Consider the following 61,757-nt stretch of genomic DNA (forward strand, 5'->3'; position numbering starts at 1 on the left):
ATGGCGAAGGGCCTGAGTGTTCCTCAGGCGAAGCGCGTCTACTCACCACTCGCGGACCGCGGGTTCTGGCGCGCCCTGGCGGCCAAGCAACTCCTGACTGACGCCGCCAGACCCACATGTGAAACCGAGGACTCCATTTTTCATCTGGGCAACGGCCATCTTTGTAGAGACAATGGTCCAGATTGTAGTTTCTGCTCTCCTCTCCTGACTAGCTAACATATGAAGTGAGCGCAAGGGATGAGGGTTTATAAAATATTCTCTTGAAGACAAAAAGAAACGGCTAACGCCCTTGGCTTGGAGACCAAAGCAGCATCTCCTCTACCAAGATGGCGACGGAGCCGAGACGTAATCAGCACGCGTCCCCCTGGGGCCCAGCGCGCAAGCCCTGCGGTGACGTCACGGAGGTGCGACCGGGCCGGCGCCGGGGGACGGAGGTAGGAGCGGCAGCGGCGCGGGCGGAGCCGGGGGGCGGGGTGCGGGTGGGCCCAGCGGGGCTGCTGGGCCTGGGACCACCTCCCCGGGAGGGCTGGAGATGGGGTGCTCGGAGACGGAGGCGCTTTTGACCACCGTCTCCAGGGCTCCCGCTGGGGCTATGCCCATTTCCCGGAGCGGACGATTGAGACCCAGAGGGGCAGCGTCGTGCTCGAGGCCACCTATCTCCGGTCCTGCTCCTGGGCAGCTTACAGGCCTGGGGGTGACAGAGCTGGGTATGGACGTCCCTGGCCTCTTGCAATGGGATCAGGGCTGGGGAGAGGGACGACGGGCTGGGGGAGCCTAGAAGGGGTAGCGGGAGGACTTCTTGGAGGAGGCAGCGTTGAGTTTCATCTTTTATTCTCTTTCTTACTTTCACATCCAATCAACCACGAAGGTCTTGATTCCCCCCAAGTGTACCCACTGCTTAGCCAAAGCCACTCCTTAGACCCCCTGTTTGAGCTCCATGCTTCTGTCTCAATCCTCCAGTTCACCTCCTTACCAACCCCAGAGGGCTCTGACGCCCTATGCACCTTCCCATACCCTGGAATACAAGTCCCCTTCCCAGCCTGCCTCCCCCACACCCCTGGGGGCTTGGATCTCCCCACTCCCTTAATTAAGTCTTTCCTTTGATGTCTCCTCCAGGAAGCCCTTTGACACCCCCTCCCCATCCCTCCCCAGGCTGGGTCAGAAGCCCCTCTCCCGACTTCCTCAGCGTCCATATGGCCCCATTACAGCTCTGATCTGGAGTTACCACTCTTATTGTCTATCTCCCAACAAGCCTGGGAGTCCCATTCTGTCAGGAAGCCCATGAGCACTGCCTCTTTCCCCAGCATCCCACACATACTAGGTGTACAGTGCGTGTTTACTGAATGACAAAGTGTATGTGTGTGAGTGTTTATCAAACAGAGGAGAAAAGCTGTCTGTATTAGCTCTGGCTGCCATAACAAAATACCACTGACTGGGTGGCTTAAACAACAGATTTATTTGCTCACAATTGTGGAGGCTGGGAAGTCTAAGATCAGGGTGCCAGCCAGTTTGGTTCCAGATGCAGGCTTTCCTCCGGACTTGCAGATGCGCACCTTCTCACTGTGTCCTCACATGGTGGAGAGAGCAAGCTCTGGTGACTTTTTCTCTTCTTATAGGGACAGCAGCTCTACTAGATTAGGGCCCCACTCTTAAGACCTCATTTAACCTTTATCACCTCCTCACCGGCCCTGTCTCTCTTTTTTTTTTTAAAGGATAAGGTACCATTTTTTAAAATTAGTTAATTTATATTTTGGCTGCATTGGGTCTTCGTTGCTGTGCGTGAGCTTTCTCTAGTTGTGGCGAGCGGGGGCTACTGTTCATTGCGGTGTGCGGGCTTCTCATTGTGGTGGCCTCTCGTTGTGGAGCACAGGCACTAGGCGCACAGGCTTCAGTAGTTGTGGTGCGCGGGCTCAGTAGTTGTGGCTCGCGGGCTCTAGAGCACAGGCTCAGTAGCTGTGGTGCACAGGCTTAGTTGCTCTGCAGCATCTAAGAGGGATCTTCCCGGACCAGGGATCAAACCTGTGTCCCCGCATTGGCAGGCGGATTCTTAACCACTGCGCCACCAGGGAAGTCCCAGCCCTGTCTCTAAATACAGTCATATTGAGGGTTAGGGCTTCGACATATAAATTTTGGAGGGACATAAATATTCAGTCCTGGCCTGAAGAGGGGGTCAGAAAAGCCCTGTCAGGCTTTGGGATGGAATTGGGGGTCTTAAGCAACACGAGGAGGAGGAGATGCTGGGGCTGAGTCTCTGTGAGTGGGCAGGTTTTCACAGGAAGAAGGGACAGAGGAGGGTGTGTCGGGTGAAGGCATAGCAAGAGCAAAGGCTCAGAGGCTGGAGAGGGAAGTGAGTGGGAAGAGAAGTGAGAAGCTGAGTTTGGACACAACACAGAGTGTGAAGTAAATACTGAGGGAACCCTGGAAATAGATGCTTGTTCATTCATTTGCGCAAAACATTTTTTGAGCCCCTACTCTGCAGGGCACTGACTGAAGCAGTCCCAGCCCTGCCCTCATAGAGCTCCCAGCCTGGTGGGGAAGATGGACATTTGTTGAATAATCCTATAAATGAACATAGATAGCAACCTAAACAAGTACCTCAGAGAGAAGTTTATGGTCTGAGAGTCAGGGGGTGTGTCAGGGAAGGCTTCCTGGAGGTGGCAACACCTGAGCTGAGCCCTGAAGTTTACATAGGAATTAACTGGGTAAAAAGAGGAGCAAAAGTGGTGGGCAGGGCAAGTGCAAAGGCCCTGAGGTAGGAACATGTAGGCTTGAACAGGTAGGCTTGAAAAAAGTCAAGGAGGTTGGTGTGGCTGCTGCTGAGAGAGTGAGGGGGAGATGGAGGGAGAGGTGGCATGTGGGGAGTTTCCTCACCTGACACTTAGACTGTGACCCCCACCCACTTCTTAGTGCTCTTCTGGGGAATCCAGGTGAGGTTTTCTGTTGGGTACATTGTAGATGCTCAGTAATGACTGCTTGATTCAGGGGGCCCAGGAGCAGCTGGGAGAAGTACAGGATCAGGCTGGCATATCCAGCCCTGCCATGGCAGCTCTTGCATCCTGTGCAGGGAGGGACTGGAATCAACCCTACTTCTCAGATGATGGGAGCCCCCTCCCCCATAAGCCACACAGCTAGGAGGTTGGTGGTGGGGGGTTGCCTGGTGGTCCTGAGTCAGGATGGCCCCCACATTCCTTCCCCATCATTCTCGATGCTGGGCCTACTTCTCTAAGGTTCAGCAAGGGACTGAGCTGGAGATTCTCAGTGGGGAGAGGACAACCAGGAGTGATGGACATCAGCCCATTTCCCAGATGAGGAAAACTGAGGCCTGGAGAGCTGAAGGCTTGTCCTGACCACACAGTGCTTGTGTCCTCAGTCAGCACTCTGGAGGTGGGGTGATCTTAATTTCTTGTCTTCCCTTCCTCACCTGAAAGGCAGGCTTTAGAGGTGAGACTCCAGGCTCAGCCCTGTGCAACTTAGCCAGGTACCTTGACTTCCCCACCTTCGAAAGGGAATAAGGACAGTCCCTGTGTTTAAGGCTTTGAGAACATTCAATGTAGTTGGGCCATATAAAATGCTTAGTAGGGGACTGGGTGTGGGGAGGGTGGCACCTCCCATTTGGTGTCATCATTTCCCCAGCACCCAGTATGGGACTCACACAGACCAGCTGGACAACAGCTTTACGATTGTTCTAAAATCTCCTGGCTGTGTGAGCCTGGGCTGGATCACTGGGAACAGTTCATGGCAGCTGCTTACCCAGGGCGAGGGGAATTCGGCCTCAGGGCTGTGGGGCCGGGACACTGAGGCCTCATAGCCGGCAGAGTGGGAGGGTCCACACACAGACTGGCCCGCAGGGATCTAGAGCAACATGACTTCTAAGAGCTGAAAAGTAGAAACAACCCACGTGTCCATCATGGACAGATGGATAAACAAAATGTGGCCCATCCGTACAATGGAATATTAGTCAGACATAAAAAGGAATGAAGCTCTGACAGATGTTCAAACATGGATGAACCTCGAAAACATGATGCTGAGCGAAAGAAGTCCAGAATAGGGAAATCAACAGAGACAGAAATTAGATGAGTGGTTGCTGGGGGAGGGAGGTGGGGGAGGGACTGCTCATGGGGACGGGTCTCCTCTGGGGGTGATGGAAACGTTCTGGAGCTAGACAGAGGGGACGGTTGCACAACACTGTGAATGTGCTAAATGCCACTGAACTGTGCACTTCAAGATGGTTCATTTTGTATTATGTAAAATTCACCTCAGTAGATTTTTTTTTTTAAAGAGAGATTAATAAATAAAGCCCTTGTTTTATAGACAGAGCTACTGAGGCCCCAAGGGGGGCGTGAGTCTGGGGCTGCCAAGGGTGGATGCCCCAGAGTCACTGGCCCCTGCCCTCCACTCACAGCGTTCTGAGGGATGCCCAAGAAGTTCCAGGGCGAGAACACTAAATCGGCAGCGGCCCGGGCACGGAGGGCTGAGGCCAAGGCAGCAGCTGATGCCAAGAAGCAGAAGGAGTTGGAGGATGCCTACTGGAAGGATGAGGACAAACACGTCATGAGGAAGGAGCAGCGCAAGGTGGGTGGGCCCTGGGCTCCCACGCCCCACCCATGGGCAAGGTGGGCGGTCAACACAGTAGAAGGCGGTGAGAGGCCCCTGGGTCTTTGGCCTGAAGGGTGAGGAGTCATTGGACATGGAGCAAGGGCAAGAAGGGAGACAGAAACAGAGGCAAAGTCTCGTGCAAAAGCCCTGGGGTGGCCAGGACTTGGCACGTTTAGGAAATGGCAAGCCCTCCACGAGCTTGTCTCTCTCCTTCGTGTGATGCCAGGGCTGGTCTAGACTGGCACAACCTCACTCTGGAGCGATTCCGCACCCAGGGGACACTTGGCAACATCTGGAGACATTTTTGGTTGTCACAACTGGCAGCTGGAGGGTGCTACTGGCATCTGGTGGGCAGAGGCCCAGGATACTGCTCAACACCTGGCAGCGCACAGGATGGCCCCACAGCAGAGTGAGCCAGCCTGACGTCAGCAGTGCCGAGGCTGACACATGCTGATAGATCCTGTTTCAGACCTGCTGACCTGGGGCCTGGAGGCATTTCCAGGTGTTTATAAGAACACAAAAGAGGGCCAGGATGGTTGGCCGTCTCCTGCGGGCCCGCAGTGCCACACACACAGTGAGTGGGTGCTTAATTGGTGTCTGGAGTGGTTCAGGGCTGATGCTGACCCTCTTGGCCCAGTAGGTGGCACCAGAAACCATTCTTAGCCTCTTCTAGTCCCCTGGGCTGGTGATAGGCTCCAGCTGGGACTGTTAAAGGTTCTGGAATAGCAGTGGTGACACACCGTCCCTGCATGCCCAGTTCAGGGGGCGCCTGGGCACTTTTGTGAGTTTTTCCCATTGTCTTTCTGTGCAGGACTGGATCCTGCCTTGTTTTTAGTCGGAATTGAATATCACTGGTTCCCTCCCCTCAGCGCCCTCAATGTTGCACTGGGTCCATGGAGGTCTTTAAATTTCCTTTTTGACTGTCAACATTTTGACAATATAGGAAAGTTGAAAACCCAAAAGGAAAACTAATGTCTGCCAAGGATCCATTATCTAGACAGAAAAGCCAGAGACCTTTCCACAGTCCGGGAGTGGCAGCAGCCCAGCCCAGGGCCCCAGGAGCCCTCCCCAGGCCTGCATCTTGGGCCTCGGTGTCATCCCCATCCTCTAAATGAGGAAACTGAGGCACAGACAAGACAGGAAGTCCAGGTCACAGGGCTGTGAGGAGGGGCTGGAGCTGGGCTGGAGCCGGGCTGGAGCCAGGCTGTCTGGTTTGTGATGAGGTTTGACTAATAGCCTTGCAAGCGTCCATGCCCCAGGGGTGTGGCCCGGGGAGCATTTGCCTGTCCACTCCCCTGTGTAGCACACACCTGGAAGAACGCACAGGGCAGAGGTCCGACAGGCAATAGGGGCCAGACAGGCTCTCAAAGCTACTCGACCCTGTCGCTGTAGCACAAAGCCACCGTATGCAAATAGGCTAAAACTTTACCAAAACAGGTGGAGGGCCAGAGTTTGCCAACCCCTGCTCTCTAGAACATTCCCAGCCCCCATGCCCCTCCCAGGCAGTCCCCCTGCCTGAGTGTTTTCCTTTTTTTTTTTTCGGCTGTGCTGCAGGGATTGAACCTGGGCCACAGCAGTGAAAGCGCCAAATCCTAACCACTAGACCACCAGGGACCCCCCCCCCCCGAGTGTCTTACCTGGAGCTGTTGATGGTTCTCCCTCCCCATGGGGTGGTTTTCTGGGTTTTGTTTATCCCTCTTCCTGCTGATGGGTGAGGGGGGCCCACAGTCTACACAGCACACCCGGTCCCTCTTTCTTTCCTTACGTGACAGCTGCTTTAAAAAGATACTGTTTTTATGAAAAAGAAACAAATCCACGTTTGTTCCAAAACACTAAAAGAAAACGAGCATCTCCCGCCCATGTGACACCAAAGGCTCTTCTCACCCAATGCCATACCCTAAAGGCCATGCCCTCCGTTAAATGGGGTCACACAGCCAGATTTCTGCCAGCCGCCAGCCATCAGCCTTGGGCTGGGCCGTAATTCATCGGCCCGCCCAGAGGTTGGCATTTCGTTTCCATTTGTTCCATATTAAGCAACTCGGCAATGAGCACCTGACTCTCTGGGTTCCATCTCAGTTACTTATGAGGCTCATTCTTGATGGCTGCAGAATATTCTGCCGCAGCCTCATCCTTCACCCATCACCAGATGCTGCCAATTGCTAACTGGCCTTTATAAAAAACTGCGAGCGTCTTTTTCAAAAAAGTCTGCCGAACGTCAAAGTATAACCGCTCATGTTCCCGCCTCAGTCCCATGTCCCTAGAGACTAATGGCCCCATTCTGCATGTCCTTCCTGAGATTGGAGCCTTCTGGAATTCATTCACTCATTCATCCAGCACACTACTTAAGCACCTACTGTGTGCTGGGCCAGGGCCTGCCTCCTGCCTCAGGGACTAATCAGATAACCGGAAGACTAGAAAACAGGGCTTTGTGGAACACAGGAAAGAGCCATGTGGTAGAGCAGAAGGACAGAGAGCCAGGAGCTCAGGATGAGCCAGAGTTAATCAGGAAAGGAAGCTGGCAGTGGTGCTCCAGCAGGGCAGAACAGCTAGTGCAAAGGCCCTGAGGCAAGGCCGTGCTGTGGACAGGGTGAATGTGGGCTGTACACGCACTATGCAGTGGTCGGGGAGCCTCAGGAGTACATTACCTCTGACCGATGGGGAAACTGAGACTCAGAGCACGATGGCCCTACCCCAGGTGTCTGACCACAGACGTGGGATCCTCGCAGCTGTGCCCAAACAGCCTTGATCTTCAACCACCACCCTCCCCGTCCCCCCAACCCCCCCCGGCTTTTTTCCTATCAGGCAGGCAGGTTGGAGGTCAGAGGCCCAGTACGTGTCCTCAGGAACCTCTTTTTCTGGGGCAGTTAGCCCTGTCATGGGGGACACTGCAGCTGTAGGGACTGTCCCTGAGGCCTGGCGGACAGATGGCAGAGTTGCAGGCAGTGAGTGGGCAGGTGGGAGTGCCTGCAGTGCAGGGCCCTTTGGGAGTGCTGGGCGGGAGGCGGCAGAATATTCCAAGCCTACGGCCACACAGCCACACTGCACTACAAAGGAACCAGAACCTCGCTCTGTCCCTGTAGTAGTGGAGGGGCAGCGACCAAGGACAAGTCCTACAGGCCACATGTCCCCTCGACCAGCTGGCATCCAGGCCTCCCTGGGGAGTCAAGGTGGGATCAGTCCCAGCCCCTGTGACGCTCAGCTGGGAACACTTCGATGGTGCCTCCCAAGGGCTCCTGGCTATAAAGCCAGAAGCGCTGTCCCAGCTGGCAAATGGGTCCAGACCCCAGTGGCTCCTGTCACCTTTGGAATCCAGTACAAACCCCTCCCCATGCCCTTGAGGCTCCCCATGGTACCACCTCTGCCCTCCCCACGTCTTCGTCCTCCACACTTCCCCTCCTCCCTCCAGCCACACCAGCCTCTGTGCTGTTCCTCTGTCATGCTAGGTGGTTCCTGCCTCAGGACCTTTGCACCCACCATTCCCACCACTAAGGACTCTCCTCTTCCCCAGCTCTTTTCCTGGCTGGCTCCTCCTCCAGCCCAGGTGTCACTTTTTCTTCAGGAGCCACCCACCCACTGCCTTGGCCAAGGTTCCCTGTTGTTCCCTAGTCATATAGGATGGGAGCCCCCAGGTAGGCTCATCGTGCTCCCATCCGTGTCCCCTACGCCCATCATGGGGTCTAGCACACAGCAAGACCTCCATCCACACTGGTTGAGATGGAAACTGGACCCCATGCCAGTGGGACGGGGTCCACTCCTGACTCCCAATCCCCCAGGAGGAGAAGGAGAAGCGGCGCCTGGAGCAGCTGGAGCGCAAGAAGGAGGCACAGCGGCTGCTGGAGGAGGAGGACTCAAGGCTTAAGGGCATCAAGGCCCCGCGAGTGGCCACCTCCAGCAAGGTCACCCGCGCCCAGATTGAGGAGACGCTCCGCCGAGACTATCAGCACAAGGAAGCCCCGGACCCAGGTGAGGGCCTCGGCCCACTCTGGAGCTGCCCTTTTACCTGATAAACAGTAGGCAGTGGGCCTACCCCCTGGACTGAGTCCAGACCCCACTCCCCACCTCCAGAGAAGCTGCCTGGGCTCTGCAAGGTGAAGGGTGGGTGGGCGGTGTCTCGGCAGGCCTGGCTCTGAGCACGGACGCCATAGGCACACAGGTGTGTAATTACTCTGCACCTGACCCTGGCCTGTGCTCCCCGGGGTCCCCACAGCTGATGTGGTGCCCCGAGGTGAGGAGACAGCAGCCACGTATGAGGTGCCTCCTGAGTGGTGGGCTGCCGGGAAGTTAGTTTGGGGACTGGGCGGGCAAGACTGGCCCATCCCGAAGGTAGGACTGGGTGGGGAGCTCAAGTTGCGTTTCCATTCTCCCGCATCCTTCTCTGCCTGCCTGCCTCCCTCACTTTCTCCCCTACTTCTTCCCCTATGGTGTCTCTCATCTCCATGGAACTCTGCGTCTCTGCTTATTTCTCTCTGTTTCTGGTATGTCTCTGTCCCCCGGTCGCTACCGCCCCCAGCCGAGAAAGCCAAGAGCCACCTGGAAGTGCCGTTGGAGGAGAATGTGAACCGCCGCTTGCTGGAGGAGGGCAGCGTGGAGGCGCGCACCATCGAGGATGCCATCGCAGTGCTCAGGTACGGGGCAGGGCCTAGGTCTTTGGGGTGGGGCTTGGGGCCCAGAGGGGAGCTTGAGACTCTGGGGGCGGGGCGGGCCACGCCCCAGCCCCCCTTGACGCCTGCGCCTTTACCAGCGTGGCGGAGGAGGCGGCAGACAGACACCCTGAGCGCAGAATGCGGGCGGCATTCACTGCCTTCGAGGAGGCGCAGCTGCCGCGGCTCAAGCAAGAAAACCCCAACATGCGGCTGTCACAGCTGAAGCAGATGCTCAAGAAGGAGTGGCTGCGTTCGCCGGACAACCCCATGAATCAGCGCGCCGTGCCCTTCAATACCCCCAAGTGAGCCTGGAACTGCGGGAGACGCCCCGTGGCGGCCAGGGTCACGACCCCACACGCCCTTCCGCTGGGTCAGCTCCGAGGGTTACAGAGATGTCTGGAGGCCACAGCGCGTGTCCTGGGGGCCAGGAGGCATCACTGGCCACACCTTCCGCCCGAGGGTCCCTGCTCCAGTGACACCCCTCGCCCTTCCCGCACGCGCCAGTGCCCTGGGGCTGAGTGCCCAATAAAGGCAGTCAGTGAGGCAGAGTGTGCACTTGAAGTCTACGTGACTGGGTGGGTGGTGGGAAAGAAGGGCTGGAATGAGGTGGAATGCACAGGCCACAGCCAGAGAAGACAGGGGCCCCCAACCGCGCTCCTGTCCTAGCAGGCTAGCTGAGAGCTGTGCTCGGCTCCCGGCTGCGCCAGTTATTCAGTGAGAGATCTGTACCATCATCCCCTGGAAGCCTTGCTAGGGGTAGCACAGAGAGGTTAAGGCACTGGCTCCAGGTCACACAGCACTTCAGAGGCGGAACCAGAGGAGAGCTGGAGGCGAGTTGTTGGCACCCTGAGATTCTGGTTCAGAGTCAGCAGCCAGGTCACATACTGTGCTTGGGGTCAGGAGATGCAGGCTGTTCTGCTGTTATTCCAACACGGGAGGCATTTGGAATAACAGGGCAGGCTTCCTGATGGAGGATTTCTTTAGAGCAGGCCTTAGTGGAAGATGAGTCAGTTTCCGTCGCAGAGGCAGGGCACTGGGCAGGCAAGGGCCTGGAGGCTGGAGTGGGCAGGTGGATCCGGGTAGAAAGGAGTATCCCATCGGAGGCCGAATATCTGGGAAGGGCTGGGTGAGAGCTCAACTTAGTTCTGGCTTCCTACAGCTTAGTTGGCCTCAGGGAGTCAGTAGGGAGGAAGGGTAGCTGGGAGATGGGCCCAAGTGTCTGGGGCGGGGTCCACGCATTTACCAGGTCACCGCTATGGGCTCCCATCCAAGTGACACCCTCCCTGCACTCACAAGCCTGCCCCTGCACCTCTGGCCCCTATCCCCCTCACTCTCCACCAGCCCCCCAGCTCTGTCCCCACTATCTCCTTGTTCCCAACTTCTCCAACACAGCAGACTTGTTCCCTCTCAGGCCTATGCCAAGAACTCTATTCTCCCAGGTGTCAAGTCTCGGATGCAGATCCTCACAGATGTCCCCAACTCTGTGGGATCACGGCTGAGCCTAAGGGAGCCAGGCTCTGCCCAGAAGTAGGGAGGTAAAAGTCTTCATGGAGGGAGGGCCTTGAAGGATGGGAGTTTTCCACACAGACAAGGGACAGAAAAGGCTGAAGGAACCACACATGCAAAGGCCAGGAGGTCACAACTCCTGTTCAAGGGTGGGCGGGGGGGCGTGCCATTAATAATTGGGTACAGCTGAAGTGCAGTATGGCAGGTACCTGAAACAATGGTAGCTGACATAAAAACTAACCAACATATATATATATATATATATATATTTTTTTTTTTTTTTGCGGTACGTGGGCCCCTCACTGTCGTGGCCTCTACCGCTGTGGAGCACAGGCTCCGGACACGCAGGCTTCGCGGCCATGGCTCACAGGCCCAGCCGCTCCGCGGCATGTGGGATCTTCCTACACCGGGGCACGAACCCACGTCCCCTGCATCAGCAGGCGGACTCTCAACCACTGCGCCACCAGGGAAGCCCGAACCAACATATATTGAGCGCTGGCTTAGTTTGGGGATTTCCCCAGGAACCAACTCTGAGACAAGGACTAGGGGGCATGTGAGGGATCTAGGATGGACCCCAGGAAGACCCCGTGGAGGTTGAGGGAAGTGAGACAGACAGAAGGAGCCCTACAGGGGGTGCCAACGAGCTGAATCCTCCCCAGAGAGGACTGTGAGAAGAATCCACTGTGAGATGCTGTGAGAAGCATCCACTGGATGCTGGGCCCTGGCCTAGCACATGGTAATGTCATTTAACGGAGCCCCGGGGACAGCCCTGTGTTATATTGATCTTCTTTCTAGATGGGAAAACTAAGTCATCTGCCTGTGTCACATAGCCAGGAAGCACCCAGGCTGTTGGTGAGCCAGCGGGGTGGAGGTGGGGCCCGGAATTGGGGCTTGAGGTGTCAGCCGAATAACGGGTGGAGGAGCCCAGATGGCTCCCCACAAGTGGAGCCATTTGAGCTCCCCCTCTTACCTCTGGGGGCCTTAGGCCAGGGCCTTAATGGGTCTGAGTCTGTTTCTGCCTATATAAAACAGGACTGAAATAGTATCTAATTCTAGGCCATCTCGAGAATCAACGAGATGGTACCTAGGAAGGGCAGATACTGAAGAAGAGCTTGGCAAAGGAACCTCCTGCATGGCCACGTTGGGGTATTTGTGGCCGGCGATTAGGGAAGATCGGGGACCAATGGTGATTAACTGGAGGGAAGAAGCCAGCGGAGCGTGCACGGCCTTGGACACCACGCTGAAGAATGGGGCGATGAATGGGACTTCGCCCCAGGGCGACGGGGAGCCATGGCAGGTGTGTGAGCAGAGAGTAAGTAGGAAGAGCACCGGAGCTGCGCGTGGCAAGCTCTGCTGGGGACTTGTAGGGGGACGGCTGGTAGGCCAGAGAATGAAGGTAAAACTTAGGACAGCTGCTGAGAGGGCCGCCTTCATTCCTCACACATAAAGACGACGGTAATAACGACTGTTCTGTTTCAAAGAAAATCCTCTTCTGTCGCTTTCTGGCCTCATCCCCGCGGAATCCCAGGCTCGCGCATGCGTGCAGGCAGCAGGGAATCCCCGGCTTCGCCGCAGTGCGCGGGAGGGGGCGTGAGACGGGAGTTCCGTGCGCTCCCAGCCCTCCCCGCGCGCGTTGCCTTGACGACCAGGCGGTGCCACGGGGACGCCGGACACTCACTGCGCCTGCGCGGGGGTTGTCTCAAAGGCGCCAGGGCTTTCCCGTCGTGCGCGAGTCGGGGCGGGAAAGCCGCGCCCGGCACGCATGCGTGGACCCTCGCCCGACCCCCGCCCTGTGGGCCAGGGAATCCTCACCTGCCGCAGTGCGCACTGGGGGCGGGGCGGGGAAACTGGATCAAACTGGAGTGGGTTTCGCTGAGGCTTGGGTTGGGGAGGGAGCGAGCGCGGGGTCTTCCCCAGGTTCCCGCTCCGGCCCTCGCCGTCGCCTTGGCAACCGGGCGCGCCCGCCGCAGTGCGGGGGCGGCGGCAGCCTCGGGGAAGCCGGGCGGCTCTGCGCCTGCGTGGGGCTCCGCGCCTGTGGCTGGGGTTTCCCTTCGTGCGCCTGAGGGATCGATGGTGGGGGCGGTGTGTGGGGAGGACTGGAGAAGGTGGGCGCTAGGGAAGGGGGTGAGCGTGGAGGGAGGGGCTGTGGGATAGGGGAGGATTGTGGTGGAAAGAGGAGGCGGAGTGGGTGCCCAAGAAGGTAGGGGGAAACGGGAAAGGGTGGGGGTGGTGGGGAGAGGGGTACCGGAGGAGATCGGAGGAGGGGGTGATGAGGGAGAGAGTAGAGGGAGGGGGACAATAGAGGAAAAGGAAGGAACGGAGGAGGAAGTTGGGGAGCAGTTAAAGGACACGGACAGTATGAGGGAAACAAAGAGAAGCTTATTGAAGGGAACACGGTGGGGTGTAGAGGTGACTGGGGGAGAGGACGGACACCTTCAGGACAAAGCAAACCCCAGGTTTGCTGAGCCAGGAAATCCAAGTCTAAGATTTCCAGATTTAGAAAAAAAAAAAAGGTACAGGACACACCAGTTAAACTTGACTTTCAGTTAAGCAATGAATAATTTTTAAGTATGTCTCATTCCGTGCACTGTTTTTACTGGCAGCCCTAATCTTGGTCGGACCACTTCCCTCTCCTCACTGCCCTCCCCCGCCCCCCCCCAGCCTGTCCCTTGAGGCTTTTTGAAAGCCACTGGGACCTGTCAGATGATGCCTTTGTCCCTCACCTCCCTGGTGCCCCACAGCCCTGCATACTGGTGCCCTCCCATGCCATCTCCCATCCTCCTGGCTTCGAACACCACCTTGAGGTGGAGTCCTGGCCAGGCAGTGAAATGCTCAAAGGCACGTCTCCCACAGCACCTTCAGGTCCTCCTGCGGGCACTAGTGCTCTCTCTCTCTCTCTCTCCCCCCCCCGCCCCCCCATAGCCCCTCCAAACCCTCTGCCTTGGGGCCTGGCCCTGCTGAGGTGACATAATGTCCCCGCCCATGCCAGCTGCCATCACCGCCTTCTCCCTGAACTTCCTGGGCTCCTTACTCTCAGCCTGTGACCCAAGAAGCTCCTACTCCAGACTCCCCCTCAATCTCTGGGCACATAAGCATATAGTAGATACTCGGAAAAACATTGGAGGGTAATTTTATAGAGGCAAGTACTGGGGGGAGTACTTGATTTTTCAACACAGACAGCTGCATTTTCCATCCCTTAGGGCCACACACCCTCTCCGAGCTTTTGTACCCTCCAGCAGCAAAGCAATTTTCCTTTTGTCCTCCCCTTTGGTTTCAAAAAGTATAAGACCATAAAACGTTATGGGAAAGCTAATAACGGGGAAAGGGCAGCCCCGAGAGCCCCTGGAGCTGGGCTGCCCCTCACTGCTCCCCCTCTCCCCACTCTCACCTTTGCTCTTCATATTTATTTCCCACCGCACCTCCCGCCTGGCTGCTGCTTAACAGGCCGGAAACGCGGCCCCATGGATCATTTTTCCCAGGGGCATGTTATTCTGGTAATGGGCTAAGCAGTCCTCAGATGGGGAACATTTGAGCCCCTGATTGTGCTTTTAGTTTCAATGTCCTAGGCGGTGCCCCTGCAGAATCAGGCCCTGCATCTTTTGTGCCACGTCCTAGGGGTGCTTTCTGGGGCAGCTCACTGGACAGAGGGTGATGCCATCCCTTTATTTGAAGCTGGGTAGCTCCTGGGGTGGTGCTGGATCAGAGTTGGCCCCCTCCTCTCATCAGCCAGGCCCAAGTTGCACCGGGGGCCCCCATTCCCCTGGGGGAAACAAGGTGAATAAGTGAACAGACCCGCTCCCACCGGGAATGAGGACAGTAACCTAGGATGATGTTGCCAGATAAGGAACGACTCTAGGCAGGAGGTGACATTGGACCGGGCTTCTGAAAGACAATAAGAGGTGAGGAGAGCCAGGAAAGGGTGATCCTGGAAGAAGGAACAGCAGATGCAAACGCCCCCGAGGCTGGACAGGGTGACAGCTGAAAGGCTGGGGTAAAGGGCCCCCACGTGGGGGGCCGGACCACGTGGCCTTTTCAGGAGCGGGCTGAGTCAGGATCCTCCTCTTGGTTCAAGCAGGAGATTGCCTGTAACGTGGGGCAGGACATGACCAGTCAGTCACATGGGTGAGGATGGAATTCTGTGGCTGCATCACAGAGAAGGGACTGTGGGGAGACACTGGGGACACATGAGCTGCGGGACTGGGAGGGGACGTTCTGGGGGACCCACGGGGCAATTGTGGGTGTTCAAGGGCGGGGGACACCCCAAATGATGCGTGCCCTGCCACCACTGGCTCGCGACTCTCCCTCACACGGGCCTCAGCATCCCACCAAGGGCTGGAAGCCACCCCCAGGGAGGTGTTGGGTGAGGCCCCTCCTCTGTCGAGTCCCCGCTGTTCCCGCAGCCCTCCCCCTCTCTGCCTCCACAATGCAGACCCCAGAGGGCCCCTGCCGCTTTGTTCTCTTTCCCTCCACACATGGTCACGGTCACGCTGGCGGCTCCCTCTGAGCGCGGCTTACACACATAATGGGAGGGGGGAGAAAGCGTTCCCAGTCGCCCCCGCATCCGCCCCGCGGTCCGCCTCCCCCAGCCCAGCCCGCACCGCGGAATCCCCGCCTCAGGACCCCGCCCGGGAGAGCATTACCTTTCACGAGATGCTAGGGGTGGGGAAGGGGGAGGGCTATTTTTAGAATGAATGGAAGAAAAGGGGAAAACAACAACAACAACAAAAAGGATGGAGGCTTGTAGAAGCCTTCTGGCTCCCAAGAGGAAAGCCCCCTCACCCCAGGCCAAGGCAGAAGGGGGTGGGGGCTGTTTCAGAGACGGGGCGGGCGGAGCAACGGGGGCAGAAGGCGAAGAGGGAGAAGACAGTGGTCTGAGAGGGCGCCGCGCTTCGTCGAGGTAAGGGGGAGAGCTGGAGGAGACCAGGAAGACGTAGCCGGCAGCCCTACAGACTCCCGAGAGCTGTAGGGACCCCAGAGGTGGGCGCTGTCCAATCCAGAGACTCCGAGAAATAGACTCGGAGAGGGGCCTGGGCAGAGCCAAGGTCACTGGAGGGCTGAGCCCTAGACTCAGTGTCCCATCCCCTAGTGACCCAGACCTCGGGAGCCGCATTGTTCTAATTTGGCAGAGTGACCTTCACAAACCCTGCCATCCAGGCCTCTGCGGTTCATGTTCGGTGGGGTCCCGGAATCGTGCGGGAAGAGGGCGAATATCAGGATATCACTATGCAACAATAACACGGAGAAGTTTTCTGTGGTTTGTTTTCTGACCACCCCGGGTCCCTCCTCCCTCACTGGGACCTTCCAGTCCGGGCAATATCACCAGCTGCTCGAAACCCCCGGGTTCCCCCTGTAACTCCAGGCCCACTCAGGGTATGTGTGTGGGGGGAGGTTAATTGCCTTCTTCTGTCTCCCTGGCCTCTGCTCCTTCCCCGGACCCCGGGAGAGGCCCCCAGAGTGAGGGGGCAGCCGTATTCTGTGCTGCTGGGTCTCTGGGCCTTGGCCAGAGGCTCCCCCAGTCTGGGTCTCAGTTTCCCCATCTATGAAATGAGCGCCGCGGGGTAGCGGCGGCAGAGGGTCCTCCCGGCTCTTTGAGCATCCTAGGAGATTTGCTGGCACGCCCCTGCGAGGAGGGGGCTTGCGCGAGACCAGAACGGGGATTCCCGTCCCCCACTTCTAGAGCAGCGTGGCGGGGGAGGGGGTCGCGCGGTGGCAGCCTCCGGCTGCCTCTCCCTCTGCGCGGTCGGCGCCCCCTCCCCGGGCGGCAGGGCGGGGCCCAGAACGGCGGGGAGGGGGTCAGCTCTGCGGCGGCGCGCGCACACCCTCCCGGCTCACACGCCCTTGCCCGGCGGTGCACTTGTCTTCGCGCTCGGGCCAGGCGCGGGGGCTCCAGCTGCTGCGGCCGACTCCGGCCGGTGAGTAGGCAGTAGGGGGGTGGGTTTACAGGGTGGAGGTCTCAGCGGCGCTCCCCTTCTCCTCGGTGGGAGTATAGGTCTGGGTTTGCCCGAGTCGGGGAATTCAAAGGGGGAGCTGCGGGAGGGAAGGAGACCCCTTCCATTCTCCCCCAACACCAAGCCCCGAGTCAGCTCCAGGGCCCCCAACCCCTGGAGAAGGGGGCTCTGGCTCCCGGAATTTGGGATGCGGAGACATCCTCCCACGGAGGAGAGGGTGGAGACATGGGCACCCTCCCGCGCCGCCCTCCGTGTGTGTGTGTGTGGTGGGGGGAGGACTGGTCCCACTGCCCCTCCCCATTACCTCCCCCTCCCCCCCAGGCCTTTCTCTCCCAGTGTGTGGCAGGGATTCCCCCGGCCGGCCTTGCTGCAGAGTGGAAGGGAACCCCCTCCTGCCAGCCTACTGTGCGTTTGAGCGCCTGCCCTTTGGAGCTCACGCTCTTCTCTCTTCCCTAAGCTTCTTCTCCTACCCCCACCCCCATTGACAGGGAGAGAGGCCCAGGGAGGGTTAGCACTTAGCCAAGGTCATGCAGCTGGGCAGGAGCAGAGCCGGGTTTGTGGCTCACTAACCTCAGAACCCAGCGGATGGTATCAGCTCTAGGGTCCTCCGCTCCCTGCATTTAACCACAGGTGTGAGGGCCCTGTCTGGGGACCCTGGAACTGGAGGAGGGTTTCTCTCACTCTCCCCAAGTCTCTCCGCCCTGCTAGAGGCCCAGACAGGAGTGAATGGGGAAGCCCCACCACCACCACCTGGCTCCCTCCTTTTGGCTCCGAGGTCCCTCGTGCCCCCTAGCCCCTCTCCCCAAGCCAGCCCAAGACCTTGAAGGAAATCCCTGGGACGTGGGGGGGATTCCAGATGGGCAGGCCGAGCATCGTGAGCCCGTAGAATAATGTCCAGTCTGATTCACCCATCTGCTGGTTGACCTTCTACCATCCCCCTGCCCTACCAGGGCCAGAGTCAACTCCAAAGTCCCCCTGGCTAGAACAGGCAGCCCCTGAGCCATGCAGGCGGCCATTGGCTCCCACCCCAGACGCTGGCAAAAGAAAGGACAGCTGTGATGTTCACAGCCAGCTGAGTTTTCCCTTCAGTCCCATTCTGGGGTCTCCCCCACCCCTCTGCACCATGGGGCTGCCCTGTGTCCCCTTCTGCCCTCTCCTCCAGGGCAAGACGGGCACTGTGGTCATATGGGGATTCTGGAGACAGCCCTGTATAGACAGCGAATACTGTGAGGGAGCTACAGTTCCCAGGGCAGCTGCAGAAAGGGGAGGACTTAGGGGCGGCCAAGAATAGAGCCAGGCAAGCCAGAGGTTCCTGACTCCTTTATCCTCACACCAGCCCCTCTTAGCCTCACCCACCCAGCTCTCCCTGTGGTGAAGGAATTGGTGGGGGCGAGGGGGGGAGAGGAAGAAGACAGGGAGCTGCATGAGGAAAGGCAGATAGAGCGTTCAGTGTCAGGAGAAGGAGGGGGGCCTCCAGGGAGGGGGCCTGGGGGGAATGTATCAGCCGGGGTTCACCAAGGGGCATGCGGGAGGAAACAGGGATCCACTGGACAGACAACACCACTGATCCTGAGTTTCCCTAAAACTTACAAGGTAACCCAGCTTGTCAGAGTGTAGATCTGTTCTAAAGACCATGGCCATCTGGGAGCTGTCCGTCCCCTGCCCTCCTGGGGCCCTGCTCCACCCCACAACCCATGTCTGGTCCTTACAGGTCAAGGGGGAAAGAAAAGCGGCCACAACCCCCTGCCAGCCAAGTGGTAGCCCAGCGGGACTGAAGGGGACAGGCCGTTTGGTGGTGCCTCATCAGGAAGACCCCTGCACCCGAGGGAGGGTGAGTGAATCGCAAACTCAGGTCACATTTGGGGGTCGGGGGCAGGGGGCCAGGAGTTGGATAGAAAAACTGGTGATGTAAGAAAAAAGTGCCAACCTTTGAAACAATACTAATAATTTAATAATAATTATTATTATTATGACTATGCATTCTAGAGCCCCCTGGAGAATCACTGTCCACTTTCTTTGATCACTGGTGGTGGGGAACCTGCTCAGAGAGGCTCGGTGATCCACCCAGAGTCACACAGCCAGAAGGAGGGAGTTGAACTGGGTTGGAGGGACCCTAACCCCCACGGTCCCCACCCCAGATCCTGTGGCCTCACTTCCTGGGGACAACCCTTGGGGAGCAGCTCCTTTGCTGCTTCTTTCTCCTGCAAATGTTGATGGACATCCTGGCGTCGGCAGTGAGCTGCCTATGTGAAGAGGACAGAAGTGTCAGTCCCAGATGTGTGGGATCATTTAGTCAAGCAACAAAGACTAAGCAGTTATGGTATGCCGGGCCCGGGACTGGGCACTGGGAACACAGCAAGGACTGAGGCAGGGCCAAATATGCCCTTGTGATATGTGCTGGGAGGAAAATAAAACATGGAGATGTATTAGAGAATGACTGGGGCATAGGGGAGGCTCCTGTAGCTGGGCAGAGGGACCTCTCCAGGGAGCTGACCATGAGCTAAGACCTGAAAGAGGAGGAGTAGCCAGCCAGGCAAGAGCTGGGAGAGCGGCATACCAGGCAGAGGGAACAGCATGTGCAAAGGTCCTGAGGTGGAAAGAAGCTTGGCATGTCTGAGGAACAGTGAGGAGGCTGGTGTGGCTGGAGCAGAATGAGCAAGGAGGAAAGTGAGGGTAGGGGTGTCTGCAGGAAGGGGCTGAGGTGAAGGAGTGGAATGCAAAACACTGGGGAGCCATGGAGGGTGTGTGAGCAGGGGAGAGACATAGTCTGATTTATGATTCTCAAAAGCCCCTGTGGCTTCCGTGGAGAACAGGGACTATTGGGGGCAGGAGTGGAAGTGACAGAAGGCCAGAGGGGAGGCCAAAAGGGCATCTGAGTAGTCAGCTGGGCCAGGACCAGGGTGGGGTCTCAGGGATACAGAAGAGTGGGCAGATTCTGGGACTGAGCTGGCCATGGAGGATGAACTGTTTGTGGCCAGGTTTCTGCCTCATGCTGAGGGACCATGGGGAGGGAAGGAGGGATTCACTGTGCCTGGGGAAATCTAGGAAGGCATCCTGGAGGAGGTGTTCTTGCTCTTTGAGCTGGGTCTTGAAGGGTGAATAGGAGTTTGCCAGTGGCCAATTGGAGCCATGCCAGGGATCTATCCATACAGATGCCGTGCAGGCCACGGGGAGCCACTGAGCACTAGGAATTAGCAGCAACATGATCATATTTTAGCAAGGAAAGATCCCTGTGGGGGCCTAGCAGAGACTGGACTGGAGCCCGAGCGGTCAGGAAGGAGCTTTTGAAATGGTCCAGGTCATGATCAGGCCAGTAGCAACTGGGAGCATCCAGTCAGCCATCACAGTATGCCTGGCACGTTTAATGGGGATTAGCTCCCTGGCCCCTCCCCCTGCCCTTGGAGGGTCCTCGTTGCCCTGCTGAGGAAACTGAGGCTCAGAGAGGGACAGTCTGTTGTCCATGACCACTGTATGAGTTTCCAGGGGCTGCTGTAATAAATGACTACAACCTGGGTGGCTTAAGACAGCAGGAATACATTCTCTCACATTTCGGAGGCCAGCAGTCTGAAATCCAGGTGTTGGTGGGGCCACACTCCCTCTGAAGGCTCTGGGAGAAGCCTCTTCCAGCCTCTGGTGGCACCAGATGTTCCTTGGATTGTGGCTGCATCACTCCAGTCTCTGCCTCTGTCTTCACGTGGTCTTCTGCCCTGTGTGTGTGTCTGTGTCTTCTCATGTGGTCTTCTTGTAAGAACACCAGTCATCGGATTAGCACCCATCCTAATCCAGTATGACCTCACCTTAATTTAACTACATCTTTCAAAGACCAATAACGTGGCGAAATAAGGTCACATTCTGAGGTCCTGGATGAACTGGAATCTGGGAGAGATACTGTTCAAACCAGAACAGCCATGCAGCAGAGTGCTGTGCTTGACGATCGAGCCTTTGCCCCAGGGCTTATGCCAAGGCTGGGGCTGTAGGGATGGGGACAGAGGGGTGGCCTGGAGCGAATTTAGGTGGACAGGCCTGGGGTCCCATTGGATGTGGGGGACTCTGGGGGGGAAGAGTTAGTCTGGAGCCTTCCAGATCGAGAGTGAGGAGGGAGGGAGGAGAAGTTAAGTGTCTGGAGCAGCGACGCCGCTGCCAGCTGAATGAACAAGACAGCCCCAGGGCAGGTCCCCTGGTGGATGTGGCAGGGTCTCCCAGACCTCGGCTGCTTGCGGGAACTCCGTGCTAATGACAAAGCCGATTCCCTGCCTGCGTGTCACCCCCAGGCTGCCACCTCCTCCTTCAGAGTAGGGACTGAGGGCTCCTCACTGGGCTGCCCACGGCGAGGACCAGGGGATGCCAGGCACAGTCCCTTTCCACCCCTCCCTGGCCTCATTTCCGCTGTGAACCATCTGCAAGGGCCAGTTGTATATATTTATTGATTCAAGGTCTTATCTTGCCCACTGGCCCGAAACCGTGAGTTTGGGGGATTTTGTGTGACTTTGTCCACAAGTATCCCCCGCTTGGGGTGCAAACCCTGCCTACAGGAGGTGCTCAATAAATGCCGATAGAATAAATGAAGCTTCTCCAGGTCCCTGTACTGGAGAACCCAGGAACAAGCCCTCTGTGATGCCCGCCCCAGCTGCCCCCGCTCCCCCCCCCGACCTTCCTGTCCCCTTCCTGCCCTCATAGTTCACAGGACACTAGGGGGCTTAACCCTCCAGGAGTTCCGCTCTGCTCAGAGCCCTCCTGCACACAGCCCTGTGAGTGGGACCCCTGCCCGCCTCTGGGACTCGCCCCACCCTGTTTAATCCTTCTCTCCAGCCCCACTGGTCTCCCTTCTCTTCCTCCAGCACACCCTCCTCTGTCTCACCTCAGTACCTTTGCCCTTGCAGTGCCCTCTGCCAGGTGTACCCTTTTCCAGCTCTTCCGGGGTGGCCCCTTGGCCCCTTTCAAATGTTCTCTTTTCCGAGAGGCCTTCCCTGACCACTGTAGTTAAAGGCTCCCCATCCCCATTCCTAGTTTTCTCAACTTCATGGGATCCTTTTCCAATGCTTTTGTGTGGAGGCCTTAGTAGTCCTTTACGTGGAGAGGTTTGTTCCCTTTCTCTAGAAGATCAGCTCAAAGAGGAGCAGGTTTGTATCTGTCTCAGACTCTGCATCCCCAGCGCCAGACTTAGAGAAGGAGCTCAGTGGGTATGTGAATGAATGGGTGGATGAATGAATGAATGAATGAATGAGAGAGTGAGTGAATACCTTCCCCACTCTGCTATCCCCACACTCACAGGGGACTCAGGGTCCTGCCTCCTTCCAGGCAGTCATTGGTTAGACCCAGGATGGGTCTGAGATTTCTGTGAATGCGCAGCTTGGGGGTGAGGGGGGAGGTGGCCAGTCTGCCCCTCCTCAGGCCACTGCCTCTGGGTCCTTCAGTTCCTGGGAGGTTCTCCCAGGTCTCCTGCACCCAGACCCATGGCAACTGCCCTGAACTTGTGGCCCAGCCCTTGGGCCCCTGGAGGAGGGGCTCTGTGTTTAGCCTCCACCCCCTCACCAGTCTGTAGGTCATTTTCTGGGGCTGAGTCCTGAGGGCCTCCCAGCTGAAGTTCATTTGCATGTTCCTCAGGTCCCTTCCAGCTGACTGTGGGCTGTTGAGAGGCTGTCTAGAATGGAGACTCGGGTATATCCCACCCAGAGCTTCACTTTCATCCACCCCCTACCTTTGTCCACCAATGCCAGCCTTGTCTCAGAGGGGTGAGATTCAAGCAGATAGCATGGCCAACTTGGGCAGGAGGAGACGGTCACCAGATTGACTGTCAGCTCCTTGAAGAAGGTCCCTGATTCCTCAGGGCAGGTGAGCCCAAAAGGGAAATAGGGATGTTTCCAGAGAGAGAAGGTGGATGCAGAGCCTACAGGGCCTGGGCAGGGTGGGAGGGCTGGAGAAGCCTCTGGGGGCTGTGGCCGATGCTTTTGTGAATTTCTGGATGTTTACCTGTTGGACTTGAATTCAGAAATCATCAGATGCTGCAGGGACACCCGTAGGCACGGTGAGCATGCTTCTCGTGGGGCAGGAACCCATACGGGGGCAGGCTCAGGCTGTCAGGGGACAGGGCATTGAATGCGGCACAAGGATGTGTGCCAGACCCTGAGAGAGATGTGGGTGGCTCCATCACTGTTGTGCTTTAGAAAGAGCTCCCAGTGGCTCAGGCAAGGGAACAGCAAGTGCAAAGGCCTGGAATGAGCTGAGGGGAGTCTGAGGAGGCCTGGGATGGGGGGCTGGTGAGTGGATGAGTGGGATGCAGGCTGGAGCAGGGTTGAGAATGCATCCCTTTCGGGTTCCCACAACCCCACTCCTGGAGCCCCTGTGGATACAGCAGGGTGGTCCCCAGGCCTCTACTTCCCACCTATTACAGACCTGTGCACTGTCACCATGGCTAGGCCTTCTTCAGGGTGTCCCCGACAGCCTGGGCGAAAGAACAGGCTCTCGAGAGGAGGGAACAGGAGTCCCATCTGCTGACCCCTGGCCATCATCTGGCTGTGCTCAGCCTCACCACCATCACTGCCCCAGGACACTACCCCCTGCCCAAGCAGCTGTCCGCTCATTTATTCATTCAGCTCAGCTATTTTCTGGGTACCGCAGAAGAAACAAAACAGATCAGCTGCCCTCAGGCAGTGATGAGCAATCAGATGTTCCTGACCTGGTCCAAAGCTCAGGGCCAGGAATAAAACAGATGGGGGGCTGGGAGAGAGATGGGGGGAAGCTGCTGCCCCCAGGAGCCCCTGGGCTGGGGAGGACAGAGCCAGACTCAGTCACCCAGGTGACAGGGTGGGGACAGGGTGAGGCTGAGGTAGTGAGGCTGCCTGGAAAAGGAGGAGGTAAGGGCTCCCCACCTTCCAGTCCCCACGGCTCCTCTGAGCTGTCATTAACATTGAATGAATATTGCCCAAGGCCATCCTCAGTGCCAGGGGAAAGGGACACCATTTGCAGGACCCCCAAAATAGTCTCCTGCTGTTCTGCCATCCTGGCATTGGTTTGGGGAGTTAGGACTGGGGGAGGGGGCTAAGTCTGAGTGGGCTCTCTCCTTCCAAAAAAGATTACCTTTGGCCCAGCAGGCACCCCCCTCCACCCCTGGAAGCCCCCATACCCAACTCCGAGGCATCTTCTACTTGCCAACATCCTGCTTCCCACCCCAAGACTCCCCCACACGGAGAGGACTTTGATGAGGTCATTTCAGGAGGGAGATGTCCAGTCACTTTGCAAAGTTGTCCCCTCAGCAAGTGCGTGGTGTGATCAGCCCCCAGGCGCGCAAATGTTGAGAGGTGGCTGGAGTTTGGGGACCTGATTTTGGAAAAGGAGTGGTTAGTTCTCAAAGGCTGTCGAGGTCGGGAGTTTTCGCTTCGCTAAGGTCCTCTCCACGGCGCGGGGCAAGGGTGAGTTTGAGGAGCAGCAGCTCGCTGGGGAGCGAAGGGGGAAGCGGGGAAATGAGGGATCTTTAAATAGAGGCGGGGCTTGCGGGGTCGCCGGGGGCGGTGCCAACCCGGGATCGGCCAATCGGCTGCGCCGCCGGCGTCGCACCGCCCCCTCCTCTCCCTGCCCGGGCGGGCGCTCGACCCCCGGCCGGGCCCGTGGGCAGGGCGGCGGGGGATGCGCACGCTGCCACCGCCCCCGGCCCCACCGCCCCGGGGCCTCGCGCCCGCCCGCTGCTGCCCGCCCCGCCCGCGACCCCGTCCCCGGCCCCTGCCTGGGGGTCCGCGGCCGCGCCGGACCCTCTCCCCTCCAGCCTCGTCCGCCTGCCCAAGACGAGTCCCGCAGGTACTGAGTGGGATGGGCAGGGGCACCCAGGGCGGCATGTCCCGGAGTGAGATGCGGTTTTGGGCAGGGGCTAGGAGGGTTTCCGTGGGGTCCGCAACCCAGGGGATACGGCGACGGGGGGAATGTGTGTATGTGCACTGCCCGAGTGAGTAAAGATTCACGGACCCCCATCCTGGAGGGGGAGGGTACTGGGTTCACTTCGGCGGGGGCAGAGCAGTGAGTCTCTAAACTCCATAGATACGGTGGGGGAGCTCTCGGGGTGGAGGCAGTGACCCAGGACTGACATGGTAATGGGAGGAAGGAGACCCTCACAACTGGCCCCTGTATCCAGCCGTTAGGGGCAGCACGGCAGGGGTCGGAAAGCCGGATCCCCCAGCTCTCCCTGGACAGAGGTTGGGTACCCAGCACAGTGCACTGCTTGGGCTGTCCTGGAGGGTGGGGCCACAAATGTGAGTGCTGAAGGCTGGGGGTGAGCCAGAGATGCTAATGGAGATGCATCAGAGTGGAGGGCACTGGGGACAGCAGGCTAGGGCAGGCTAATTGCACCCTGTTGGCTGCTGGCAGGTTCCTGACGGGTGGTGATGGGGGGAATGCCTAAGGGATGGGGCAGTCAGCCAACGACTTGCTGCACCCACTGTCGGGCAGCCCATGGGGTTGGAAGGACGAACAGATCCTGTCCACCCTGCAGAGCTGTGGCCCCAAGAGTGCTGGTGGAGGTGTGTCCGAGGGTCCTACCCCACCCTCCGCAGGGGCACACAACCCACAATTCACCCACATATCCTGGAAGGTTCTACCATGTGCTGCTCTGGCCATGATTCCTGGGAGCAATGGGGTGGGCATTTGCCCCAAGGAGGTTCTGCCTTGGAGACTGATGGGCAGGGGTCACGTTCTCCTGGTCCAGCTCTGAAGGACAGATCACAGTGTTCGGTAGTGTCACCACAACAGGCGTACCCATGGCTGAGTGCTAAGCATTTTCCACATGAAATCTCACTCCATTGTGGCCACTGACCCTGCTGGGATGGCACCGAGACGCCCCTTTACTAAAGAGGTAAATGAGGAAGTGGCAGTGACTTTGTCCTGGTTGGGACACCCAAAGGTCCCTCTGCAATCAACCCATCATTTGTAAAAGAGTTCACTCGAGGGCCTTTCGGGTCTGGCCATTTTCTTTCTCTTCCTGTTGGATGGGACAGTTCGGAGGAGTCGGCCTCCGTGCTCCCTGCTCTCTGCACACCTTCGCCCACTCCTCAAGAGCCCTCCTGGGTCCCCCCGGCCCTGCTCGGCCTACAGGTTTCCCACAGCATCTCGTGGGATGGGACACGAAGGCGGGGTTTTGCTCATCCCCTCACCCCAGCATTCAAGGAACAGAGGTCTTGTGCCCCAGACATGTTAGACAATTTGGGGAATTCCAGGAACCCTCAAAACGAAATGCAGCCCATAGGATGTTTGTTGCTTTTTAGAGGAACTCCTTGGAGAACCCAGGGCCTTCACCCAGAAAAACACACCCTTTCATGGACATCCAAACCTTGGCTGGGGTTTCACAGGGACTTCTGGTTCTTTGGGAAATCGCTGAGGGTCCTGGGGACCCCAGCTTTAGGCCCAGATTGCATTGAGGGAGGGGAAGGTAAATCTGGGGAGGGGTGGGGTCTCTTGTCCCCAGGGCCCTAGGGTCCCACCCAGTCTTTAGAAACGGGCTGCCCCCTTCTCCTGTGGGATCGCAGGCAGGCCGCTCTGTCCTTCCATTTCCTATGAGGTCGTGGAAGGGGTGGAACTGTCACCATGCCTGTGTTCTGAGCTCTGTGGCCCCTCAAGGACAGGGCCAGGCTGGCTCCCTTTCCAAACAGCCACTCATCAAGAGGGACCCAGGCAGATCCTGCCATCCACTGCCCCCAGACTGCACTAACTTAGTTCCTGCCTTTTCTGGCTGTGTGACCTTGGGCAAAGTGCTGAACCTCTCTGAGCCTTGTCTCCCCTCTGTAGAATGGGAGTAAGAATGCCACCTGCCTTGCTGAGTGGCAATAGGGATTAAATGTGGTAATTCTCATCAAGGTCTCGGCCCACAATAAGCAATAGGTCCGCATTAACAACATGGGCACTAAGAAGGCCCTCCGAGAAGCCACCTGCCGCCTGTTCACATGCCCTACCCCACCCCCTCCCTGCCCAGGACACGTTAGGACACCGCTGCCAGGCAAGGAGGAGCATGGCGGAAACACGGCCGAATTTGGCCTGTGTGTTGGGCGGCTGAGTCACATCCCCAAATTGCATCTTCATCGGTGCATTTTGGAAGGTCGTTTGCACCGTTCCCACCCGCTTCCGGTCCTGACTGCCAGGCCACCACCTCTCCTGCCTTTGCTCCCCAGCCCTGGGCAGGAGCCTTCTGCACCTTCAGGAGGGAAGATGGGAGGGGTGCCTGAGGTTTCCTTGTGTCTTGGGCGAGGCCATGGTCTGGGGCCGCTGTGTGTGTCCTGGTGGCAAGCTCTTAGCCCTGCCTAGCAGCCGACAGCCCTTCAGGTGGCAAGCAGGGGCTCTAGCCCAGAGGAGAGTGGCACCTGAGTGCTTGTGAGAACGAAGAGAGAGATCAGGGCCAAGGTCAGCCTTATAACCTGTGAAGTGCTGGCCCTGCAGGAGATGAGCCCATATAATCTGTGATGTCCTGGGACCACATGGGGCTAGCTCTTATAAACTGACGCATCAAGTCACAGGTGACATGGATGGAAGTGGGACACATTCTAAGACTCATGTTTCTTGTGTTCCTACTGTGTGCTGGCACCCTCGTCTGGAGACGTGTAGTGAGTGGGACAGATACTGCCTGGGGCGGGGCACGGACACAGGCACAGGTGGTTCTGCAATGCATGCGGTAGTGCCCTGGCCAAGGTCACCCCTGTCCCGCCTGGCACCATGGCTCATCTTGGCAGGTCCTGATGTGACACTTTCTGAGCCTGTCACCCCCAGGAACATGGCTTCAGGGCCAGGGAGGTGTCCTGTCTGTGCACGCAGCCCCCTTTCCTGGGCCCCCAGCACATGCCAGCTTGGCCTTTTCCAAGGGGACAACACTTGGCCCACAGCCCACCACTGTGTGGCTTCTTGGGAGAATCCCACAAGGCAGCCTGGTTCAGAATCTGCCTTGTAAGGAGATGGTCCCTTCACCACATGGTACCTCAGTTTCCCCATCTATACAACTGGCCAAATCCCAGGACCCTCTTCTTGGGGGTGTTGTGAGAATTAAGGAGAAAAATCTGTGCAAAGGACAGAGCCTGGCGTGTAGTAGGTGTTCAGTAAACGCAGGCTGTGGTGGCAGCAGGGGGTGCCTGCAGGGGTGGGGAGTGAGAGAGTGGGCTGGGGGTGGGGGTGGCAGGGGAGGATCTGGCAAGTTGGGACCCAGGAGATTGGACTCCAGGCAGCCTCATCATGTGCGTGTCATCGTCTTCAAGGTCCTTGCCCTTTCATGTGACGCCAGGGGACACTGCCCTGTGCAGGAGCAGGGGGCAGATCAGACAGTCTCCTCCTTGGTAGCCAGTTTCCTTGGTGGGGAAACTGAGTCTGGCCCGAGGTCACAGGACCGGGCCAAGCACGTCTCCCAAGACCCTGTAGCATCAATTCTGGGATCTTAGAGTTAAATCCTGGATTGCTGTTTTGGTCCTGGAATGTGTTTGGAGATCACAGACCTCCCTCCATCTAAGCAGGAGGGAGCTGAGAGTCTCATAGCCATGGCTGTGGTCCCCAGTTTCCCCCTGGCCGTATCCCGTGACTATGTAAGTGTGTTCAGGCCTTTGGACGGCTCTACGGGAGGAACTGGAATAGAGCGAGATTAACTTGTCCAAGAGCCTGAAGGTCAGAAGGAGACAAGCCTGGATTGGAACCACCTCCCAGCTGCTCATTTACGCGGCCTCTAGTCCTCCCAGGCAAACCAGCCAGCGGATTCCATCTTGAGGCATTCAGAAGTGTTTATTGAATGCTAGGCATTGTTCTAGGTACCTGGAGACACAGAAAAGTCAGTGGGCAAATGTCTGGTAGGAGGGTGTTCCAGGCAGAGGGCACAGCAGGTGCAAAGGCCCTGAGGCAGGACCAGGCTTGCCGGGATCTGGTAATGGGTAGGCCACCGTGGGTGGAAGGGAGTGACTCTGGGGAAAGTGAGAAGGATAAGGTGGGTGGGAGCCAGACCACAGAGGCCTCCTGGACACAGTGAGAAGTTGAGTTTTTATACAATGGCACTGGAGAGCCATGGGGAGGCTTGGAGCAGAGGAGGGACATAGGCAGGTTTCTGGAGTGGCCAATCCACGTGTCAGCCGCAGTCGGTTCCTGGCCTCTCCAGCCTCAGAATGTGCTGGGGTGGGGTCCGTAGCCCTCTGGTCCGTTGCTGAGGCCCTGACACGACCGTGTCCCCCATGCCCTGCAGGTCAGCGCGGGAGCCCAGTTGCTGAGCCATGCCGGGCCCCGGGCGGCCGGCAGCAAGCCCAACCCCAGCACCCACATAGTCATGAACAGCCACAGACACAATGGCTTCGGGGGACGGCCACTGGGTGGCGGGCTGGGTGCCCTGGGCCGAGACCCTCCGGACCCCGAGGCCGGCCACCCGCCTCAGCCTCCAAATGGCCCAGGCATCCAGGTGGTGGTAGCCAAGAGTGAGCCGGCCCAGCCCTCGCCCGGCAGCCCCCGGGGGCAGCCCCAGGACCAGGAAGAAGAGGAAGATGAGGAGGAGGATGAGGCGGGTAGGCAGAGGGGCTCGGGAAAGCCCCCCAGCGTGGGCCACCGTCTGGGCCACCGGCGGGCGCTCTTTGAGAAGCGGAAGCGTCTCAGTGACTACGCTCTCATCTTCGGCATGTTCGGCATTGTTGTCATGGTGACGGAGACGGAGCTATCCTGGGGGGTCTACAGCAAGGTAGGTGTGGCCCTTCCCCCTGGCACCCCAGGGAGGCCCTGCCGGTGCCACTGGGCTCCCTGAGACCCCTTGGGCACGGGGTGGGGGGCCACATCAGCCCTGGGAGAGGGGGGTGGGGGATGCTGAGGGGTCCCTGGAGGTGGGAAGGTGGGGGCCCCTGGGCCTCCTGTTGTGTCCACCCCGTGGGGGCAGCAGGAAGGCTGCAGGTGGGCCCAGAAGCCTCCAGCCCGTTTCCTCTGCCCTGCAACAAGGGACTGCACCTTGGCTGAAGGTGGGGATGGGGCTGCCTCCCAAGGTCAAGCGGGGGGAGGGGGGAGCCCCCGAGAAGGGCTGCACGAGGAGCAGGGAAAGAGCTTTCCCTTTTTCAAGAGCGGTCAGGACCAGGTTACATGGGTCCCCAAGTGGATGTGAGGACAGAGGGAGATGAGAGCCATGTCAGCCTGTAAACCGGGAAGTGCTACGTCTGCATGAGGTCAGTTTTTGTAAACTGTAGAGTGCTGTACCCATGTGAAGCCAGGCCTTATAAGCCGAAGTGCTGGGCCCGCCTTGCTCTCAGCCCAGGCCTGAGGAGTGAGGACCGGAGCTTCACTTTCTGAGTGAAGTGACCAGGTGGGGGGTCAGGAGGGCTGCCTGCCTTGACAGTGTCTGTTCTGCCCTCTCTCTTTGTCCAGGAGTCCCTGTACTCATTTGCACTCAAATGCCTCATCAGCCTCTCCACCGTCATCCTGCTGGGCCTGGTTGTCCTCTACCACGCCCGGGAGATCCAGGTCAGTGCCCAGTGGGGTTGGGGCAGCTCCCCTCCCCCCAGCCACCTGGGAACCCAGCCCTCTAAGACATAAAAGTATCAGTAGCCTCTTTATAGTAAAAAAAAAAAAAAAAAAGGACTTCTGTGGAGACACACTGTTTAGATCACTCTAAATTTCCTTGGAATGCATATCTTCATTTTAATTTTCATTGATTCTTTGGTAAAGAACACCAACATTGGGGGAGCAGGAGGTGGGCTGGGGTTCTGGTGCACGTGGGTTGTTTTCACAGCCCTGGGTCTTCTGAGGTTTTGCAGCCATGGGGTCCAGTGTTTGTAGCACCAGGCTCCTTTTCCTAGTCCATCGGACCCTGTTTTTGAAAGATTTATCTTGTGCCAGAGAGTTTATTCTCCTATTTCAGGGGTTGATCAAAACCTGTTCAGGCTCCTGGAGAGCCCAGTTCAGGGCTTGTCAGGCAGGCGTTACCACAGCAGGCTGGCACCAAGGCCTGGGGACACCAAAAGGTGTCAGATGTGGCTCTTGAGTCTGGCCTTTGACCCCTGACCTCAAGGAGCCACAGTATGGCAGGAGATGGGTGTAGGAAAATCCTGCCTGTGTTGCACTGTATGCAGACCTGTCAGGGGACACCCAGGGTCTGGCACACAGGAGGGGTCTCTGATCTGGCTGGGGGTTGGGGGGAGGGGGACAGTGACCCCTGAACTAAAGGAAGCAGTTCTGAAGATACAGCTGTGGACAACAGTCTGGCAGTTCCTTAAACAGATAAACATGGAGTTACCATATGACCCAGCAATTCCCCTCCTAGTTACACACCCAAGAGACAAAACAACCTACATCCGCACAAAAACTTGTACACGTATGTTCATAGCAGCATTATTCACAATCGCCAAAAAGAGGAAACAACCCACATGTCCACTGACTGATGTATGGATAAACAGAATGTGGTCCATCCGTACAATGGAATACTATTCAGCCAAATGAAAAAAGAAGGAAGCACTGTGTGTTTGTAGCACCACAGCCGAGTGGCTTAAACAACAGAAATGTATTCTCTCACAGTTCTGGAGGCTGGAAGTCCCAAGATCAGGTGCTGGCAGGGTTGGTTTCTCCTGAGGCTCTCTCCTTGGCTTGCAGACGGCCACCTTCTCATTGTGTCCTCACATGGCCTTTGCTCTGTGCTCACACATCCCTGGTATCTCTTCCTCTTCTTATAAAATGACACCAGTCCTGTAGGATTGGGACCCCACTCCTATGACCTCATTTAATCTTAATTATGTCTTTAAAGGCCCTATTTCCAAATACAGTCATACTGGGGGCTAGGGCTTCAACGGATGAATTTTGAGGGGACAAAGTTCAGTCCATAACACTCCACCCTCTGGCCCACCTTGCAAATCTTTGTCCTTCTCCCATGCAAAATGCACTCATCCCATCCCAGCAGCCCCCAAAGTCTTAACTCATTCCAGCGTCAACTCTAAGTCCAAAGGCTCATTTAAATATCATCTAAATCAGACATGGGTGAGATTCGAGGTACTGTTCCTCCTGAGACAAAATTTTCCTCCAACTGTGACTAGACAAGTTGTGTGCTTCCAAAATACAATGGTGGAATAAGCATAGGATAGACATTCCCGTTCCAGAAGGGAGAAATATGAAAGAAGAAAGGGGTGGCAGGTCCTACACTTCTCTCAGACCTAGCCAGGCAAATCCCGTTAGATTTGAAGGCTGGAGTGTGGTCTTCCTTGGCTCGACGCCCCAACTTCGAGGCCCACTGTGGTGGCAACATTGCCTCGTTGGCCCCGAGTGGTCGCCTTTTGTGACTGCCTTCTCTCACTCAGCTTGATGTGTTCAAGGTTCATCCACATTGTAGCATGTGTCAATGCTTCCTTCCTCTTTATGGCTGAGTAATGTTGCATTGTGTGGAAGGACCACATTTTGTTTATCCATTCATCCACTGATGGACACTTGGGTTGTTTCCACTTTGGGTGCCCATGAACAGTGCTGCTGTGATTGCGTGCACACAAGGACGTGTCTGAACGACCATTTTCATCTCTCTCGCCTATATGAGGTGGCCGGGTCATTGGTAACTCTGTGTTTGACTTTTGGGGAAACATCTGTGCCACATTTAGCTTGAATTGTGGCCGACCCTGAGAACTAGGGAGTTTTGCTCTTGAGGCCGTGTTTCTTGTAAAAGCCGACGGGGTTTTCGGCTGGGATCTTGCTCCGGGGCCTGGCCTCGTGTCCGAGGCCCGCCTCATCCCGCCCGCCTGACCTCCGCAGCTGTTCATGGTGGACAACGGGGCAGACGACTGGCGCATCGCCATGACGTGCGAGCGCGTCTTCCTCATCTCCCTGGAGCTGGCCGTGTGCGCCATCCACCCGGTGCCCGGCCACTACCGCTTCACGTGGACAGCGCGGCTAGCCTTCACGTACGCGCCGGCAGCGGCCGAGGCCGACGTGGACGTGCTGCTGTCTGTGCCCATGTTCCTGCGTCTCTACCTGCTGGGCCGCGTCATGTTGCTGCACAGCAGGATCTTCACGGACGCCTCCAGCCGCAGCATCGGCGCCCTCAACAAGATCACCTTCAACACGCGCTTCGTCATGAAGACGCTCATGACCATCTGCCCGGGCACCGTGCTCCTTGTCTTCAGCATCTCCTCCTGGATCATCGCCGCCTGGACCGTGCGGGTCTGTGAGAGGTGCGCCCCTGACCCCTGATCCCACTGACCCTCATGCCCACCCACGACTTTAGTGACCCCAGGGCTCTCCCAGCCGTCACTCTGTCCCCCTGACTTCTGACCCTGGTGAACCCCATGCCTACCCACGACTTCAGACATCCAAGGCCTCCCCCCAGCCATCACTCCATCTCCATGATTCTGACCCTGGTGACCGCCCCCCCACCATACCCAGTTCCTGGCCTCAGTGACAGTCCCTCAAGTGCAGCTCCCTCATCCCTGGGACTCCAGCCCTGTGTCCCCACTCCCCTCCAGCCCCTACCCCACACCCCTCTAGGACCCCATCCCTCTTCCTCCTCCCCCTCCCCCAGGGGCCCCTCCCCTGGCCCAACCTCTGGCCCAGGGTGGCGGAGGCAGCAGGAACAGGGCCCTCCCCTCATCCACCTATCCCCCCCACAATTTAACCTGCTCTCCTTCTCCCCTCTGCCCGCCCCACCGGACTGTAGGGAAAACATGTGAGTCCTACCCTCAGCTGAGCTATGTGTGCAGAGCTGCCAGCTGCCCTGCCCGCCAGGAATTTAAGATCCGCTGCCACCAGGGGAGGGAGTGGGGAGGTGAGGCAAGTGGCTGGGACCTGCCCCGAGCCCACAGGGCCCCGCGGAGAGACTGTCCCAGTGCTGCCAGGCAGGTGGGTCTGGGGCCAAGCCCAGGATAGCGGGAGGCAGGCCACTCTCGGGCTGTGTGCACATGGCATCCCTCGGGTCCTTGTCACCAAGGCGGGGCAGTGGCGGGGAGAAGGGGGGAGAAGAGCTTACGTAGCTCTGGTGCCTTGTCGGGGCAGCTGGCCCCAGGGGTTCAGACAGCTCCTTTGGAGAGTTAAGGGGGTCTGGGGTGAACGAGAAACCCATCCAAGCTTTTAAGACCCCCGTAAGGGGTCTGTTCTGAACGGCCTTGGAAGGTGCGGGGCCATCCACCCGACTTATATATGAGGACACTGAGGCTCTGAGGGGCAAAGGGACATCCCTGAGGGCCTAGTTCCTGATTGTTTCCAGAAACCCCCAGCGGTTCCAGGAGGAGGAGGGGCCCCACTGGACCTCTCAGGGCATGGGGGTGCCTTGTCTGGGAAGGGGTCTCTCCTGCCTTGTGCCTAGCTGGGGCTGGGACCGGGCTTCCTGGGAGGTTCCTGGGCTGGACCTGCCCCCAGATCCCCAGTCCTCACCCCTTCAAGCGCCCCCTCCATGACCCCTGCCTCAGCCTGATGTCGGGCTGACGGGGTTGAGGGCCTAGCTCTTTCTGTCATCAAGGTTTACTGTCTGAGGGTCACACAGGGACTCCTTGGACCCCTAATGTGCCCCCGTGCCAGTTCCTACAGACCTCAGGACTGAGATCTGGGGAGTGGGAGAGGGTGCCTTGCATCGGGCATCCCTGGGGTCCAGGCTGGGTCACTGCAGGGGTGCCTGGTAAGGGTGGGGAATAGGGCAGGGCCCGGGGGGGCAGCCAATCCTAAATTCTGAGCCCTCTGACACCGCTTGACGCCCTCTCGCCTGCCTCGCTCCACCCCTGTGGCTCTGTCCCACCCCACCTCCTGCATGCCCCCCACTCCTTGGTCCTGGGTGGTCCTGTAGCACCCACCATAGCTCCAGCTGGGGCTGGAGCCTCCCCTGATGGCTGATGGGTTCCCCCCTCCTCCTGCCTCCTGGGTGTGGAGCCCTGGTCTCCTGAGAGGTGGAAGCGGGTGCCGCTTGGGGCTCACATACCTCCGTGAAAGATGGGGTGCAGTCCCTGGTCCCCCTTGTCCAGCAAGCAGCCTGGAAGTCCAGGCTGAAGGGGCCTGGAATGGCACCCGACCCTCCAGTGGGGCAGGGACTCTCAAAGCCCAGACCTGCTGGGAAGGCCTCCAACCCTCCCTCCCACCTTTTGGGTTTCCATCTCCTCCTTATCTTGAGCCCCTGACCCCAGCCCCATCTGCCTGGGACAGCCCTACCCGCCAGCTCCCCCTGTCCTGCCCCTGCGGCCTAGGAAGGAGGGGGTCAGCTGGAAAGGGCTTCCTGACCTCCCAGAGCTGAAGGGGCTTTGCAGGTAGGGGGCTGAGCTGGAGCAGAACCTTGAGCCATCCCCAGACCCAGAGAACCAATCCCTTAGTCCCCCAGCCTGGGCTAACCATAGGTAGGACCCTGTGTGGCCAGGGTCCCAGGCCACACAGCCTGGGATTGGGACAAAACCATGTCCTTGCAAAGCCTTGGGGTCTGTCCCCCTGAATAACAAAAGTTGAGTCCCAGGCCTCTCCCCAGTGCCATGCAGGCTGCCCCTTCCCTCCTGACTGCCAGGAGAGCCCCAGGCCCAAGGTTGGGGCAACTGCCCTCCACAGATTGACTTTCCTAATACTCCCAAGCCCCAGGGTGTGGTCCTGTCTCCCCGTAGGGTCCTCCTCCCTCCTTGGGACCTTGCTGGCTGGGGAAGTTCTTCCTAGTGTCTGACCTGAATCCTCGCCTCTACTTCCTGCCGCTTCTGGTGCCCGTGGCCACCCGTGTTCGCCTCTGTCTGTGTGTCTGTCTTTGGGAGGGGGATTGTGTGCACACGCGTGAACACATGTGCATGCCCCCTCGTGCGCACGCTCATGTGCGTCACCCACATGTGGACCCCTCTCTGCCCAATAACCAGCAGCTTGGGGGTCAGGTGAAAGAAGGTTGGAAGGGATGCTGGGAAGGAGTGGTTGCCCTCTGCCCTGTGGTACCCTCAGGAGGACCACAGGGCTGCCCCTGGCACTAACCATCCCCCCACCCTGCCCTATAGTGGTGCCCTGGACACTTTGAGCCTCCAGAGTGATCAGCTCCCTGCAGTCAAGGCCCCCATGCAGCCAGGTAGACCCAGGGCCCTGCCTTCCTGGGGGTGTGATGAAAGCAGAGGGACCAGTGTGGATTGACTGGGCCCTCCCTGGCTCCCCCCAACCCCCAGGTATCACGACAAGCAGGAAGTGACCAGCAACTTCCTGGGGGCCATGTGGCTCATCTCCATCACCTTCCTCTCCATCGGCTACGGCGACATGGTGCCCCACACTTACTGCGGGAAGGGCGTGTGCCTGCTCACTGGCATCATGGTAAGGGCGAGGGCCCTTGCACACCCCCACTGATGGGGAGCCCACGCCGTCTCAAGGTGGACCTGTTCAGAGATCCTCCCTGTGTCAGCCCACCCCTCTGCCACCCTGCTCCTTCCCTCTGATGGGACACAGAAGACACCCTCAGGCTTCCCGGGGACATCTCCTCTTGGGTTCTTCCAGCCCTAGATATGTAGCTTCCACTGTATTCTCCAGTCCAGATGCTGTGGTCCACTCTGAACCAAGAGTCATTTTTGCCCCTTTATGCTCCGCAGCCTGCTCAATTCACAGCCCTTGGATGCAGGGCAACAGGCTTGATGCTTCTGTGCCTCTGTTTCCGCCACTCCCTCTGCCTGTTGCAAGGACTGAGTCCGTTCATTTATAGGAAATGCCTAGAGTCATGAATGCCTCGGATACCCAGTCAATGCCCTCTGAGCCCTGCCATCACAGCCCAATTCTCCATCATTTCCTGACTACCGGGGTGTCCTGAGCACCCCACTGAGCCCCTGGGTGTAAGGTTTATCTCTTGTGACTCCTGTGGGCCCAGGCAGCACCGCTTCTTCCCTAAAGACTTCTCAAGTCCACCTGCTTGTATGGGCAAACTTTGACGTCTGGTGCCTTCCCTTTACCCTGATCTGATCATTAGGTTCCCTGCCCATCCCTTCCTTCTGGAACCTTCTTTCTCTCCAAGTTTCTTGCATCTCCACAAGTGCTTTTCCGTGTTTTGAATTATGAACTGTTCGACGTACAGTAGGGAACCCCTCTCTCCCCAGCCCCCAACTAGCATGTTCATCTTGATGCCGAAAACTCAGCCTCTGTGCACTGGTGCTGAATCAAATCCTGGAGTCAGAGTTTGGGGTGAAGTAGGAAAAAGGAGCTGTATTGCTTTGCCAGGCAAAGGGGGACACAGCAGGCTCATGCCCCGCAAAACTGTGTGTCCCAACCTGGGAGGATTTGGTGAGGAGTTTTATGTGATGGTTCATGGACGGAGCTGCTGATAAGGCCCAGAGTGTGTGCAGGGCCTGCATTCCTTTAATCTGACCTGAGGTGATCTCCTGATGAGCTTCTGTGGTTCTTGAGGTTATCAAACTTACGACCTTCTCTCTGGAATGAAGACTGCTTCATCAAATAGTTCATCTTCCATTTGCTGGGGGCCTTAGTTCTGCAGAAGAGCTCAAAGATACTCTTCTGTGCATCCTTTAAGGTGGAGCCAGGACCTGCCCCAAGGCTGCACTATGGTTTCTTGGCTGCCCCTCCCTTGTCTCTGCATCCCTTCCCCTCCCTTCCCTGATTAGCAACTGTTCCAAAGGCTTCTGTTGCCCAGGAGCCCCACAGGGCCCTGCTTGGTTTCAATTTGTGAAAAAAAATAAATGAACACCCACAATCCAAAGGAAGTCAACCAACCCGATTCCCCCCAGGGTCCGCCCCAGGCCACTTCCTTTTCTTCGTAGAGAGATGCTTTTGTTCTTGCAAAAGTACTATGCTGGGCTTCCCTGGTGGCGCAGTGGTTGAGAGTCCCCCTGCCCATGCAGGGGACACAGGTTCGTGCCCCGGTCCGGGAGGATCCCGCATGCCGCGGAGCGGCTGGGCCCATGAGCCATGGCCGCTGAGCCTGCGCGTCCGGAGCCTGTGCTCCGCGACGGGAGAGGCTGCAACAGTGAGAGGCCTACGTACCGCAAAAAAAAAAAAAAAGAAAAGTACTAGGCCGTCCCCACCATGGTTTCCTTTCCTCCTGCAGAGGGAAGCGCTGTCTTTCCATTGGCTCCTCCCAGCCCCCTTCACTGAATGTAGACTGACCCTGTTGTCACCATCTCCCGAGGCCCGTGGCTCTCTCCCCTCTTCACCTCTTGTCCCCTCCTCTTTGGACACAAGCTGGGGGTCCACGTCCTCCTCTGGCCCCCACCGGGGCCTCGCTTCTCCTGGACAAGCTGACCTAGACCCTCTCTCAGTTAAAAGGCATTATGCCTGTTTGCTTACGCTATTTTGTGAGATTGGAAGGGAAAAAAACTAAAGATCGGCCACAATCCACCCCCCTACCCCCATCCCCGGCAGATGAACCTTACAAACGAAAAAAGAAGAGCTCTCAGATAAGACGATGGCTTTAAACCCAGAAAACCCGCAGCGAAACAGAAAAGCCAGGTTCTCTTCTCTGGGATGAGGCTCCTTCCAGAAAATTAGTTCCGTGTTTACCCTGTGGCTCATTCCAGACCCGCGCCCCCGGCACGTGCAGGAATGTTTACACCCAGGGATGTTTTTTGCTTTTCTCTGTCACCACACAGCCAGGTATCACACGAAGCCACACATTGGTCTTTCTTTCTCTCTCTCTCTCTCTTTTTTTGGCCACACCGCATGGCTTGTGGCATCTTAGTTCCCTGACCAAGGGTCGAACCCGGGCCCTCGGCAGTGACAGCGCAGAGTCCTAAGCACTGGACCACCAGGGAATTCCCCACACATTGGTCTTTTAAGCCACCTTCAAATTCTTCTGTTAGACCTCTCCTCTTCTACCCTTGCCCAAGTGTGTCCCCTCCCAGTCTCTGCCCCACGGACTCACCCCCGTCCAATAGCTTATAAAGCACACATTTGCTCATTCTTGAACTTCAAGGCATCCCAGCATGGCCTCTGAACTCAGTGTCTTTTGCCGGACGTGGCATCCATGCTATTGTGCGGAGTCATTGGCTGGTCCTTTTCCTGGGGGCATAGTGTTCTACATGGAGGTTTCCAGTATGTTTCTTTGCCCCAGTTGACAGGGCTTTTCTTGAACACAGACTCCTGAGTCTTCCCAAGACCTTCGTCCTGGCCAGGAACGCATGATGGGGTCTCCTCAGGGGGCGACTTTGTGCCCACCCTTCCCCATAAATGTTTCCTTCCATTCGGAAGAAAAACTAGCCACTCCCCTGGCCCTCAGAGGCTGAGCCCAGGTCTCTTCCTTCCTTCCATCCTGTATGCAGTAGCTGCAGGAGGAAGCAGCAGGTGGGTGCGGTGCCAAAGACAGCCTCCAGCGCAGGTGGGGAGCCACCTTCTGGCCCCCCTCATTGGCCCCTGCCACCTGCTCCACACCACTCCTGGGGCTGATGACACCTGGATGTCCTGGGCTCCCCGTCTCCTGGTTCTCAGTGGCAGAAGGTCCCCCTTCCCGCCCTCCTTCTGCATCACTTTTCACTGCCCCCCACCCCTACCTCTGAGCCTTGCCCTCCCCCTCGGATCCTCACTCCTGCCCTTCTGTCTCTCAAGTGGCCCCCAAGTGGACAAGCAAGTCCTCTCTGGCCTCTTTCCCTAGCCGGGGGACTGGCTGCCATTCAGAACATACTGGGGAGGGTGGTTGCTAGAGCAGGGTACCCATCACGGGGAAGGTGTCCCCTCCCTTTACTTCCCCGCATCCTGGGTCCAATACTTTGCCTCTTTCCTCCTGCAAATGCCCCACCACAGGCAGCGGGCCTGACCCTTCTTTCTCGCCACCCTTCTGACCCTACCAGCAGAATCCGCCCCCATGACTGGCCAGCAACATGTCAGCCGGGTCTCTGTCCCCATCATCCAGACCCCAAAGCCTGGATGGAAATGCTTCCCAATCCTCCCACCTCCGTGGGCCTCAGCCCCAAATGTACGTGCAGATCCTGCCTGTTTCTTGTGCTTTCTCTTATCTCCGAGCCTCACTTTCCCCCTCTGCCCAATGGGGATAAGAGCGGTCCTACCTCCCGCGGTTGTTGGGGATCAAATGAACTAATTTATGGCACAGGCTCCCTGGACGTTTGATGGATATTAAGCTAGCGGGGTTGGGAGTCAGTGAACTCAGAAGATGGGATTTGCCAACGCTGCAGGTTTGGAGGGCAAATGTGAGGGGGAGGAACCAGGAGGGCTTCCTGGAGGAAGGAGGGTACCTACTTGCAACCCATACGAGGTGGACCCTGACATGCCCCCTCGCCCTCTTCATGCAGGGGGCTGGCTGCACGGCGCTCGTGGTGGCCGTGGTGGCCCGGAAGCTGGAGCTCACCAAGGCAGAGAAACACGTGCACAACTTCATGATGGACACTCAGCTCACCAAGCGGGTAAGGACGCCAGCCCCGTCACAGCCACTTCGCCTTCTGGTCCTCAAGGGCAGACCCTCCTCACCTTACTTCTGCACACGTGCCCACGGGTCATGCCGCGCTGCCTGTGTGTGCCCAGACTGCCCTGGGCTGTACCACCATGTGAACACCCTTAAGCTGTGCACAGGTGTCCACTTCTGTGCCCAGTCACAGCCCAGTCACGGGCCCCTCAGCAAGAGTCAGGGATTCGTGGTGAGGCAACCAGATGCAATTTATAAGCCGGATGAACTCAGCAGGTCAGCTTCTCTGTGCCTCTGTTTCCTCACGTATAAAATGAGAGAGATACCGGCGTGTGTAGATTGACTGAGTTAACATTTGCAAGTTGTATAGAAAGGGTCTGGCCCATGGTGAGTGATGTGTGTTAGGCAGACACACGCGTGCACACACACAGCACAGATGTGGATGTGTAAACATGGTCCTGACCTACAGTCCCAGGACCCCAGAGGGGCATTTCCAGGAGTTTCTGGAGGTTTCCAGAGCCTTCCATAGTTTTGTGCTACTCTAAGGAACTGTTCTTTCTCTGGCCTCAGGTAAAAAACGCCGCTGCTAACGTTCTCAGGGAGACGTGGCTCATCTACAAACACACCAGGCTGGTGAAAAAGCCAGACCACGCCCGGGTTCGGAAACACCAGCGTAAGTTCCTCCAAGCCATCCATCAGTAAGTCCAACACCTTTCCCACTTGCATTTCTGTGTCCACCTGGCACGGAGGCAGCCCTGGCCCCCGGGGAGGAGGCTGCAGACTAGGCCAGACAGCTCGTCATGGCCACATCATGGCCATTCCCATGCCAGGTGGTCAGTTGGTTGGGGCCTGCAGCTTCTGTGCTGGGTGGGATAGTGGGTTGGTCGGAGGGAGGCAGGTGATGGACCCAGCACTTGTCCAGAACAGTCACCTCTGATAAATCATGCAAACCACCCAACATAGTGGCAGGTAGCATATTTTATTCTCTGAAATAGCCAAAATGACTCTCCCCTTGGACACTGAAGCAATTTCCCCTTTTTGCTTTGGCTTCCAGGAAGCTCAGAATTAAATCTGTGGCCTGATTCATGTGATCATGTGGGATAATTAGAGATTACTTAATTTTCTCTGTTGTCCCTTTTTCCTGAGAATTATTTAATCAAGTGGTTCTCATCTTGGCTGCTCATTGGGGTCACGTGGGGGTGCTTTTTAAAATCTCACAGGCTGGGAATTCCCTGGTGGTCCAGTGGTTAGGACTCCACGCTTTCACTGCTGAGGGTGCTGGTTTGATTCCTGGTTGGGGAACTAAGATCTCAGAAGCCGCACAGCGTGGCTGAAAATTTTTAAAAAATAAAATAAAATCCTACAGGCCATACCCAACACCATTTACAGTAGAGTCTGGGATACAGCCTGAGCTCAAGTTTAAGTTCCTCAGGTGAGTCCAGTGTGCAGCCAGAGTTGGCAGACTTTTTCTGTAAAGGGCCAGATATTAATTATTTCAGTCTTTGTGGGCCAAAGTGTCTCTGTCACAACTACTCAACTCTGCTGTTGTAGCAGGAAGACAGCAAGGATGAATGGGTGTAATTATGCTCTGATAAAGCTTTATTTTCCAAAGCAAACAGCTGTCCAGATTTGGCCTATAGACCATAGTATGCCAATCACTGTCCACAAGAAATATGTGAACCACATACATAATTTAAAAGTTGAAATTAATTTTAATATATTTATTCAATCTAATATATCCAAAATGTTATCATTTTAATATGTGATTAATATAAAAATCATTAATTAGATATTTTAGAAAGTTTTTTATACTAAATCTTTGCAGTCCGGTACGTATTTTACACTTACAGCCCGTTTTTATTCAGACCAGCCACATTTCAATGCTCAGTAGCTACATATAGGATGTATGGGACAGTACACAGTCTAGAATTTAAACAGTTTCAAATCTTGTGGGATTGGGCACTCACATATAAATTACAGTTGAGTCACATAGTAGCTGATTTAAAATAGAAAACAACGTGTTTTTAAGCACTTTTCAGAATGGGCCCATGCATTCCCAGCTCTTACATCCTGGAAAACCTCATTCACAATTGGGCTTCCCTAGGAAAATCAGATGGATCCCTGCCCCAAGAACTCTCAGGCCAGACTCAGGGGCTGATGAACCAGAAAGCGAGGCAAACAATGTTAGGGTCTGAACTAGTACAACAGGAAGGCAACCAAGTCACCCATAGGGAACAGAGATGAGAGGCAGCACAGAGAACCCTGGTGTGAGCGGTAGAGCCAGGAAGCTTATTGTGGGGAGACCCCAGGGTGTGGCTGGGACGGTCAGCTCCTGGGGCACAAGAGGGTAATGGAGTGTGACCATAGCGAGATCAGGCCATGGGAGAGGAAGCTCAGTCAGCTTGACTTTAATTTTTTAATCCTATTTCATAATTTTGCCTCTTTTAAAAGAACAGCTTTATTAAGGTATAATCGACATACAGTCAACTGCAGCTATTTAGAGTGTACAGTTTGATCAGTGTTAACATATGTATACATCCATGAAACTAGCCCCACAGTCAAGATAATGAACAGATTCATCACTCGAAAAGTCTCCTTGAGCCCCTAGTATCCTTGTCTTTTAGCTAGAGAGTTTAGTCCATTTACATTTATCGTGTGTACTGTTATGATTGGATTAATTTCTCATGATAACAGTCCCTATTTCATGGGACTGTGGGGAGGTCTAAATGGAGTGATGTGCAGAAGTGCCTGGCATAGTTCCTGGCATAGAACAAGCAGTCAGTAACACATGGTACCCCCAACCTCTGCTTCACCTATCACCTATGAAGCAGGGAGAGGAGTTGGTGCCCCACCTGCTTGACTTCACTGTGCCCAGGTGTTAGTCCTATTTCCTCATAAGACCCCAAGGCCCTCCTTGTTGACCCTTCAACAGTTGTTTACTGACCACTGGGTCCCAATCTAGTCTCTGCCACCTAACTGTGGGGCCTAAGCAAGTGACTACAGTAGTCCAAGCTTCGTTTTCTTATCTGTAAAGTGGAGACAATGGTGACATGCCTCTTCTCCAGGAATGGAGTGTGGATCAAACAATTGGGGTGACCAGATGATTTGTCTGCACCTGCCTGTCACACAGTATTTTCTGAAAATGGGAACTGTTGTTGTTGTTGTTATTACCACCCTCGATGTGTTCATTTGGTCATTCCACAAACATTTCCTGCACCAGCTGGTGTGCCAGGCATGGGGGACACAGACATGGCTCTGCTCTGGACCTTGCCCCAAGGGATGTCCCAGAAGGTTCTTTGGGAGAAGTCGGAGGGTAGGAATTGAGGAGAGTTAGGTCTGTGGAGAAGGCACCTGCTCTGTGAGTGACCTTTGTCCATTTGTTCTGGGGAAGGACTATCTCGCTCACCCTTAGGTCCCCCTGAACACTTCCAAAAAAACAGTGGCCTTATGAGAACAGCTGATGAAATCAAGCAAGTTTGAACTAGGGCCTGAAGGGTGGATGGGATTTGGGTAGGAAACCGAGAGGCGGGCAGGCATACCAGGGAGTGTGCACAGTTTGGGCAAAGGTGGGGAGGTGGGAATGAGCACAGTGCCAGGGAGACCAGAGGTACCACCTGCAGGTATGAGGGAGCCACGGCATCTTCTTGAGCTGGAGAGTCCCCATGATGGGAATGCAGTATGAGCAGCCAGTGAAAAGGAAACAGTGGTCTTGGAGAGGACAAACTGAGGAACACAGCATAGGTTTGGGAAGCGTACACATTTCCTAGGGCTACTTTAACAGAAGTACCACAAACTGGGTGGTTTAAAACAGAATTTATGATCTCACTGCTCTGGAGGCCAGAAGTCCAAAATCAAGGTGTCGGCAGGGCCGTTCTCCCTCTGAAGGCATCAGGGGAAGATCTGTTCCAGGCCTCTCTCCTAGCTTTTGGCAGCCTCAGATGCTCCTCGGCTTATAGAAGCATTGCTCCAGTCCCCCATCTTCATATGATGTTCTCCCTGTATCTTCACATTGTCCTCCCTCTGTACGTGTCTGTCCAAATTTCCCCCTTTTTATAAGGACACCAGTTATCTTTAGTTAAATCTGGAAAGACCCTATTTCCAAAGAAGGTCACGTTCTGAGGTTCTGGGGGTTAGGACTTCAATATGTCTTCTGGGGGGACACCATTCAACCTGTAACAGGAAGGTTCCAGAGACGCCAGGAATGACTTGCCCAGGGCAGGCATGTCAGTGGCTCCTTAGCAAGTCCCTGCCAACTTCCAGGGCTAGGGGTGTCTGTATCCACCTCCACTTCTCCAGACCGAGGGCTGGGTCCTCTCAGGGGTCCTGGCAACACCCAGCATAGGTGGGCCCCAAGGGGCCTCTCCGAGCATCTATCACATGTGGGTGTGCAAGGGTTGAGTTTGGACTAGTGAGGAGGAAAGGAGAGCCCTACCTGGAAAGGTCTCCCTGGGCTGGTTTAGCTACAGAAGGGGTGGAGAGAAGGGGTGAGGACAACACTCCCCCACCACCAGCCCCATAGGCAGCTGTCCGGGGGCCAAGGTCTCAGAGGCTGAGTGGCAGACTCAGGTGCAAATCCTGCTAGGATGCCAGTGGGCACCGGCTTTGCCCCTCTGAGCCTTGACTTCCCCTTTGGGAAATGGTACGGGCATAGTTTTCGGGACTAAATGTCCCCTCCAGGGCCAGGAGCTTGGCACAGGCAGGCATACAGTGGGGCTGCAGGGCCGGAGGCAGCTGCATTTGCTGTGAGGCACTGCTGGAGGGAGGGGGCAGAGGGAGGATGCATCCCTGAGGGCTGGTACCACCCCCTCAGAGGCTGGACCTCTCCCTAGAGCAAGAGCAGCAGCCCCTCCGCCGTCCAGGGCCCCTAGCCTGGCCCTGGGGTGGCGCACGTGGGAGGGTTGGGCATGGGCTGCCCAGGTGTGCTGAGATTAAAATTGCCTTGTGGTTTCTCCCTGCTCCGCTGGGTCCTGCCAGAGCTCAGAAGTAAGTCTCTTCCTGGGGGTTAGTGCATGTGGGCACTGTGGGTGGTAGCTGAACCGCCCTCCAGGCCCTGCTGCCCCCTGCATGCCAGGAGGGAACGGGCTGCAAGGGGGCTAACCTCCAACTTGCCCCTCACCCCCCACTGCATATCCCACAAGGTGACTCTGGGTGGGGTGGGTGCATGGAGGAACCCTGACCCCACTGCAGCCTCTGCACAACCCCACCTTCCCACCTGTCCCACAGGCTCCGGAGTGTGAAGATTGAGCAAGGGAAGCTAAATGACCAGACCAACACGCTCGCAGACCTGGCCAAGGTGAGCAGGGCAGGGTGAGGTGGGGCAGCCCCCTGGTCCAGAAGGAGTTGGTTAGGCCCTCAGAGGAGGATGAGGGATGTTCTGTAAAGGACAAGACCCAGCTCCTGCCAGGGAGGGAGGGACAGGGCTGGTGCCCATAGTATAGACAGGTGACCCAGGCAAGTGATGCAGGGCAGGCAGGGACCAGCCACCAGGGAATAAGAGCCCTGTCTGCAGGGGTCCACTGTGACCAGAGGCTCCAGTTGTTAGAGTGATGCCAGAAATCTACATCTGTGTGTAAAATCTTTACTTTTTAACATTGGCGGCTGTTTTAGCAGCCTTTTTTTTTTTTAATTTCTTGGCCACGCCATGCGGCACGTGGGATCTTAGTTCCCTGACCAGGGTTCGAACACACGTCCCCTGCAGTGAAAGTGTGGAGTCTTAACCACTGGACCACCAGGGAAGTCCCAATTTTTGTCAGCCTTTTTTTTTTTTTGGCATCTATTTTATATTTTTAATTCATAGCTAATAAAAAGTTTTAATAAGAATATGTAATTAGTGGGCTAAATTGGTGAAGTGGTACTTTCGTATTTAGAAATGTCATCTACATACAAGCTCTAAAATCTAAGAGAAAAACAAATTTCTTTTGCTAGGGTTATAAATTCAAATTATAGCATCAGGAGAAAGCTTATTTGTATAGCAATTAAACATCTTTCAGGAAATTAAAGTTGATTGCAAGAGCTCTGTAAGATCGGTGTGTGTTATAAATGGATCTATTTGTTGGTTCTAATGTCAGGTCCCATCCAATTTCCCGCCTTTTTTTTTTTGGCTGTACGCGGGCCTCTCACTGCCGTGGCCTCTCCCGTTGCAGAGCACAGGCTCTGGACGCGCAGGCTCAGTGGCCATGGCTCACGGGCCCAGCCGCTCTGCGGCATGTGGGATCCTCCCAGACCGGGGCACGAACTCGTGTACCCTGCATCGGCAGGCGGACTCTCAACCACTGCGCCACCAGGGAAGCCCCAATTTCCCGCTTTTTATTCATCCATTAGAAGATATGTCAACTGACTCAACTTCAGTTGGGCAAGCTCTTAGAATATTTGTCACACTCTTCTGAACTCCCTTTTGCCCTTTCATAAGTAGTTCACGTGTGAACTTTGCAAATTGGCGCCAATGCAATTTAATTAAATACTAACGGGGGACTTCCCTGGAGGTACAGTGGTTAGGACTCTGCAGGGGGCAGGGGTTCAATCCCTGGTTGGGGAACTGAGATCCCTCATGCTGCACAGAGTGGCCAAAAAATAAAAAAAATAATAACAATTTAATACTAACCCACGTAAACTTAATTTGAAAGGGAACATTACAGAGGAAAAAACATATTCTAGAACCATGAAGAAATAATTCAATCGGTAGTAGAAAGAACATAATCCTAAGAGCATGTAGAAATCCTTGGCCAACTAATTTGATGTCATATGAGATTACAGCTCCAAATACATATCGAATGCCTTTGAAAAATTCAGGTACTAGATATTATAGTTTGGATTATCCATATCACACTTCCTTCATTAGTACAGATGATTAAAATGTGAATTTATAAAAGTTATTTAAACCTTATAATTACAGCAGTATACTCCTCTCAAAATACATTTAATGAAGGCTTCGAAGTAAGCCTTTCACTGGATTGGATTATAGGGTTTCTAATTTTTTTTTAATTTAACGAGGTTAAAATGTTTTCCAATATTAAATTTTAATGCTTTCCAAGGTTGCTGATTTAATTTGTATCTCTCCAACAAAAACAAAATGTATATTCTAATAAAAGTTTAAACCTCAGAGAGGGCCAAAAAAGAGCCATCCAAGGGCTGGATGCCTCCAGATGTTACTCTCTGGCCCTGGGGGACTGTGTGACCCCTTGAGGCGGGCTGGGGTGAGGGTCTGCAGCCCTACGGGGGTGGGGTGGGGGGAAGCGGGCAGAGGCATTTGTTCATCCTTGGATGGGGTTGGCCTACCAGTAACAGGAAAGGGTGGAAGGCAGGGCTCAGGTAAAGGCTTTCGGACCGGAAGGGAGAGGCTGCAAGTACAGTGCGGAAAGAAGGAGCTGTGGGGTGGATGACCTGTCTCCCTCCCACAGATCGAGAGGTTGGGGTGGGGTAGGGTGTGGCACAGCCCCTTCAGCCCTCGCATCTGAGGCCCAGGACGGGCGGTGAGCTGCGGTCTGTCTGGGCGTCTAGACTGCGCGGAGCTGGGCTGAGACTCGGAACGGTGATCTAGCGCCACCTGGTGGTTAGAGCGGCATTTGCAACTAGGGCTGTTCTGCGTGTCCCACCTACCCACTGCAACTCCCGGGCCCATCTGGACTGTGGCAGAACCAGCCCCTGCTTGCTGGGTTGTGGGGAGCAGTCGAGGTGGCAGGGATGTCCCACGACCTGCTGTAATGTAATTGTTGTGGCTGTCGTGTTGCCCGGTCTGTGATAGGGTCAGATTCTTGGGGTGGTCACCTCTCCCCCCCCCCAGACTTCTATCCCCTCCCCAGTCGAATGTGGAAAGCAGGGGATAGTTCACAACCGAGCCTCCTCCCCCTCGACCGTGTCCCCAGCCTGGAGCAACACCAGTCCAGAATCACCCAAGACCACCCTCTGGCTTTACAGACCATGCAGCTAGTTCATCCCCTCATGGCAACTCTGGTCACATCCACTGGGCCCCAAGACCTCCCTTGACCTTCCCCTGGTCTGCTGGCTCCGAGCCTGGCACTCAAGACCTGTGTCTCCGCTCCCCTCGCCTATCCTCCCACCGCTCCCTGGGGCCCAGCAAGATGCCTTTGGCTGGTTTGGGGGTGTGCTCACAGTTGCTCCTCACTTGGGCCGCCACCCAACCGGGGCTGGTCTGCCATCTCTCTGCAACCACCCCTCCCTCTCTCTCACCTGGCCTCTCCTCTCTCCCACCCTCCCTGTCTCTGACAGACCCAGAATGTCATGTACAACCTCATGTCCGAGCTGCACGCCCAGCACGAGGAGCTTGAGGCCCGCCTGGCTGCCCTTGAAAGCCGCCTGGATGCATTGGGCGTCTCCCTGCAGGCCCTGCCGGGCCTCATCGCCCAAGCCATACGCCCGCCTCCACCACCCCTGCCTCCCCGGCCTGGCTCCGGCCCACTGGACCCGGTGGCTCGGAGTCCCCCACACCGGCGGCCACCCACGGCCCCTTCAGACTGCGGGTGACGGCTCTGCCTGCCACCAGACTCCTCAATCTTGGCCATCGTGTGGCCGCCACCTCCACGCCAGCCAAGAAGCCCTGTACAGTGGCGCCTCTTGGAGTTCAAGGAGCTGAAACCGAGTTGGGCTGATTGGACTGGGGCCCGCCAGACTGTCCGGGCAGAGGGCAGGGCCATACGGCAGGAAAGGGCAGGGGCGGGCCACCACTGGCTTCCTCCCTGATTGGAGCTGGGAGAGCCTGGAGCTTCCTCTGGTCCTCTGCCACCCCCAACCCCCGGCTCTCCCCAGGCTCCCGGTGGGTGCGGAGCAGCCAGGAGAGGGGTCCTTGCCAGTTCCAAATAAAGCAGGACCCACCCACTTGCTGCCTGTTGTGCGTGGCTGGGGGACACTCATAATCACAACATGGGGAGTAGATACCCGGCCCTGGGGTTCCAGACCAGATGTGGGGGTCAAGGTGAGCCCATCCCCATCCCCATCCTAGGCAGGTTGTCTCCCGGGCCTGAACTCAATCAGAGACACCTCCCTGAGGACATCTGCGCCGGTCCCACCTGACACCGATTGAGGGGCCCTGCAGAGAGCATGGCCCAGCCCTGGCCTACAGGAGGCAGCAGAGAGTCAGGACTTCCTTCCAGCTGGTTTTGCTGGAGCACCCACTAGGGGCCAGCGGCGCTGTGGGTCATGGTCCAGTGGGGGAAGTGACATGGGTGAGGAGGGCCATTCAGTCTTCGGCAGACATGGATTGAGCACCTGCTGTATACAGGCAATGTAATGTAAATTATCACACTGACTGTTCACCAGAACCTGAGCAGGGTAGGATGGGGAGACTCAGAGGAGTCAAGCCACCTGCCTGGGGCTACAGAGTGAGGAGGGAGGGGTGAGCCAGGATTTAAACTCAGGGGTCCATAGGCCAAAGGGAAGAATGGACTTGGTGGAGGGCACTCCATGGGGAGGGGAGTGGTGTGATCCTGGCCTTTGAGGGGCCCCTCTGGGGCAGGATGGAGGGGAAGGTTCTAGACATAAGTAGAGTCAAAGGGTCCCTCCAGGCCTTGGGCTCGGAGTGCTGGAGTCAGGTGGGGGAGGCAGGCAGATGCTGGGCCCTGGGTGGAGAGGGAGGCTAATCTGGGTCCAGCTGAGAGCCCAGGCTCTGGCAGCCTCCGATAAGGCCATGGGCCACCTGGCTGGAAGTGATAGGTGGGGCACAAGAGCAAGAAGGGTCTGGGGAGGTGTCAGTGGGCTGTGGTCAGATGTGAGTTCGAGTCCTGACTCTGACACCGGTGGATGCCTCTAGGCGGTGGCTGCCCCTCTGGGGGCCTCAGTTTCCTCTTCTGTAAGATTGGATGCCGAAAATAGGGCACAGTGTTCACCCTTGGGAGCACCCAGTCTGACGGAGGAGGCATAGTAAACACACAGCGGTCACAAACACAGCGACCAGAGCCGTAAAGAAATAAGTCCAGAGAATGACTCCGGTGACATTTGGGCGTGGGTGGGTGGAGAGCAGATCTGGGGAAGGGCGTTCCTAGCAGCGACAGCCAGTGCAAAGGCTAAGAAGCAAGACCCGAGCTTGGTGTGTTTGCGGAACAACCAGATGGAGGCTGGGGCGGCGCCCGGTCCAAAGGTGCCGTGTAGGGGACGAATGAGTCCACAACACAGAGCCCGGTGGCTGCCTCCGCTCCGCGCCAGCCACAGCCGCCCCCGCCCGCCTCTGACTCAAAAAAACAGGGCCCGCCCCGCCCTGGGGGTAGCAAAGTCAGCCGCACGGACACGCGGGCGGCACGTCCCCGGAGGCCCGAGCGCGTCACGGGGGCCGACGCGGAGGACCAGGAAGTCCGCCAACTACGCGCCGGCCGGGTACGGCGGCGCCCGCACAAAGTTCGCAGAAGCAAGAGAACGATCGGGGGGCGCCCGGTGCGGCGAAGACCAACGCTGAGACCAGGGAGGTCTGCAGACGCGCCCCAGCTGTGCGCCTGGTCGCCGGGTGCCCGGCGGGCCCGCGCCGGGTGCGGCAGCCCAGCCGTGCGCCCCGGCCCGAGCCATGCGCCCGGGGGGCGTGCGCAGCTTCGCGCTGGAGCTGGCGCGGGACCCATGCGGCGCGTACCGCGGCGGGGAGCGCCTGTGCGGCCGGGTGCTGCTAGAGGCAGCGTCACCGCTGCGGGTGACAGCTCTCGAGGTGGCGGCGCACGGCGGGGCGGTCACCCACTGGCTCGAGGGCCGAAGCGTGGGTGTAAATGCGGTGTCCAGCGACTACGCGGCCGCCGAGACATACCTGCGGCGGCGGCAGCTGCTGCTCCTAGGTGAGCCGCTCATCCCCCCCACCCCGAGCCAGGATCCCCCGGGACCCTCTACCCAGGTCTGGGCGCCCCTCTCCAAAGCCAGCCTTTCAACTTAGAGGCTGTGTGGTCGGGTGACCCTTCTCAAGATGTGGAGACCTCCTCCTCAGGTTGTGGACCCTCCTACAGGGTGGGACACCCACCTACTTACCCCCCTCCAAAACCCTCTTTTCCAGGAACTCCTCCTAGGGTCTGGGCACGCCCCCCCCCCCCCCCCCGCCTCCAGAGCCGGGACGCCCTCGACCTAGAGGCTATGCTGTGGGGGAGACCCCCCCCATATGGAGGCTGGGGGAATCCCTTGGTGGAACTGGGAGTTCCTCCTCTCTGGACCCTAGGATGCCACGTTAGCCCCAGGCCTGGTGTCTCTGATTCCCAGAGAAGGCCCCTGTCTCACGCCCTGCCAGTGCCCCTTACCAGTTTTTACAGGAAGGGTTGTTCGCTGGGTTGGGGGTTCTGGTGGTGTTTGCAGGTGAGCGGGTGGGACTGCATCCCAGGCAGGGAGAAGACTTGGGGTGGGGTCACATCAGGCTGGGAGTCTTAGGTGTTGGGCATGTCCCTACCTTGCTCTGAACCTCAGTCCCCCACCCTCAGGCCATACAGCCAGTCGGGAGCAGAACAGGGCCAACAGAAAGAGTAAGTCTGTGCCCCAGCACCGTGCTATGTGGCTGAGGAGGGTGTTGGCCTCTCTGGGCTGCCCTGGCCACCTCCTCTTGGGGAAGGCAGACCTCACCATACCCATCTGCAAGATGGGCGGAAGCAGGAAGCAGCTCGAACCTGGCTCCCCACCCGCAGCCCCCTTTTTTTCCATCAGTGCACACACTAGATGCTTTGCCTACAGGCTTGCAAACTTGTCCCAACGGCCCCCAGGTGTGGGGACTCTTGCCTGAGCAGCTGTGGAAACCGAGGCATAGCCGGCAAGGGGTGAGGCAGGAAGGGGCCCTGTAGTCATTTCCCTTTCCCTGTGACTCGAGGGAAATTGGGGCTGGTCTCACCCTACAGTCCTCCTGGTCCCACTCACTGGTAGCTTCCTTAAGATACTGGAGGGGTGAAGCTTGTGGAGTTGCTGTGTGACCTCTAGTGAGGCCCTGCCCCTCTCTGGGCCTCTGGGGACCCATCTGTGAAGCGGACTGAGGGCACTGGCTCAGAATGAGCCTTCCTGGGACTACCCTGGCCGTCCAGTGGTTAAGACTCTGGGCTTCTACTGCAGGGGGCGCGGGTTCCATCCTGGTTGGGGAACTAGGATCCCTCGAGCTGAGTTTGGTTTGGCCAAAAGAAAAAACAAAACAAAAAACCCAAAAGAAAGAGCCTTCCCATCCCCCCAGGGTCACTCCATTCCCCACCTCCTCCTGGGCTTATAGCCTCTTGTCCTCTTTCTAGGCTCTATTTGGCCCTGGGAGAAGGTCCCGGCCCCTTATTTCGGCCCCAGAGCCCCCTCCTCCGGGTACCCCCCCCCAGGGTGATCACTGAGTGGACAGCCTCTACCCCTCTCTTCCGGCCTGCCCTTACCCTTATCACTGATTGGTTGTGTCCGTTTATGGCCGCCGGCCCGCTGGGTGTGCCTTGGCCTCAGGGGGTCCCGGTGGGGCCTGAGCCAGACTCAAAGGGGATGGCCAAACTAGGGGGTGGGTTCAAGCAGCAGTGCATCCCTCTGTCACCAGAGGGCGCAGGCGCTCCGCAAATCGCGATCAGTGAGCTCCCAACTAGGAAACCGTGTATGTGGTTCTTCTCCGAGGAGACTGAGGTCCAGAGACGGGTTACCGCCCCAAAGGCACACCGCAGCCTTGAATCAGGGGATTCCGTGAGCTTCCCCGGTACTCGGCTCTGTCTGTGAGGGGAAGAGCTAGGCCTAGAGGACAAGTAGGAGTTTGCGGAGGCGGAGGAGGGAGGGCAGGTGCTGAAAGTTTGGAAAGGAACGTCGCGGCCAAAGCGCTGAGGCGCAGCCGAGTGGCAGTGTGTCAGGAGCGGGCTGATGACTCGGGAGAGAGGCTCTGGGAGGGGTCGAGTAGGGGCTACACCGTGATTCATGCACAACCCTCTGAGGTCGGGAATGATTTTCTTCTGGCTCTACAAACGTGGAAACTCAGGTTCCAAGTGGTTGTCACTAGCCCGGGTCAGCCAGCTGAGCGGGTTTCAAATCAGAGGAGGGGGCAGTAGGCGCCCGAGTGGAGGGAGGCCCCATCCACTTCTTCCTCCCTCCCCCATTGCACAGAGCGGGGGAGACTGAGGCCCGAGGTAGTTAGTCCTAGGCTTTCAGGGCCTCGATTGGGGCCTGGCTGTTAACACACCCCTCCAGATCGGGCTGGACGTGCATCGAGTCACGTCTGCAATTGGCGGCCGGTTGATGATTAAACCGACGGCAGTATGATCTTGCTGGGTGACCTCAGGCCCGAGTCCTCCAGGCCTCTGTTCTTCCTCTTGACCCCCGGAGTCTGAGATACTTGCTCTGTCCCGCAGTGCTTCAGCCTCACACCAGGGTCCACTAGGGTAGAGGGCAGCGGGTCGCGAGCCGGGGCGTTTGTTATTTTGCTCCACGCGTGGGCGGGGCCACGCCTTTCGCCGCGCCATTGGTGTATTCCTCTCCGGGGGCGGGACCTGCGTCTCGCTCCGCCCCTCCCTGCCGTATAAATGCGGCGCCGGCGCAGGCAGTGAGGAGTTTCTGGCTCGATCAGCGAGTGCGCCTGCGCGCGCTTGGTGGGTTTGCGTTCTCAGGCTGCAGCGTCCGCATCTCGCGCCTCCGCGTCGCGGGTTCGAAGCCAGGGACCGCGCGCCGCGAGTTCGTATCCCAGCCGCGATGCTGTTCGACAAGGTGAAGGCCTTCGTGGTGCAACTGGATGGTGCGAACGCAGGCGCCGAGCCCGTGTTCAGCGGCGGCCAGGCGGTGGCCGGCCGGGTGCTGCTGGAGCTGGCGGGCCCGGCGCGCGTGGGTGCCCTGAAGCTGCGCGCGCGGGGTCGCGCCCACGTACACTGGACCGAGTCGCGCAGCGCGGGCTCGAGCACCGCGTACACGCAGAGCTACAGCGAGCGCGTGGAGGTTGTGAGCCACCATGCCACACTACTCGCGCCAGGTATCACCTGGGGACCCCTGCACGGCGCGTGCTGCGCGCTCCGGGAGCCCCTCACAGCCACTGAGCCTCCCCTTCTTGCTCCTACCTGCAGACACCGGAGGGATCACAACGCTGCCTCCTGGACGCCATGAGTTCCCATTCAGCTTCCAGCTGCCACCGTAAGTCAAATGGGGTGGAGGATTGCAGGGGAGTCCCTAAGTCTGTAGCCCTTTCCAGGTTTGGGACTCCACTGCTCGGTATCTGGGGACCCCCGAGCCGCAAGATTGTCTCCCGGGGGGGGATGCCCAGGAGTGCCTCGTGTCTCTCATCCCCGTAAGTCTTTGGGAATCTCCCACCCGGGAGTCTGTGGATCTCACCCACTGAAGCCCCTTCCCTCCACCCCCAGGACGCTAGTGACTTCATTTGAAGGCAAACACGGCAGTGTCCGATACTGCATCAAAGCCACCCTGCACCGGCCCTGGGTCCCTGCCCGCCGGGCAAGGAAGGTGTTTACTGTTATCGAGCCTGTGGACATCAACACACCAGCTCTGCTGGTGAGTTGCTGCCCTTGGGGAAGGTAGGATGGGAGCATCACAGGCAGGGTCCTGGCTATTTGGTGACTGGCTCCTCACTCCCTTCTCAAAGTGGGGGTCACAGCTGAGCCCTGGCAGGGAGGGAGGCAGTGGGGGAGGTAGGCATGGGAATGCCTGTGGAGTCCAGTGGAGCCAGGTGCAAGTCCCAGGAGCACCAGTTGGCTGTGTGTTTCTGGCTGAGTGTCTCACCTTCTCTGAGCCTCCTGTGCCTCCTCCATGAAACGGGACTCAGTCAGAGCTTGCAATAATAATGGCTTACTAAGCGCTCATTACGCACTAAGTGCTTGGCTTGTTCACTTCGTTTTCAGTTTAACGAGATGAGTCATATTCCTGGATCCATTTTACAAATAGTTTCTAGATTGTTAAAAGGAAACCAGGATACTAGGCCCTGCCCCAAATCCTCCTTCAGCTGAGGGTGGTTTAGAGGCTTCAGGGGGTCTGTGGTTGGCACAATGGGATGCATTTCATGTCCTTTCCCTCCACCCCACAAGGCCCCTCAAGCGGGAGCTCGGGAGAAGATCGCCCGATCCTGGTACAGTAACCGTGGCCTTGTCTCTCTCTCAGCCAAGATCGACCGCAAGGGCTACACACCAGGTAGCAGGTGGGAGGGGCTGGATTGGGAAGAAGGTCCGTGTCAGGGTTGCAGGTGGGGAAACTGAGGCCCTGCTGTCCCACCCTACAGGTGAGGTGATCCCCGTCTTTGCCGAGATCGACAACGGCTCCACGCGCCCAGTGCTGCCACGGGCGGCCGTGGTCCAGACACAGACCTTCATGGCGCGAGGTGCCCGCAAACAGAAACGAGCAGTGGTGGCCAGTCTCTCAGGGGAGCCTGTGGGCCCTGGGCGGCGGGCACTGTGGCAGGGCCGGGCGCTGCGGATCCCTCCTGTGGGTCCTTCTATTCTGCACTGCCGCGTGCTACATGTGGACTACACCCTCAAGGTAGAGTATCCTCGGGGGCTGGGGTGGCTGCGTCTGCTCTGTCCTCCAGGCTGGGGTTCCCCCCGCCCCCCACCAAGACCTCCTGCTATAGAAGGAGGGTGTGGCCGAGGCTGCCTGGGCACCCTCTATCATGGCTCCTTCCTCCAGGTCTGCGTGGACATCCCGGGCTCATCCAAGCTGCTCCTGGAGCTGCCGCTGGTCATCGGCACCATTCCTCTGCATCCTTTCGGCAGCCGCTCGTCCAGCGTGGGCAGCCATGCCAGCTTCCTGCTGGACTGGGGACTGGGCGTCCTGCCAGAGCGACCTGAAGGTGAGCTCTCCATCCTGCTGTGAGGGGCATGGGTGGGCAGAGAGGCAGGTGCCCGGCTGACTCTCCCTCCCCCAGCCTCGATGCCCCCATCTGTAAAAGTGCTCAGTAACAGTCATGTTGGGAGTATGAATTCCCCCAGAATCCCAATCCAAGGGCACACAGCTCAGCAGCCCCGGAACCGGCACAAGCCAGCTCCCAGCCATTGTCCCCAATTCTGGGGCTGCCCGCCTCCTCTACCAGCCTCACCCACCCTGTCTGTCGATTCCAGCACCTCCCGAGTACTCGGATGTGGTGGCCGATGAGGAGGTGGCGGCCGTGGAGCAGAGCCCCTTCCGACTACTGCAGGACCCTGACATGGGTGCTGAAGGCCCCTTCTTTGCCTACATCCAGGAGTTCCGCTACCGCCCGCCACCCCTGTACTCCGAGGTGAGCTTGGGGGGTTCAAGAAGCCCCTGTGGCTCTCCAGGCCCTGGGAGCCAAGATGAGGGTAGAGAGCCACAGATGAGTTTCAAGTAATGATGGAACTCCTATACATCCCCATACAGGTGCAAGGGCCTGAACCCGCCTTGCACCTTAGTCTGTTCCTGGGTGTCACCCCCGGGCCAAGTGTGGGAGTGGAGATGAGGAGGGTGGGGAGGGGTGTTTCTGAGCCTCCAGGGCCTCCTGAGACTTGATGGGATCATTTCCTCCTCCCACCCCCCGCCACAGGAGGATCCAAACCCACCCTCAGAGGCCGTGAGGCCCCGCTGCATGACCTGCTGAGTGGCAAGTGGAAACTTCAAGGGATGAGGTTGTACACATGCTTCCATCAGCGTGGACATGAGTGAGGAGTGGCTGGGTCAAGAACAGACCAGCCTGACTGCACTGAAGTTGGGGAAACCGAGTCTCAGAATGGGGCAGGGCCATTCCAGCATCACACAGAGCAGAGGAAGAGCCAGTCTGGAGTCTGACATCTCTGGACTGGTTCTCATAAGGTATCAAATGCCCACCATAAGATCGGAGAGACTGTTCAACCTGTCTTTGCCAGCCTGTGGTCCCCCAGAAGCCTCCAGTCTGGGAGAGACAGAGCCAGACATAAATACTTCCAGGCCCACAGGACCAGAGGAAGGGACCAAGAGCTGGGAGAGTCCAAAGGGGGAGCAGGAAGGCTTCCTGGAGGAAAGAGCATTTTAGCTGAGGCTTTGGTGCATGAATAAGAGCTCAGAGGGCAGGCAAGCAAGGGGAAGGAAAAGTCGAAGAAGGTCAGAGCCGAGTGATGTGTGGAGACTGCCCCCTTCATCTTAGAACTGGGGCTCAGAGAGCAAGTGCCTCTGTCGAGGCCACACTGCAAGGTCCGGCAGGCGAGAGGGCCCAGGAATGAGGCATTCAGGGAAGCAGGTTATCAGAGCTGTGTGGGGCAACAGGGCAACAAGGGCAGCGACTCCAGCCTTCGAAACCTTTGAAAGCCAGAGATTCTTGGCCCAGGCTAGGCTTCCTGGGGGCCCCTCCACACACTCCAGGACGTGAGAGCTGTCTGGGTATTGTATGGCCTGAGAAACCCAGGTTCGGAGTGGGACAGACAAGACCAGCTCCATCACTTGCAAAATGAAGATGTGGGGCCCCTTGTTCAAGAATTCAGAATTTCAAGACGGGGACAGCAGAGCATTAAACCAGGCTGCGGGGACAGAGGTCAGCCTGGGGTGACACAGCAGGGCCAGTGTGCTTCTTCTGGGCACCCCCTGTGTCCTGGAGGGACAAAACATAATGGGGCAGCTGGACAAGCCCCCAAGTGCAGAGTCCCAGCCCAGGCTGAGGCAGGACCCTCGCCTGGGACTCTGCATTTCTGTTAAGCCTTAAATTGTTCTCTTTTGTACAACTATTTTTTAAAAATAAAAGCACGGAGGAAGAGACTGTGCTTAGTGGTTTGTTGCCCTCAGGTGCCAAGGAACCTGGGGTGGCCTCGCCCACCATCTTGAGTCTGGATCTCAGATGGAATTCCAGGCTGAGGAGGGTTGAGGGGCCCATTGTCCAGAAGGTGAAGGTGAGACCCAGGGACACATAGGGAGACAGCTCGGGCTGGCGCCGGATGCTTTCACCTCGTGCAGTAGCAGAGGCTGGGACCGTGGACGGTGGAGGGCAGGCAGAGGCCTCATCTGTCCCCACAGAATGGAGATGAGGGGGCAGAGGGGTGCCAAAGGCAGGAGGAGCCTGCCTATCTATGCGGTCTGGGCTGGTTTTGCTTTTACTGTGGTTCAATTCATACACCATTGGAAAGTGTACAGTTCCTTAGCATTCCTTTCCAGTGTCGGGCCACCATCACCTCTAGCTAGTTCTAGAACATTTTCATCAGCTGCTAAGGAGATCCTGTCCCCATGAGCAGCCCCTATTCCCCCTCCCTTAGCGCCAGGCAGCCACTAATCGGCTTTCTGTCTCTGGATTTGCCTGTTCTGGACATTTCGTGTAGATGGCATCGTAGGATACGCGGCCTTTTGCGTCTGGCTTCTTTCGCTTAGCATATTTGGAGGTTCAGCCCCTTTTGTTGCAGCGTGACGCAGTGCTTCAGTCCTTTTTATGGCCAAATGATATTCCATTGTGTAGACAAACTACATTTTATTTATCCACTCACACCCTGTTGATGGACATTTGGGTCGTTCCCACCTCCTAGTGGTTGTGGCTCACGCTGCTGCGGTCGTGCTCGTACGAGGGTTGGTTTGAATACTCACAGCACTTTAAGGCAGCCCTAGCGGTGTGGAGGTTGTCATTTTTCTGGAGTTGCAGGTGGGGAAAGTGAGTCTAATGGAATGAGGTAACTCGCCCAGGGTCTCACAGTAAGGACTGATGGAGCTGCCACTCAAAACTGCCCCTGGGGCTTCCCTGGTGGCGCAGTGGTTGAGAGTCCGCCTGCCGATGCAGGGGACGCAGGGTTCGTGTCCCGGTCCGGGAGGATCCCGCGTGCCGCGGGGCGGCTGGGCCCGTGAGCCATGGCCGCTGAGCCTGCGCATCCGGAGCCTGTGCTCCGCAACGGGAGAGGCCACAACAGTGAGAGGCCCGCGTACCGCAAGAAAACAACAACAACAAAAAACTGCCCCTGGAACTCTGGAATCCATACCCTACAGGCCATGTGACACCCACGTGACACTCCCTGACAGCCTGGGCTCCACCCCAGACCCTAGGCCACACCCCATATGGGCAGGGCCCAATTAGACCACCCTCTGATAGCCCTGGCTTTGCCCACCAGCCTGCCCAAGGTAGTGAAAATTAACTAGCAGCCCAGAGTGGCCATGGGCGGGGCTGCCGGGCAGAGACAAGGGGTGGACACTGGGAGCTCTGGGGTCGGGCTTTGCTCTCTGTGTGATGAGGGGCCGGTCACTTGTTTCTGAGCCTCAGTTTCTCCATCTGAGACTCTGGAGCACCTCCTCTCCACCAGTCTAAATTTGGGTGCTGATTCCCAGTGATTCCTAGTCGTGGGGTTCACCCAGCCCTCCTAGTTCCATCCACCCTGGGCCGCTGGTCTGCCATCAAGCTTGGAGCTTGTCAGACGTGGGGTTCCTTGGGGCCTGGCAGCAGAGAGGAGATGTTCCCTTAACACAGTCACCCAGATCCAAGACGGCAGCCTCAGGAGGGGCTGAGTTTCCCCTCAGCTGGATTGTGGGAGACACAGATCCCAGTTTCCAGATCCATGTTCCCAAACTGAGAAGAGTCTTAGGTGTTTACTGCATTAGCGGGTGTGGGTACAGTTCTATGAAAGGTTCCCCCAGGGGGCTTGGGAGGACAAGCCACCTCATGACCCCAGGACTCCTGTGTCTGCAACTGTCTGGAACCTGATCCCTAAAGGAGGCAGATTTTTCTGGTTCAGATAAATGACCACCAGGATGGAGCTGGCCCAGGCAGCCCAGAATTTGGGGAACTCCCTGAACATAGAGAGGGGCCCACAGAGTGTAGAGAAGGGTGGCCAAATGTTCTTCTAAGATAAAATCCCTCCCCTCCTTGGTCCCCTAAGACCACCCACCCACCTCTCCCTCCAGCTCCCCCTCCATCCCTGGCTGCTACTCAAACACCCCAAGCTGGTTCCCACCTCAGGGCCTTCGCACATGCGGTTCCCTCTGCTGAAAGGCTCTTCCCTATAGCTGGCTCCTCTTTACCCACCAGCCTTATCTTGACAGGGATACCCCAACCTAAAGTCACCACCCCTCATCACTCCCTCCCCTATCCCCCTGTCCTATTGTTTTCATAGCCTTCATCAGTCTCTGAAATTCGTATTTAGATATTCACTTGTTTGTCTGAGACCTTGAGGGTGGGGCTGGGTCAGGGCTGTGTCCCTGGACCCAGCACACAGCACGTATGAGTGACTGGAAGGGACTTCCCATCTACTCTGGTGTGAACAAAGACTCTGATGGGGGTGGGAGTGTCACTGCCTCACGCTTTTTCCCAGGACCCCCTAGAATCAGACCTGTCACCCGTTCAGAGTCAATGCCAGTTCTCTTTCTCTCACTACTGTCTTTCTGTCTCACCATCTTTGCCTCCCCCATCTCCACCTCACGTTGCTCTCTCACTGTCTCTTTGGCTGTTTCTCTGTCATTGTCTCTCTCGTATCCTCTATCTCCTCCTGTCTCTGACATACCATCTCTGCATCTCTGTGTGTCTCGCTCACCATCTCTCTTGGTCACCATCTCTCCATCTCTCTCAGTCTCTGACTCTTTCACCGTCTCTGTCTCCTGCCCTGGCCGGGCCAAGCCTGGGGCATGGGGTGACAGGCAGGCAGGGCGCCTGCTGCTTGTTTTCTACCCTCACTGGCAACAAGCCCAGCCGGGCTGCTGTTCAGGAATCCTCCAGCCGCCCTGCTCCAGCCACCAGGCTCAGCCACCACCAGCCTCTCCTCCCAGCACATTCTGTCCTGAGCAGGGAACGCTGGGGCAGGGCGGGCGGGCGGGCAGATGTGTTCCTGCCTGGCTCCAGTTACAGGACAGCCCGTCCCGGTGACCCTGCTCCCCACCAGCGCTGCCGCCTGCCGCCTCCCCTCCTTTCTCTGGGCTTAGATCTTCCTGAATGGGACCCTCGGCCAGCTCATCCCCACCTCAGGAACTTTGCACCTGCTGAGCCTTCCACCTGGAGCTCCTCTCCCCAGGACGTCTCCCTTGTGGACCTCCCTGTCCCTAGATCAGAGAGTCTCCTCAGTTGGATCTTAGTTCCCCGACCAGGGATCAAACCCGTGCCCCCTGCAGTGGAAGCTTGTGGAGTCTTAACCACTGAACCAGCAGGGAAGTCCCATACTTACATGTTTGATTTACGTGTCTATTACCCCAGGGCCCCACTATATCCGCAGCACTGGGAACACGCAGTAGGCGCTTGGTGACTATTTTAGAATTGAAGAGAGCCAGAGCCTCCCAGGCTCACACACACGGCTCCCCAACCCCTCAGCCTGCCTGATCTACCCCAGCCTCTGCCTCCTTCTGACCCTGCCGCCCCCGCTGCTGTTTCCCACGCCCTCTCCCCCATACCAGGAATCTCCCAGCCCTCCCACCTTTGTCCAGGGAGTTCCCTGCACCACCAGATGCACCTTTTTCTCAGCAAGGGGCTGGGTCTGTCTTTTAAGCCCGCTGGGCTGTACACACAGGGCCAGCCATGATGCACACACACGTGCAGACACAGAAACGGGCCCGCAAACTCGGGCACACGCAACCCAGAAACCACTAACAGACCCACATGCCCTCTGACACCTGTCCAAACAGGTACGACAGCAATGACCATGCTCATCCCAGCGCAGGGCGCCCATGGCTTGAGGGTCTGTGGGGTGTTCACGTGTGGAGTCCCCCAACTCTGAGGAGGTTATGGCCTCTTTACAGGTGGGGATAGGACGTGGGATTTGAACCCATGCCAAGGTGTACGCAGTCTTGTCCACACACGCTTCTGCCCTCGCTTCCCCAACCCGGGAGTCATCCCCAACCTTGTTTTTGATGTTCGGGTAAGGCCAGGAAAGCCCCCAGAAAGCGTCAGCCTGGGCAAGGGGCCAGGAGGAAGTGGTGACTCAACTGGTGGCCATCAGTGCCTGCCACGTCGTGCTGCCCCGTCTCGGGGGGGAATCACAGAGAGCAACATGAAAAGATGGGGGAAGGAGGTGCATGGTAAACTGGACCTCTGAATGGTGGGGGGGGTTGGGGAGTGCCTGG

General features: G+C 57.3%; 3 protein-coding genes across 7 annotated transcripts; all 3 read left to right on the plus strand.

The window, feature by feature from the left end:
• Positions 1 to 392: 392 nt before the first annotated feature.
• Positions 393 to 9,787, plus strand: CCDC124 (coiled-coil domain containing 124). 3 transcript variants are annotated; one of them, XM_082651946.1, is made up of 5 exons: positions 393 to 434; positions 4,403 to 4,572; positions 8,370 to 8,559; positions 9,107 to 9,221; positions 9,338 to 9,787. In XM_082651946.1, the coding sequence occupies exons 2-5, from the start codon at positions 4,414 to 4,416 to the stop codon at positions 9,543 to 9,545; spliced, it is 672 nt and encodes a 223-aa protein (XP_082508072.1). In that variant the 5' UTR covers positions 393 to 434; positions 4,403 to 4,413; the 3' UTR covers positions 9,546 to 9,787. The 3 variants fall into 3 exon arrangements, with proteins under 3 accessions (XP_082508072.1, XP_082508073.1, XP_082508074.1); XM_082651947.1 differs by lacking the exon at positions 393 to 434 and adding an exon at positions 504 to 707; XM_082651948.1 differs by lacking the exon at positions 393 to 434 and adding an exon at positions 3,277 to 3,384.
• A 14,584-nt stretch (positions 9,788 to 24,371) lies between these two features.
• Positions 24,372 to 48,724, plus strand: KCNN1 (potassium calcium-activated channel subfamily N member 1). The gene is made up of 9 exons (XM_082651309.1): positions 24,372 to 24,484; positions 28,878 to 29,360; positions 30,032 to 30,127; positions 32,393 to 32,811; positions 35,743 to 35,884; positions 39,814 to 39,924; positions 40,494 to 40,621; positions 45,147 to 45,216; positions 48,150 to 48,724. Exons 2-9 carry the CDS (start codon positions 28,959 to 28,961, stop codon positions 48,402 to 48,404), a joined length of 1,623 nt encoding a protein of 540 aa, XP_082507435.1. The 5' UTR covers positions 24,372 to 24,484; positions 28,878 to 28,958; the 3' UTR covers positions 48,405 to 48,724.
• Positions 48,725 to 50,198: 1,474 nt separating this feature from the next.
• ARRDC2 (arrestin domain containing 2) lies at positions 50,199 to 57,500 on the plus strand. Of its 3 annotated transcripts, XM_082650680.1 has the most exons (9): positions 50,199 to 50,689; positions 53,500 to 53,790; positions 53,882 to 53,948; positions 54,176 to 54,323; positions 54,854 to 54,956; positions 55,045 to 55,301; positions 55,449 to 55,611; positions 55,880 to 56,037; positions 56,320 to 57,500. In XM_082650680.1, exons 1-9 carry the CDS (start codon positions 50,431 to 50,433, stop codon positions 56,371 to 56,373), a joined length of 1,500 nt encoding a protein of 499 aa, XP_082506806.1. In that variant the 5' UTR covers positions 50,199 to 50,430; the 3' UTR covers positions 56,374 to 57,500. The 3 variants fall into 3 exon arrangements, with proteins under 3 accessions (XP_082506806.1, XP_082506804.1, XP_082506805.1); XM_082650679.1 differs by lacking the exon at positions 53,500 to 53,790 and having other exon boundaries at positions 50,206 to 50,689; XM_082650678.1 differs by lacking the exon at positions 53,500 to 53,790 and having other exon boundaries at positions 50,200 to 50,689; positions 55,045 to 55,611.
• Positions 57,501 to 61,757: the final 4,257 nt, after the last annotated feature.

This window comes from Grampus griseus, assembly GCF_964374135.1.
Source record: "Grampus griseus genome assembly, chromosome: 3".
In the NCBI taxonomy this organism is placed as follows: domain Eukaryota; kingdom Metazoa; phylum Chordata; class Mammalia; order Artiodactyla; family Delphinidae; genus Grampus; species Grampus griseus.

Bases quoted from the DNA above. Each gene is read 5' to 3' on its own strand.
- CCDC124 (XM_082651946.1), top strand. From the start codon at position 4,414: ATGCCCAAGAAGTTCCAGGGCGAGAACACTAAATCGGCAGCGGCCCGG. The intron at 8,560-9,106 runs GTGAGGGCCTCG...TACCGCCCCCAG, and splicing joins CAAGGAAGCCCCGGACCCAG to CCGAGAAAGCCAAGAGCCAC. The intron at 9,222-9,337 runs GTACGGGGCAGG...CGCCTTTACCAG, and splicing joins GATGCCATCGCAGTGCTCAG to CGTGGCGGAGGAGGCGGCAG.
- KCNN1 (XM_082651309.1), top strand. From the start codon at position 28,959: ATGAACAGCCACAGACACAATGGCTTCGGGGGACGGCCACTGGGTGGC. The intron at 29,361-30,031 runs GTAGGTGTGGCC...CTCTTTGTCCAG, and splicing joins CCTGGGGGGTCTACAGCAAG to GAGTCCCTGTACTCATTTGC. The intron at 45,217-48,149 runs GTGAGCAGGGCA...TGTCTCTGACAG, and splicing joins CGCTCGCAGACCTGGCCAAG to ACCCAGAATGTCATGTACAA.
- ARRDC2 (XM_082650680.1), top strand. From the start codon at position 50,431: ATGCGCCCGGGGGGCGTGCGCAGCTTCGCGCTGGAGCTGGCGCGGGAC. The intron at 50,690-53,499 runs GTGAGCCGCTCA...GCGCGCCGCGAG, and splicing joins GCGGCAGCTGCTGCTCCTAG to TTCGTATCCCAGCCGCGATG. The intron at 54,957-55,044 runs GTAGCAGGTGGG...CCCACCCTACAG, and splicing joins CCGCAAGGGCTACACACCAG to GTGAGGTGATCCCCGTCTTT.